The sequence below is a fragment of the Anomalospiza imberbis genome, chromosome 4, assembly GCF_031753505.1.
Source record: "Anomalospiza imberbis isolate Cuckoo-Finch-1a 21T00152 chromosome 4, ASM3175350v1, whole genome shotgun sequence".
NCBI lineage: Eukaryota > Metazoa > Chordata > Aves > Passeriformes > Viduidae > Anomalospiza > Anomalospiza imberbis.
The window spans coordinates 3,987,782-4,059,870 of NC_089684.1; positions in this window are offsets into that span (position 1 = coordinate 3,987,782).

Here is a 72,089-nt window from a genome sequence, read left to right on the forward strand (position 1 = left end):
CATTCTTTTTGTGCTCAGACTGTTTCTGGGTAAAATGAATGATGGCAATAAATAATTTGGGAGAAATTCCTGGCAACTCATAAAACCATATTTGCCCTATTATGTGAAACAGAAGGTCAAAGTTTGAAGTAAGATTTAAAAGGAGAGGTCAGCAATGACTTCCTACTCTCCTCTTTTAAAATCCCCCAAGCTGCTGAGTTTGCCTGCAATATGCCAATACAGCTCTAATAGTTAATAACTACTTCTGCAAATGAACTCTCCCTAGGAGAGTCTCCAGGCTTTAGGTGGTTTAACCTAATCTCATATCTGTCAGGTAAGTAAGTACTACTAACCCTCTTTAACACATAGCAAAACTTAGTCTCTGAGAGACTAGCAAGAAGGTTATGCAGGAAGTGTACAGCAGAAGAAGAAATAAAAGGCCTGATTTTCTTATTCTCATGAGCTTTAGTTACGCTGTGTTTCTTCTATCCATCACCAGCAACAAGTCATGTGCTGGCTTTCAAAGGCTGCAGCAATCGTTTGTTTCTCCACACCTACAGCAGCCACCCCTCTCTGAACTGAAGCCTTGGTGATACAGTGGCCACAGGTCTCTTGGTGAGGTGGGTGAATTGTGAATTGTGTGCTTTCTGTGCTGTATCAGTGGTGCTAGATTAGCCTCTCTTACACACATACACAATTATTTATATGTAAATATTTAATGCCTTTCCATCACAGTTTGTCACGTTTACACGTGGATGTGTGCATGGATTTATATGTGTACGAGGACAGGAAGGGTAGGCAAACTGGTTTGGGTTTAAAGAGATTAGACTAGAACAGTTCCCTCTGCTCCTATCTTCCTTTCTCCAGAAGGAAGGGAAACAATGACTCTGCCAACACTTAAACTAGCTTGATTAATGAGCTCTGTTCTGCCAGCCTTCCTGTAATCTCTTCTGAAGTTTTAGGTTTGGTTTAATACAGTCTAGTCTGGGGTGAGAAGTTGGCTGGGTTTAATTGTATCTGGATCATTAAACCAGAATCTAATTGGCGCTCATAATTGAAGGGGAAGACTTCTTCCACTTTGAACAGACTCAGATAACAACCAACAAAAATTAGCTAGATGCACAGAAAATGAGCTGACAGCAATGTATTCTGCTTTATTCAGATATGCATGAGATTTGCATTTGGAAATGTTATACAGCCAAATGCAACATTCAGAATTCATCTTTATAGTGACTTGTTAAGGAAATGCTTGTGATCAGTAAGTATTAGCAGATGAAAAGATCTGAGTATTTCTGTGAATCTTGATGTCAGCTCTTGCTCTTTACTGAGGGATTGTTTTAACTAAAAGTTCCAGGATTTAACATTTGAGATGCTTTCTTACTTTCCTTCACATTGAGTTGGACTCCACTCTGATCCCTGTCTGTAGGTGGCACTGATCCTTCACTGTAACAGTGGCAGGGAAATTATGAATGCAGTTAATTGCAAAAAGAAATCTTACTTCTTTAAAAATACAAGATACGTGTGCATGGTTGTGAATCTGCTAGTAACATGAAGCATATATGAGCCTGCAAAACTCATAACACTGTAACAGTGAAAGAGGCATCTTGTCTTTAATATAACCTATAGTGAATATTTTTATTTAATGTTAGTCTGTATGTTTTCCTTTCAGTATTCTTTTCTGAAGAGCATTAGAACTTGAAGCAAACAAGAACTGAAAATCTGACTGGCACCTCATGCATGCTTGATTTACTTGGAGTCAAAAACTGATTTTCCTTTTTTTCTGGTTGAATAATTCCTGGAGTGATGTAATTCTGCTAGGAATGGTGCAAGATGCCAAATAGCACACAGCAAGGTTTCTGAATATCTGGTATAAACCTATTTTTATGTTATTATATTTTTGGATGAATGCAACAAATCTCTGGTCAGTAATGTCCATTCTAACCAAAACAGGTATGGTTAAGTTCAGAAAATAATTTAGATGCTGTAACATTGAAAATACTACAGCCTTGGGTTGGACACCCTTATCTGAAATAAGATCCTCTTGTCTGGAGACAATTAGTTGCCCAAGAGAGAAAACACAGAAATTTGAAAGCTGAATAACATAAACTAGACAGAAAGAAACACTGAAGATAGTAATACAGCCTATGGCCATTTACTCAAAGACAGTAAGAAATTAGTTCTACCAGAGAAGCTGAGCTCTGGAGTCTGCTCCTGTGTAGTATTCTCTTTAACTCATTTTCATGCCATCTTCATCCCATTCTAAGACAGTAAGAATTCGTTTATGTTGGTTCACTGTCACAGGAAGCCTGGAGGAGTGTCATAACTGTCAGGCAAGGTATTCTGCAGCAAACACCCATTTTTTTCCAAGCTGTTCCAATAGTATAGATTAATAAATATTTATTGAAGTGGGGATTTGAACTGCCCTCTCCCACAGGAGTATCCTGACCAATTCCATAAGCCTTTGTGTCAGTTTATCACCTGTCCCTTCTCCCTCTAGCCTATAAATACGTATTTATTTGTAGACTGTAGAACATCCCTAAAAGTTCTTTCTGGAAGAATCATCAATGGCTTGGTTGTTAGGTCCTTCAGCTTACATGAAGGTGTGCTGGATTGAAGTTGAAAATGAAGAATTTGTTAGAAGAGAAATTCAAAACTACGTTAATCACTGGGCTGTTGAATGTACTTGGAACTGTGTGCTTCATGAATCTCCTATCAAAAAGAGATACTTATATGTTGTCAGTGAGAGTGAAACTGGCAAAAAAGGTGTGAAGGGGAACACCTAGCCTGAGGATAAACAGCTTGTCAACAGTAGCTCTTAGGTGACAATGCTAAATATTCTCAGCTGGAAAATCAGATTTCTAGAATTCGCTGCTAGGAACTTTAGGATTTTATATGTGCATGTCTTAAATCTAGAAATCTATTCAGAAGATTTCCTTAAGATTTTGGATGCGTCAGTTCTAGTTCTCATTCTAGGGTGCTTGTATTATGAAGTGTGTCTGAAATTACTTCCAAGCTGTTTCCAATCAGGAGGTAAACTTTGCCTCCAAGTCAGAGCAGCAGGGTTCATCACAGTGAATCCAAAATGTTGCCTCGAGTCTGACTGGTGTGCCTTAAGAAGATTTCCCTCCATTTAACTGTAGTAAAATTTATTCCAGCATGCACACATGTTTCCTTAAATGAGGATTTGGCACTGAGGAAACTTAGCATTTGGATTGAATACATTTTTTATAGTCAGTTTCTTATGCCAAGACTATTACCTTTCTTTTGGAGAGGAAAGCAACTGCAAACTGTAAAAAAGTGGGAGGGGAAAACTGCAACTTGGATTGGGTTATTTCTTTCCCCAGTTTCTTGATCCAGAAATATTTGGGGGAGTTTTTCATCCTCTGGGGTCTTTATGCTTCATTCAGACCAACTTTCCAGAAGAAAAAAAATCTAGTTCTGCTCAGGTGAAAGGGAATTAGTAGTTGCTCTACCCAGAAATGTTGTCTTTGGGAGCAGAGACAAAGGATTCCTGCAAATAATAGCTCTGTCACAAATAGAAAGGGGAAATCTGAAGCCCAGGGGGGGTTCTCACAGTTCTCCCTAAATGTTCGTCACAATTTTAACCTAAGAGGTTTTTCTCTGACCCTGTGCTCAGATATTTACTTCAGTTCCTTCCTTTACCTTTCCTCATGCTTTGTTTCCTTCAGCTGTGCTCTTGCTTTCCTTTTCTTTCATGTCCTTTCCCAATACTAACTTTTCCCATTAACTTGTTTAGGTTCTTGGTAGAATTTGCCAATGACACTTCACATCTTGTGCATAATGTGGTCTTCAAGTATGGTGAAAGGATAATTTTTAAGTAAGATTCACTAGGGAGAAGGAACAGGTAGATGCAGTGAGAGGAACTCCAAGGTGCTAATACTGGTTAGTGTGATAATGGTGATCTCATCTTCAGAGCCGTGTAGGTACCACAGACAAAGCAATTCAAAAGAAGAATTGGAAGGACAACAAAAAGCTTTTATTCTATCTCATTTAGAAAGTTTTCTGAGTGGAAGAGCTTGCAAGGAAAGTTTGGGAGACCCATAAGCAGGTAAGGGAACCTGGCAGAGAGGTTGCAGGAAATGACAGATTGGTAAGACACAGGAGATACAGCATCACACTATGTCTCGGCAAATGTGAAAGGGAAAAAGAATAACATCCATATTCCACATATATCATTGCAGGGCAATGTGAATTTTAATAATGCTATGCCACATTGCTGAGATTTTCTTTTTCAGAGGAAGTAATTTGAAAATACTTGGATTTTTCCTCAAGACAGTCCATGAAGACTTTAATTTTTTTAATTTTTATTTGCACAATTTGCATTAGAGCATGTCTTACCTGACTGACAGCAGGATTAAGGGATACAGTTGGTAGAATAAGGATAAAGGACTAGCCCATATCTAAGAAAGGGTGGTCTCACCTCATGTTTTAGTATAAATGCTGTGAGAACATGAAGGATTAATAAAGGAGGTTTTTTAAAAAACATTGTAGTGAAGGGATGACCTACTGTCTCTGAACAGCACATGCAGGGTCTCACAGAATAGAAGATATTCTGACTGCAAAAGCCAGATATGAAGAGAGAATGGTAAAGCAGTCTTAAAGAGAGATCAAGAGTAACAAACTTTTAATTAGCCTAAGTGTCCTCTCATTTCCCCAGTTCTCTGCCTTCAGGAGCTGAGGATGCTACAGAGGTGATTCTCATGCTCACTGTTGTGGTCACTCACTGAAAGGTACCTTGTAGCCCTGTACAGTTTGTATCCAAAAAAAAACATTCTCAAAGGATTTTTTTTTCCCCAAAAGATTGCCTTTTACCAGTTGGTTATGGCTGTTTATTAACAGCCTTATAACTTGTGACTAATTTATTTTTCCCTGCAGCAATGGCAGCAAAGTCCCTTCACAGCTGAGAAGTGAACAGCTGAATTGCGCCTTATGTTTGCACATCAGGCAAAGTCATATGGAGAAAAACTGAAGCATATTTTTCTTCACAGTCAAGAATGACTGTGGAAGCACAGCCTTTCAGAGACAGCCGTTTTAGACTCAAATTTATGATGAATGAAGACTGCTTACCTACATAAAATGCATATTTGTATGGATAAACCCTGAGTGCAAGTAGTCTTATCTTATTCCTGCCCCATTTTTTTTTTTATTCTGAAAACATAATTCTCTTATATCACTATGAGGCCAAGTAAGCCTTTAAAATACTAAACTTAAGTGAAATAATAACCGTTTTTTTTTTTTCAAATTAGCATTAATTTCATCTCGTGTAAATGTTTCTGCAATTTGTGATACTACTCTACTAAGATAAACATCAAATTAAGTGTTTGAAAGCTTCAGTGTTTTCAGCAGATAACTACACACATTATGTATTTCTTGAATTAGGTACCTGAAAATATTTCTACAGTGCACTGGCTTGCTGAAAAAAGTTTTGATAAATTGTATCTATAACCTAAGCCTTAATTTTTAGTTTTACCTCAAATCTACACAGCTACCCAACTGCTCCTGATTTCACCATACCCTCTCCAATTAATTTTGATGCCAGTGAATTGAAGTTAGTAATTTATTTGTCTGTGAGCTTCTCAAACAGAGACTTTATTGAAAAGAGGTGATCTACTTTTGTGGTGATATGATCTAAAAACCTGAAGTTTCCTTTACTGGTTGAAGGTTGAAGCTAATAGGGAACCATATGCATTTCTAAACTACTAATTCTGTTAAATGTACCAGAGAGGATCACCTTATTATGAACTTGATAGTAAATGTCCAGTTACGTTCATTTGCATACCGCATGCATGACAGTAAATTAGCTAAGGGAAAACAAAACACTAAACACACAGATGGTTGAACCCTTGTTTTCCCATTCAATTTAAAAGTCTTCTTTGAGCTGGTGGAGAACTATCAGAACTTACAACAGAACTAGTTAGCACCAATCTGTTACTATTTTGAGTAAATTAATTGAATAATTATCCCCAAGTTCATCTCTCATCTGACACCTCCCTTGCTTCAAGTTAAAAAATGAAAGGGAAAAAGTACCTGACAAGAGAAATGATTTCCCATTACAGGTGTACAGAAAATGAAGATTTGTACTTGTTTTAATCTCTGTGGATCTCTAGGTACAACTTGTCTATTATGAGTAAATATGATGACATAAAGCCATGTCTTCAGAATTGCTAAGGTTTGAAGGCATATACAGTGGCCATGCCAAATTTCAGGTCAGCCAGACTCAGAATTATTAGTTGGAAACATAGGCATAGTCCAGGAAAATTTAAAATACTAGCTCACAGTGTTATATTTGATTTTTTTTAATTTTTTTTTTGGCTAGTGGTTCTGTTAGTTAGAGCTGTCTTTGAGTGCTGTATCCCCAGAAAAAGAGGTTCTATTCTTCACAACTTAAATAGGACTCAGAGAAGAAGGGAAGCAGAGAGAACTCTTGCTGGAGCGTAGGGAAGGTATGGATTATGCTTTCATTTATATTGAAGCTATTAATGGCAAAACCAGTAGGTGTCTAACTTACAGAATTATGTGGCTGCCAGCATGTGAAGAACAGTTACCACATTATGTAGAAGGATGATACATGCATTAGGAACGTGTGTATTCATACCTGTGTTTTCCCCTCAAGGATTTCTCCCATCTAGAGCTTAGTCTATGAAGGTGCAATTAGAACTCTAGAAAACTTGGCTTAAAACTTTCTGGAGTGCTAACCAAAGAAAAGAGACCTCATAGCAAAAGGAGGGGTTTCTCTAAGAGAATGGTGTTCAATGCAAAAGTCCAGTATAAGATTTAAGCAAGACTTAAATGATACTTACTAGGCAGTGATTCAATACATAAAGCTATGTTGAAGGAAACTATGCTGAATTTAGTAAGGTATTACTTTGAAAAATAAGTTAATTCTTGTATAATGTTTTACAAATCTTTAAAAAAATGTTACCATCGTTATTACTGGTCACAAATCTTTGCCAGGAAGGTGCTACTTTATTCTGGAAGAAATGATTAAAAAATAAAGTTCTGACTGGATAGTAAGTGGCCAGGCTGTGTCACCTGGATATATATATGTATATATTGCTTCCTAATGTCTTTTTGTCTCCTCTGGAAACTCATAAATTTATTCTCTAGTGCAAGTATGATTATATCTGCAAAAAACATTCTGATGGAGTCAATAGATTTTAGAATATATTTGTGATAATCTGGAGCCATATTATCTCCCTGGAACTGTCCCCTCCTCAGGCCACACTGTAAGATAAAGCCACATAGTGGCTTGAGTACATGTGCAGGTGCCCTCTTTGCAAATCAATGATCCTTAAAATTTGTCTTCTTTTGTTTGCTTTTGCCTTTTGGTTTCTCTGTAGTAATGGACTGAGGCTTCCCTCTCCATTACAGGGTGCTGCAAACTATTTCCAGAAAAAAATATGGACTTCTGACTGAATGTTTTTCTTTATTTTAGATCAAGATAAATAAATTACAACTGTGGTAGCATAACATGTAGATATATCAGTTGAAAGAGGGGTCTTTTTTAATGCAATAAAAAATTTTAAAATCCTTTATTTTAATGTAAAAAATTTTGTATACTTGTATGAACAAGTAGATACTTGACTGTTCAAAAAGTAAACTATAAGTAGCAGTCTCTTATTGCAAAAATAATTATGTATTTCTTATATTAATGTATCTGCTATCTATTTACATTGTGAACACCTATTTTTCAAAAACTTGGTTCTTAAGTGTTTTTTTCTCTGATTACACTGAATTTTAAAGCTTAATTAGAAGAAATATCCTTGGAGAATAATGCAAATATGTCATTAGCTGTTTTTCTGTAATGGTGGGTTCTCTCATCTGGAACATAAAACTTGAAATTCATTAATAGTTTTATATTTAATTGCATGTTGTGTAGTGAGTTTTTACCAGGCTTTTCTTTATTATGTTTATTAGAACTGCTTGACATATTCATCATTAATATTCCTAGCAGTTTTTCCTGGCATTTTTCATTTACAAATAATTTCTGATTTCAGAATAACTCATTTCTGTCTTTGAGTTAACAGGCTGGATCCAGTCTCAGGAAAGCAGAATATGATTGCTAGTTCTAACAGCACTTCTGTTTGAAAGATTGGCTGATGTAACCTAGAGCTCAAGCATGAATGACTTGACTCAATTTTGTGGAAGTTAGGTATTGAGAAGAGATAAACATAAATCTTGCAAAACCAAATCCATACTCATTGTATTTCAGAAGCTTAGATTAGGCATACAAAGTAGGAATCTTAGTTTTGTAGGCTCCCTCTGTAGAGAGTAAAGAAATACATGTTCTGTGGGGGAGTAAATCAGATCACTCGAAAATGAATCCAATTGTACAGTGTAGCCTGTCTCTCTGGGTGTACTACAGCAGGAATACTGAGTGTCTTTGTTCCTTACTTGGACATTTTTACATACCATAAAGTTATGAAGCTGAACCTGGATCTAAGTATAAAATACTGTAAATAGTCAGTAGGGAATTCGGAAGGATTTCTGTTTAAGTGCTGTCTTCTCTGATGCAGTTTATAGTTCACAGAAGTACTTCTATCCATTTCTGGCTCACAGCTGTAAAATTATCTTGGAGTTAGTTATCACTCATCCCTTTCTCACAAAAATCTATTTAACCTGGAAGATTGCCTTTTCTCTGGCAGATTACTGCTGAAGATCTTTTCGGAGGTGAAAGAAAGAGATTGTTCTCTGTGTGAGGATATTTTTAACATTCAAGACTGATGGAGTGGGCAGAAAGAAAAGAAATTTGCCGTGTTCTCATGAAGTGGATGCTTTGTTAAGAAAGTAGTTGGAGCCCAGTTCTTCAGCTCTGGGGAGATTTCCTAGTTCCCAGCTAATTGAAATGGCAACACCACATTTCCTTCTTGCACCTTCTGTTCTGTGTTTGGAAGAGTTTTACAAAATGTCTTATTTCATAGGTATGGTTTTAGGAAATGTGCCAAACATGATCCTACAGTTAATTAATTAGGTAAGGGAAAGCATCATATTCAAAATGAGACACTTGAGCAGTGAGGACATCAGACCTCAAGTAAATCCAAGTGTGTCTGAGGTCAAAGATGGGGTAATCTATAATTTAGTCAACTAATTAATGTTCAGTCTCCATTATGTACTTAACTCTGAACGAACGGTTCCTTATCTATGAAATATTTTTTAATTTTTATCTTGTAAATTAGCTAGGGCACACTTTTTCTATGTTCTATTTAAGAAGTCATCACTTCTATTATAGGAGTAGGAAATGTATACTTTAGAAGACCCTAGAATCACTCTTGTCTCTCATGGCATTATTATTACTATTATTATAATTATTTTCTAACTAGAGAGTGAGTAATGGTAAATAAATAGGGCATTATCATGGAACACATTTATAACACACGAAAACTTGGATGAAAAGGGATTTCTGTGAAAAAAAAAGGAAAAGTGTTTTTTGTGGGCTTTTGGTGCTTGAAGATCATCTGTGTGTGTTTTAATTGGTAGGAACACCTGTATATCCCTTCCTGTGAGGCAGAAGGAACAAAGTGGATCTGAATTGTAGGGATCCCTGAATTCTTTGTAGCCTGAGGGCTGCGAAGTGCACAGGGCAGACTGCGTGGCTGGCCTCCCTTGTTCTCTGTCAAGTCCTGGTCCAGAGGGCTTGTGAGTTTTGATGGCTTTGAAGAGTCCCATGTGACATACACAGGGATCTTAAATCTGCTTTCTTCACATCAACTTGCAACTCAGAATAAAAATTGGTATCCCTGCTTTTCAGTTCCATTTATTTTCATGGTATCCTGAGTATTTGGCACTTATAAATAACATAATGCTGATGAAATCCAAAACAGACTTACAATAAGTTTAAGAGCCAAGAAAAGTATAAAGATTTAGGGAAGTGTTCCTGACCATATGACAGACTCACTTTTTGGCTATATGTTTCTAAGCAATGATGGGGGGGTTCTCCTAGAATTTTATCCTTCTAAAAGAAAGTGTCTGTTTTAGAAAAGAAATCTAGGATTCCTCTTTAGCTGAAGGGGAAAGGTAAACCCTTTTTGTGTGTATTCAATCCTGTGCTAAATTAGGATTGCAAATCATGTGGCATGTTCTTTGCAGGTGACAGTTTCTTTCAGTGTACTAGGAAGCCGTGTAGGTGGCAACCTTAGTTTAGATGTGCACCTTTTATATGATGATGCATATCTGAAAAAAAAAGCTGAACACAAAATACTAGGTCAAGGAAATAGATAAAATAGATACTTCTGTATGTATGTACATACCTGCACACACACACGTATATATGTAGCATCTTTGCCACTCAGGAAAATTCAGCTCCTACTCAAAACTGGCAGGTTATTAAAAATGGAAAGGTTCATTCATTTACCTTTTTAATTCATCTTGCATGTACAAAACTATTATCTCGGCAATTGAGTGAGCCCTGCTTGTCAGTAGTTTAAGTAATTAAAGGGTTCAGTGGTTAAATATTGCTACAAGTAGTTCAAAAATAAATTCTTATTTTTAAAGACAGTTTGGGAGAGAAGAGCAGATGAATAATAAATATGTGGTTACATGCATAGATCTGTAGCCGGAAAAACAGCTGCTGACAGCTCACTATTTTTCATCACTTTTCTTCATTAAAAAAGGCAATTGGTGAAATTATGGTTGAGGGTGGGAAATATGAAGGAATGAAGTGTTAATGACAGTTGCCATTTTAAAATTCAGCAATGATCCTCATAGCAGAGGAAAATCGATGCAAACATCACACTTGCAGACCAAAACTAATCATGTCTGTTCCATTCGTCAGGCATTGAATCAAAGAGCTGGAATATTTCAATGAGCTATTTTGTCAAGCTAGTCTTCCTGAGATTGTCCACTTACAAAGAATATTAAACTTAAGACCATCTATCTTGAAATAGCAAATGATTTTATTTACAACTATCCTTACCTTGCCTGCCTTCCTCACATTTTCCCTTTTAAATTTTTAAATAAATAGTCTTGTTAGTGAATTATGACTGAAATTAATGAACACCTGTCTCCTGAGGGATTAGTCACAGCTACAGTCTCTAGGCTAACATGCTAACCCAAGGAACACTAATATGTATCAGAATATTAGAATATTCCACTCTCTGCATGTTTACATTATCAAATGTCAGCAGCTGTCCTTACTGTGGGTGATTTTGAAGTCCTTCAGGGAAATGGCTATCACACATTGCTGTAGACAGTGGGATCATGGAAAATGACAATTTAATGACCAAAGCATTTGTTCTGCATCTTTTTTTCTTTGTCCTCTTTTCTGATGAATTCCCTACTTATAACACAAAGATGTATGGGAACTGAGAGACCTTTAAAAAGTTATAACATGAACAGATTCTAGTCATAGTCAAAGGCCCTTGAAATTATGTTCAATGTAATTTAAAAGTACATATGTGTATCTGTAGTGACCCCGTCTTCCAATGTCATTTGAAAAAGCATCCAAACTATCTTTAAGTTTGGTTTGCTACAGCAAGGTGGTTTCCATGACAAGTATTCAGCATTAATATGTAAAACGTGTACTAAGCAATTTCTGTGGTCGCTGTATGGAACACCACATATTTAATTATCCTTACTAAAGAAAAAATAATGTGGCTGTATTAGACTTAGAAGTGCATCACAGGCTCAGACCAGTTCATATGAAGCCTACTACTTCAGGAATTTCAATATGTATAGGTATTTTAAATTACTTTTTTTTTCCTCTGTAACATAATGCTTTAGCTTTCTCTATCTCATAAATGCTAGGACTCAACAACTATACTTTAAAATGTTTTACATATCATTGTATTATAGTGTGGTTATTCGCCTTTGAAAGATGCATTGCTGTCCTACTAGTTTCTGCAATGGCTAAATGTAATGTTTAGAAAAGAATGAGTAGACATTATTTTAGGTGCTACTAAAATGTTTTCTACTACTGTTGACCTTGAAATTAATTTTTAATTCTGTAGCTGTTGATACATCTCAAGGCTTCAAATAGATATTGACTAAGGGACACTACTAAGTTCAAATGCAGATTTTTTAATACAAAATGTAGAGCTCTATACTGTGATAATTTCAAACATTATAAATGCTAGCTTTCAATATTGCTTGTCACACTATTTTTTTTTCTGGAAATGAGTCCTACTGCATGGGTCCTACTCCTACTACCTGGACAGAAAAAAGTAGAAGCACAGGAACAATGCAAATTCTGGAAATTTGATTTCTAATATGATAAACCAGATTTAAAGAAATCAGAATGTACATTTACAAAACAAACCAAAAAATATTCACTTTGTATACTAAATATTCATCCCCCTCAATTCACTTCTTAAAACATTTGGCTTGCACTTAGAACAAAACTGATGATGTTCAGAGAGGTGTAATACTTTTATGTCACTGATATCCACTTAGATTACAACGGCTGCTGGACACAGGGAAGAAAACAAGTGGAAGTGTATTGGGTCTGGCTGAGCTGGAGTTCATTTTCCCACAGATGCTCTCACAGTGCTGTGCTTTGCATTGGTAGCTGGAAATGTGCTGATGACACCCCAGTGCTTAGGCTGCTGCTGGGCAGTGCTGGCACAGCATCGGCGCTGTCTCCCCGTCAGTAGGCTGCGAGTGGGCAAGAACCTGGGAGGGGACACAACTAGGACAGCTGACCCAAACTGACCAGAGGACATTCCACACCGTATGGTGTCTGGTCAACAGTGAAAGCTGAAAGAAAGGAGGAAAGGGGAGAGAAAAGGCAATCTGTTACTTATGACTTCTGTCTTCTGGAGCAACTACTACCTGCCCTGATGCCTGGCTTCTATGGAAGTGGCTGGGCATTGCCTACTGATGGGAAAAAAAGAATAAATCTTTTGTTTTACTTTGCTTTCAAACATGACCTTTGCCTTTGCTTTATTAAACTGCCTTTATCTTGACCATCTTTTTTCCATTCTATTCCAAACTTTATTTTTTTCTCATCTCCTAATGGTAAACAATGACTTTTTTGTTTTTCCTCTTTTTTTTTGTCCCCATTTGACCTGGATCTGAATAAATGCACCAGAGTAGCTGGAGTTGTTTCAGCACAAAAAATGGAAGAGGAAAATATATAATGTTTTCATATTCAAAACCTCTCTATTTTAGATCTGTCTAGCTTTCACACCTCTTTATGAGAAATTCAGGAGTAGGAGAGGAAAGCAGAAGTGTTGATGGTCCTTTTCTTGCAATACTATTTCTCTGGCTCAAAACAGTGTCTGAAAATTTGACCCTGCTTGAGCAGGGAGGTTGTACAAGATGACCTCCAGAGCTTCCCTCCAACCCCAACCATTCTGTAGTTCCGTGAATGGATTTTGTTGCATCTCAAAGGAATACATTTTCTAAGAGAGCCATTAGAAACAAGATGCTAACTGAGGTGCCAGTGACCTCTACTCTCTAGGCATTCCCTGGCAGTCATTACAAAGAGAATATTTCTGCTTTGTTTTGAAACGGTGAGAGTATTCCCTGGTGCCCATATACTGCCTGCTACCTACCTTCTCCCACAAACGGTAGGTTCCATATACTAATTATTATATCCTTTCTATGCGAGGGGACAACTAAATTATAGAATCATATTCAGCCAAAACCATGCTTAGGTTTTCATACTAAAGTACACTTTAAATTTTCTTAGGTTTAATCTCTCTTTTTCTATATAAAGTGCCACTCTTGTCTAAATGTAAAAATTAGTCTGCATCAGATAATACATGTTAACACCATCTTATTGGGTAAAATAACTCCAAACTTATTTATCTGAAATACCAATCTTTAATATTAGTTTCATTGTTTTTAAAACAATGTCCACATTAGAGGAAGACTGAAGGAGTTGTTTTTAGCACTGATGAAACAAAGTAGTAAAAATTAGTCCTGTTTTGGTTTAGTGGAAATCTAATTCATTTTGCTTAATCAAAAAGTCCACAACTAAAATTTTCCGGTCTAGCGATTAATCAGAGAACACGCTGCAGTTTAAATTTGAACTGTAATGCATTCAAAAGGCAAATTCATAATTTTAGGACATAAAAGCCCTTAGGGTAATGGAATAACCTGTCCCTATTCCTTATATACTCACCTGAGACTTACAATATGGGTATGAGGAAATTGCAAGGACAGATACCTGCTAGGAAAAGGCCTACTTAATTGCAGTTACTATTCAATAGCTGTTGGTACAGCAATGGTTGCTGTATATTATTAATCTAGACTGGATTCAAAAGAAACCTTGAAGAGTGCATCTTCTTCCTCTCTCCTCCAAGGTTATGGATTGAAGTAATTGTGTAAGTACTATAAGCATGAACCTACTGAATCATCCACTTACAGCCACCAAGAGTTAAATTGCAGTGTTAAAGTGGAACAATTGAAAAATTCTGCTTATTAAGTAAAAACAAGTAAAGAGAATTTTTTGAATTTTAAATCTAACAGTAACTGCATGTGACTGTTGACTATGAATGCAGATCTGTGGAAAATGCTGCTGAAGCTTTGTTTGCAGCTGTAGTGTGCTGGAATGCTGATGTAATAATCTAGAAAATGTCCCAGATTAACTTTTATTGCTGGGTTCTGAGAGAATGACACTGTTTTCATACTGAGAATACAAAAAAGTGACCTTAAAACTGTGGTTCAAGTCAGAGCAGAAAAAAAACCCCAAAATCTCACTGTGTTAAAACTGATTCATGTTTTCCACAACTGCAACTTATTCTTTTTGTTTATGCTTCCTTTTAAAGGGTGTCAATCCAAGCAAAAAATAAGTTCAAGGGAGGGTCAGCATAAATCATAACTTAAAATTTTTGATACTCCAGGATAGAAGACAGAAGATGAGTGGATAGAAGATCAGTACAGTGCCTGCAATCTTTGCAAACACTGGTGCTGGCTGAGAAGATTGTACTGGCTCTGGATGGGATGGAGTTAAATTGTCTTCATAGCAGTCAGTGTGTTGCTGTGTTTTGGATTTGTGGCTAAACCAGTGTTGATAAACATTTCTGGGCTAAGCTCTGAGCAGTGCAAGAGTGGCAAGGCATTCTTTTTTTTTTCCTCTCTCTGTTCTGCCTAATTGAGTATGCTGGGGGTTGGCAAGAGATTGGGAGGGGACATAGCCAGGACTACTGACCTAAGCCAAAAGTATATTCTGTACCATATCATCTCACTTTGGCAATAAAAGCTGGGGCTTAGGGAGGTTGTGAGTGATTTTTTGCTGTGCTTTTTTTTTTTTTTTTTTTTTTTTTTTCTTTCCCTCCTTTTTTCTTCACTGGTTAATCTGTCTTTACTTTGACCTGTGAGTTTTCTTGCTTTTGCTCTTCATATACCTTCTCCCAGCCTGCTGGGTAGGGTGGGAGAGAGCAAAAATGTTGCTCCCAAGGATGCTTGGGTGCTGGCTGGGGTTACCTATCACACTGGTAAACTAATTTTTAAGTCAATAATCCATTACTGCTGCAGTGTAAAGTTAGTACAACTCAGCTTATATCCAAAATACATCAGTACCCAGGGTATGAGAAGTGGTTAATATTGCCAACTTAGATAGCATGACTACTTAAAAGGTGACCAAAATCTCCCTCAAAACTGGCTGCATACACAAAACAGCTGAAGAAAATAAAATATAAAAAGCCTAGCAAAACCACAGGTCTCCACAAGAAGTAATGCACATTAAAGTAGTCATGGTATTTCTTCCATGAGATGGGACAACTCTAAACCTTGCCAATGGAGTCAGTGGAGTGTCTTTTAAGAGTTCTTATGTTTGAGAATTTCTTGAATTTTCTTTGACTAAAAATCTGATTTTTCTATGCTGTATTTTAGTACCATCAAATATACAGTCAAGTTAGAAAGATAAAAGGTAAAACTGGGATATTTATTATGACTACATTACTCTTCTAACCACAAGGATGCTTCAGCATGTTGTGACATGCATCCATATAAAATGATTTTGATGTTTCACCAGTATAATATCATATTAAAGATACAAATTGGCATTCTGTCAGTGTAATGCATCCCTGAGGTCCTTCAGGAATTACTACTGAATTTCATTTTTCACTTAGCCACTACATGCTGTACATTTATTAACAAATGGAACTTTGGTAGATCTGCAGTGAACTGTGTTCACCCTGCAGGCAAACAAGCCCCTCAAAACTCAGGAGTTTTGGCTCACAAGCTGTCTGCACATCTTGCAAGTTTGCTTCTGTCTGCAAACCTAAAAGCACTCAACAGGCTGATGTGGAAGGGGTTGCCTAGAGGAAATGTGAATATTTCAACAGTGAACCACTGGGAAGCTTCCACAGTTGAAAAGAAAGGCAATCCTTTTCAGATCTGTCTTGGAAGGAAATCACTAATCATATTAATATTTAAATTACTTTTAGGAGAAGAAGTATAAATGAAGAAGAGGTACAGGTTAGTGGCTGGGACAAAAATACTGTAAATGAGAAGTGAGAAAAGAACAAGTGTGGAATACAAAGGGTAGACACTAAAAACACTGGTCTAATTCTCCACAGAGACTGAATTGGAGGAAAACCTTCAATTAATGAAAAAACATCCAAGCTGCCTCAGTTGCCAAATTCTTGAGCCGGACTTTGTGAAAAATGCTCAGACAAACCAAGAATTGATGTTTCATAGATGCTGGAAGAAAATAGTAGAGATTTAGTTAGCACTAAATGCTAACTAATTTGGTTAGAACAGTGTGGAATTTTCAATTACAGGAAGATTCTCATTCTGGGAGTTGAGGATTCTGGTGCAGAACTCATTTTGCTATTAAGGTCATATTCTTAAGGAATATTCAATGAATGTTGTATGACCTGGTACCCTAATTTTGGCCAAGGCCTTTAGGAGCCCATGTAGGCATGCAGGCTGCTATTCTATACCATTCACACCATCTCTAGGGGTAGAAATAAGGGATTCCCACTTTGAAGAAGAGGGTGTGACTTGGGATGGAGAAAAAAAGTGGGGTATGGAGCATCTGCTGGCACTTTGTCCTTTTCCATGGCTGTATGTGGCGTAATTTCCAGCTGGGCTTAAATCATGACAGCTGGCCAGGCCTGACTAGATTGAAATCTTAGTCTTTTTATAGATCAGTAAATCTGTATCTGTTGGCAGTGATCATCAAAAAGTGATAAGGAAGTTATGGAAAAATTTAGGTGCCTTCTGTCAGAGTAGAATCTGTGTTTTGTAAGAGCTAGTACCCTGAGGATTCCCTATTTCTTGTGACCTGAAGAGCTCACAAGAATACTACAAAAGCAGCATCAGCTAATGTAGGAGGACAGATATTAGTAGACAGAAGTTTGAGAAAGATACCTGTGAAATTGCATCACACAGGTTACTAGGTCAGGAAGAGAAGATTTCACTGCAATCCTTTAAAGAACAGATAGAGAAGACAGTGGCTGAAATCAGGAGGGAAAGATTGTGATCAGTTTAAAACATCCTTAGCTATTGAGAATGAGATGAAGATGATGGGGAGAGGGGTGAAGGGAGTAAAGTTATTAATTTATTAATAAAAATGAAGGTGTGAAGATTTCTGATGAGACTGAAATAATGATCTTACCTCACTTTGCCTACTTAGAACTGCATCATAATAGCTGTCATTTAACAAATCTTTATCTAGTCGGTTTTAAATAACCCTCCCCAAACAAACAATTTCAGAATTAAATCATCCAGTCACAGGTTCTACAACCTACAGGTATGCTTTTTGATGTTTACTCATCATGGTGAATTTTTTTTCTGCCTAAGAATCTCTTCTCAAGTGTCCTCTTGCAAGAGTTGGGCCTCATCAAGCTTCAGATCATTTAGATGTAGAAACAATTCAGGACTTCCTTTAAAACCCATCTGGCTTGCTCAGGAATGTAGAACAATAAATCTTTAACCTAAATGCATTTTCAACTTTAAAAGAAAAGAAAGAGGAGATTCCAGAGCAATATTTTTAAACGCCTCTTCATGATTTCTTGCTGTACTTCAGGGGATCAAAAACACTTTTTTAAAAAGACTTCTCAAAAGCATGAAAGATTAAGGTTCCTGTTGGAACACACTAATGGGTAGGACTGAGATTTTTTATTGTTTTCTTTCTTCCTCTTTGTTGTTGCTGTTGTTGTTACATGGAGAAAAATGCACTTAAAGCTTCAAAAGAACATTAAAATTTTATGTTCAACGTAATGACTTAAAACTCTGACATTATTGTCTTCCCTGGGATAGTAAAGAAAAGATAAGAGATGCAGGTTTTCTGAAACTGGCAGATTTAGATTGAAGACACTCATATCTCTATGTCTCCTTCTCTTTTGGTGATTTTGGTACTAATATATTTTGCCAAACTTTCTGTTGCATTGAAAACAGCAGTATGCACAGTGCAGCTGATTTTTCTCTCTAGAATTTTATGCTGATCTGTTAACCATTCAGGAGTATAGTAGATGCATATTATATAGATTTTGCAAATAAATCGTATTGGTGACAAACTGCAGCAGGTTTCCTTACAATTCATCTGCTTGGCAGAATCACTACATAAGCCAAAAGACTTTTTTTTTTTTAATTGCTGTAGTTTATATCCTGCTGTGTAAGCAATCTCCTTCCTTAAAGTTATAACTTCCTTCATATAAGCCATTCTCTTCAAAGTATTTTTTTCATCTAGACTGTAATTTTTAGAGAGGGGGTAACAAAGCAATTTTCTTGTTTATTTCTTACAACAATTAACTACAATGAAATTTAAGTAAATTACATGTTCAGCTACAACCAGCTGTCTAGGTCTCATTTAAATCCTGGTGATCTCATGTCCCAGCCTCTTATACAAGGAGAGGTGCCTTGATAATTACTTCCAATGATTGCATTCAATTTAAGGATATCTACTTTGCAGCACTTGTTTCATGTATGATCTGATAAATCCTGTAGTTGTAACATTTCCATGTTTTCTGTGCAACTTGCTTTTCTGATTGTTTTCAGTAGTTGAACCAAAGATTGCTGTTATTTAACTATTGGTTTAATTTGAGGTACTAATTAAAATTAAGTGTACCATTATACTTTTCATTTCAGCTGTGTAAGGAGTTAAATCTGGGCAGTGTAGTGAAGATCTCACTTTAAGGACCTTTGCTTTGGGCAGACTTTAACCTGCGGCACTCACTCATGTATATATCTTAGCTGAATAATTTACTAAATCAAGCAACTAGATAGAATTGATTGTATAGAGGACCAGACATAGGCATGTTCTGTCTCAGCCATTCTGATTGCTGTGACAGGAAAGCAGTGATGGAAAGAGAGGGTCCCATGGAGCTGAGGCAGTGCTGTTCTGAGCCATCTTCCTTTTCCACCTTCAGATTCATGCTCGGACCTCTTGTTGCAACTTCCCTGCCCCTGCCAATTTGTTTATGGAGGGCTGCAACAAATGTTTACCCCCTAGAGATGGAGCAAGAGCACTGCTGTGTTGTGTAATGCATAGAATTCTGTCTTGAAGTGTCTAGAGGTTTAAAAAAACAACAGAAAGAAATGGAGAATCATAATTCTTTATAGCATTGAAATATTTTCTAGAACTTTCTGTGTCAATCAAATGAGTAGGACAGGGCTTTCTTGTTTTATGCATGGAAAATAAACAGGGATATTGCCATCTTTTAGTGTAACATTAGAAGAATACAGGTCTGATAAAAAAGTAAAATTTCCATCTTAGAAGAATACAGGTCTGATAAGAACGTAAAATAGTGACTTTTCTGATTTGGTGATTCATCATATAATTTTAGGCCTGCAGCTAGAACACAAACCCCCCCATACTCAGCTGTGACTCTTTCACCCTTACTATCTAATTGAAACCTTTTGAATCTAAAAATAAATCACAAAAATCTCCTATCCGTATTATGAGATCTTGAAGGCCTCCAAAACTAATTTGCCTTCTATTGGGAAACATATAGAAATAAGAATGCTAAGATTTTCCAGCAATGTTTTGGTAAGCCTCTAAGTTGGCTTTGAGAGGTGGCGTAATCTCCTATTATGCATTATTAGGGGGTTTGGAAGTAGAAACTAGATGACTTAGAAAGGGATATTATTTGACTGGATAAAATTATAAGGGAGTATTGACAAATAGAAATGCAATTATACAAAGAAGGAGATGAAATTAAAAAAAAAAGAAAAGAAGACAAAATGCAACTGGAGTATAATCTGTCCGTAAAAAATTGAAGAAAAGACTCAAACCGTTAAATCTTAATTTAAACTTTCTGGAACAATACCCAGATTTATTATGTTTTCTCCAAGGATAATCTCTGGCTTTTCCAAAGTAGAAGTGATTCCAGTCATTAGAAGTTAAAACTGGTATTCTTGCTCAAAATAATTGGAAATTTCAAATGTCATTGTTGGTAGCATAGATATTTACAGTGGTTGTGTTTCTATAACTTCAATTAAAGTGAGAATCATCACTTAAAAATCCAAATATGTCACCCTGGAAACTTGTTCCAAATTTGCTTACCCTTTCAGTCATATGGCATCAGGTGATACCAGAGTATTGCCCAAAGAAGGACAGATTATTTGAATTATTGCTCTCATGTGTTTCTTACTGTATCAAACACAAACTTCAGAATATTTACCATGTATTAAGTTTTGACAGCATTGGAGAGTGATTTAAAAAGATTATTGCTCAAGGAGGTGCAGTCTTTAAATACTCTCAATATTTGCGCAGTGAAAACATTCAAGATGTAGGTAATTCCTCTGTTTTTCTGTCCCGCTTCAGAGGTAGGGAGAAAGGAAGAGAGGGTGTGCCTTGTTTATCTTCCTCAATTTTTGAGACTTTACATTTTACAGAATTTAAACTGTGCACAGCTCAGAACTTGTAGACATTCACAGACCTTCCTGCTTTATAGTATTTATTTTGGTCAGGATGAGCAGTCTAACTAACTCTTCACAGCTAAGTAACAATTTGGAAAATCTTTAGCTCTGTGGGTCCTGATTCTTGTGGGGGACTTCAGAAAGCAACACAGTGGTGCACAAACAGTTTGGGAGATTTTGTAGTGTGTTGTGAGTCCTAATGCAACTGCTGTACTGCTCACAAGGAGAAGTGCTCTGCTGAGCTGATTGTTTGCAAATAAGGAAGAAGCTTTGAGCTCTTGAGCAAGTGCTGTAGAATGAGGTTGGCAAATTAGTCAAAAATGACAGAGAAAAGGACAGAACATCAGTCTTTTTACAGTCTTCACAGGTAATGTCAGTCTAGATCAATGCCAAGAAGAAAAGATGAAGCATACCACTAATAGAATGGTTACAATGAAGTCTATAGACATACATTGTCGGCAATTTAAAGGATGCATCCAAGGCTGATAATGGGGTAGATTGTTGTCATTGCAAAGCCACTCCATCATTTTTGAAAGGTTATGGAGGTCAAGAAAAATTCCACATGAGAGGAAGAGTGACTGGAATGTATCATTACCTTCTACATGAAAGGCAAAAAAAAGAAGATTCGGGAAACTATAGACTAGCTGATGAGGTAACTGGCTAATAACTGAGTATCTGTTTTCCAGTTTTCTTGCTTTCTATCTGATGAATGGAAGCAGAACAGAAGTTCTTATTTATTGAATAGCATAGCATATTTATGAGCAATATTTTTGTGCAAAAATAGCTGTGATGAAGCCAGACCAAAATGTTTACTCTGCTAGCTAAAAGCCTACTGAAACTAAATATAAGGCTGCAACAAAGAAGGAATTTTCTAAGTTAATTCATTGGAGCAATTATAAGAGTTTAAGAGACACATGTGATTATTTTCAAATCTACCAATATAGCATATTTGTAGATAATAAAAGAAATTTTTCTTCAGAGTTTACATGTCAGCAGCCCTCAGGAAGGGTTAAGCTCATCAGTAATGACTCAGATACCAAAACAGCAGCCTCAGGAAGGGTTAAGCTCATCAGTAATGACTCAGATACCAAAACCAGACTATAATACAGAATATAGCCTCCATTTTTATTTCTCACTGAGGAAGAAAAATACCCTGTCAGTAAATCACATCATACTGACAAATTGGTTTTCCACTTTATTGGTCTTATATTTAATGTATAGCCTGTGGCAATATATTTATACAGTTGCATCAATTGAACAATTTCATAGTTAAAGATTTAAAATGCATTAGCTACTCTCATAACTTACAGAGTGCTTAAATGCAATTTTTTGTACTGTTCATTTTCAGTACTATAGCAGTTTTAAAGAAAGTCTGACTAAATATGTGAAGACCTCCTTGCCAAACCATCCTATGATTCTATGACACGGGAGAGGGTAGAAGAATGAAAGAGCCCTTGTCAGCAATCCCTGCCAGCCAAATATAAACCTGCTTTAGTCCAGTAGTGGCAATAGTGTTTGTCCCAGTCTTGTCTGCTGGTAGGACAGCCCACAGCAATGGAAAAGTAAACACATACTTTTTCTGCCTGTCTCTGTGGGCATTTTCAAACTTGAACTGATTGTTTGTAGTTGGTACTGTTTCTTTTTAAAAGGTCACAGTATTAAAACATATCACTGAATCATACAATAATTCGTGTTGTAAGGAAACAAGGAGGTTTCTCATATAACTTCCCATTCAGGCAGGGTCAGCTGCAGAATCACACCACATTTCCCAAGGCCATATCCAGAGGGGTATTTAAAAACATTCAAGGATGGAGTGCACAATCTCCTAGGACAAGCTACCCCACTGTACTTGTATGGAAAAAAGTTTCCCCTATGTTCAGTCTGATATTTTTCCATCTTATCACTGTTGTCTTGACTTCTTCCCACTCATTGCTTTCCAGGGCGTGGCTCCATCTTCTCAGTGTGGTTCCTTACTAGTTTTTTAGGTTTCCCTGAAGTCATCTTTCCTTCAGACTCAACAAGACCTGGTCCTTCAGCCTCTCTTTAAGGGTGAACAACAATCTTTATGATTCTGGTAGCCTTCCCCTGAACTCCTGCCTTTGTTGTTGTGGTGGTGGGGGTCCAAAACCAGATGCAATATTCTAGATGTGGTCTACTGATTGCAAAGCAGAAGGTGACTATCCCTTCCCTTGACTGCTCCATTTCTCATACTTGGCTAGTTGAACAGTCCCTCTGATCAGCCTGCCATTTTAAATCATATTCCTGGTACCCTACCCCTTCCAAGGCCTGCTAAAGTAAGCTTAGGTATCTGATGTGGAGACTTTCATTCACAATATTTCTAGGACTTTGCTGAACTGATGTGGACAATTTAAGACCTTGATTGAGCAAAACACTGTAGCACATGGTTTACTTTTTGCTTTACTGAACAATTTTTGAGATACTTGGTGTTTTGGAGTCATCTCTGGCATTATGCTGCTGCACAGACTTCTAGGACAGAAAGAAATGCAAGTTAGATTCTCTGGAGGCTGAAGCTTTGCCACATGGCACTTTGCTCCATTTTGTTTGAATAGGAATCTCCTTATAATATGTGTTATTGTTGCTTAAAGATGTCTTGTTTATTCCAGTTGCTGACTACATACTACTTTTGCAACTAAACCACAATTTAAGGTAATAGGGTGCCATTACAACTAGTGATTACAATTTAAAATAAAATTGCTACTAATTCGTGTTTTGGCTGTTTAAGTGTTTATGCAGTAAGAAAGAGAATATCAGAGCATCCTTTACATGTTCTTGCAATTCCAAAGCACTGAAGTAGTTCCATGATTACAACCAATATTTAATGATACACAGCAGTACAGTACATTAAGGAGACTTTATTGACTTCAATTATAGGTAAACTAATCAGCAGATAATGACAGAAACGAAAGTGAATGTAGTCAAACACTTAACTTGAAACACATATTGCAAATCAGTAATGTTTTAAATTAAACACTTACAGACTAAGCATTCCATACACAACTTACAATTAATTCACTTGCTAAAAAATATACAAAATATGTTGATACCACTAAATTATTGTGTCCTTTGCAGTTACTGGTTGGTAACTGTACTGTTTACATACAAAAATCTTTAAAGTGTCTGCAAAGTATAATTTAAATTCAGTAAATATTATACAATTCGAGTACATAAAAACTTTGCCCTCCTCCTCCAATATTTTCCAGGAAAAAAAAAAAATTATAATTTCCCTTTGTTGCAGTTAAATAATACACAAGATACAATATTAATTTTAAATTATAAATACCTATCTCTTTGTCAACACATGAATGTGGAGTCTGAAGCACTTTAGGAGAAGGAATTTTTTTTTTCTTTTCTGCACTTCAAGGTTTCCTTTTTACTTCAGTGTAACTATAAATGTGTAACTTCTTTCAGGTCTTGAGTTTAAAGGCATCAGAAAAAGAATCCCAACTACATTGGTCTGTTTAGAAGACATCTTGCCTGGTCTTTAGCAGCTGCAAAGTGCTTCATTTTGTGATCTCCTTTCTGCAGTGCCTCTGTAAGGTTCTCAGAGCCTACCACCTTTTAGTGAGCTCAAGGTCATTTTTGGAAACTACAATTGTCTTTCTTTGTGCTATCTACCATTAGGTAAAACAGTGGCCTGGAAGACATCACCATGTGTTTTCAGTGCCTTAAATCCTATGGGAATTATGCAGTTCTTAAATATAGAGCCTATCCTTCAGAATTTTTAATCCCAGTTAATCAGTCAATCTCTATCTCAGATTAAAGGATTCTCAATTTCCATGGCTTCTTTTGCTGTTATTATAATTTTTCTACCTTACCCTTACCCTTTCTAGGATCTTTGGCCACATTTTCAAGCGTATCTCAACAAATCTGAAAGCTGGAAACCTGAGTTGAAAATGAAAACTGACTGTTACATAATCCTTTCACTGTACCATTCAGGGTGTCTCTATAATGGTGTATAGCAAACGTGTGTTGCGAGATTCAGGTTAAAACCACAAGGAGAAAGTAACTTGAACTTGCAACTTGCATTTACCAGAATGATATGTGTAAATATGTGACATTTTTAGTTGTTTTGCACTGTTTGGATTGCCTAAAAAACCAAACCAGGTCAGGTAAAATTATATGGGGAAATGCTACTTAATTGTGCCAGATAAAATCTGATTTTATAGAATGACCTTACAAATGCAAGGAAAAGAGAAACACAAGACAGAGGAATAGTGGCATTCAGATCCCTCCCTCCTTCTCTCTCTTTCTTTCTCTATTCCCGTCTCCCATTTGCTTTTTACCAAGCCAACATCTTTTTTTTTTTTTCCTCAAATTAACAGAGGATGCAGTAGACATTTACAAGAGTTATAGTCTTCAATCTACTCAAATATTGACAGAGGTCATAGTGGGCAAAAAGAGCAGTGGTTTGTTGTAGAATGCTTTCTGATATTCTCTAAAACCGTTTTTGTTTATTATTGTGGATCTTCATGAGAAGGTTCTTTTTCAGGGAAAAGGTAATCCTCTGTGCCTGAGCACACATTCCCTTTCTAAAACATAGCAACTTGTTTTGTTTGGTGTTGAAAATGTTTGTTTATGACATATGGCATAAAATTATTTTCTTAGTGTATCTCTCTCAGTACATTTGGAAAAATATAACCTTTAATGTTATAACCTATAAATGCTATAATCTATACATTTTTATGGTATTTGATTAGTTGCAGATTACAAGTCATGGGGACCAAAGGCTGATCTTTCTTACTGCCGTAAAAAATTCCAACTCATTAGGAGGGTCCTTGAGCAAAAATCCCAGCATCACAAAACATTCAACAGCAAAAAGGTTTGAATCCTAGGATGAAGTGTACTTTACTTTCAACTTTGCAGTTAATTCATGGGGCCAGAACAGTTGCACTTTTGCCACAGGAGATTTGCATTCACAAAGGCTTTTGCTTTAGTTAATGCAGGCTGTGCCACATGCGGCTGGTGCTCCAAAAGCTTTCTTATGTTCTGCTTACAAGGCACAGCACTGAGGAACTCAAATGCTAAGGGATTTAATGTAGCTGCATATTGTCTCCCACTTGTATTTCCTTTAATAATCCTGCGACAGTACATACCACATTAAAGCACAGTTCCTTCTTTTTTCGTGCCTGAGTAGATGCACTGACTCACTCACTGAATAATGTCATCAGATCACATTCTCTCAATTGTCAGTGTCTGACTCTGTGCAGTTTCTGTCTGGTGCACAAAAACATCTTTGTGAAAACCCTGGTGTTCTGTAGTAGAATAAAATACAATTAAAACTACCAAATTCCTTTTTTAATAAGACCAAAATCATGGCCATGACAGCCCAATTGGAGAGCAGATACTGATCTCTAAAATTTGAGCTGTATATATAATTTGGCAGAGAAAAAATTTGCTGCTGTAGGACATATTTAATTTCAAAATGCATTTCCATATCACCAGAAAACTGTGACTGTATTGTTTTGGCAAACTGAGCCAATTCAAAATTATACATGACATGTGGAAGAAAAGAAAATAATTTCTTTGCCAATATTGAAAGAACACAGTGCAAAGGGAACAAAAAATTGTGGAGGAGGAGGAAGAGTCAAGAAATAGAGCTGGATGCCCTGTTGATGGAAATAAAATTATTTCACTAATTTGGATGAGGTCTGTCTGATTACTTCAGCAGTGGAACCTGCTCTTGAGTGGAGATTGTTGCTTGGTTTCCTGGCACCATACAGAATAATTGCTAGGGAATCTCCAAGTATATCTATCAAAACCACTGAAATTTGCAGAAAGTTTTCATATTCTTCTCTCTATTCTGATATAGGTTTGTCATCATGGTATAGTTTCTAAGTCTTTGTCCAGCTCTACTGGACACTGTACTTTATTTCACATCTGTTGCTTCTGAGACTTGAAAATTATGCCAGGCCAGAAATTATGGATTATTGGCAGTATGATTCCTTCCCAATACAAAGTACCTATATAGAGACAACCATTTACATCCCTTAGCATATTTTTCTCTGTCTTTCTGCATTTCCTGAAGTACTGACAAATACTTTTCTTCTTATTCAAAGCCAGTTGTAGGTCTTTTGAACAATGGGATATTTGAGCAGAACAGTAAGAAAAACTTTGCCAACTTTCTAGAAGCTTTCAGCCTTTTGTGAAGGAAAGATTACCTGCTGTAAGCCTAAACTGACTGCATACAGAAAATGGTGCCCCACTCCAAAATATGTTGCTGTCACCTCCTCATTACAATTCCGTTGGTATCTTTATGTCCTTGTGCACAGTCACTGTTGCAGAATTTTGTGCCTCTCAGGCGCAAAGATTTAACTCAGGATTTTCTTCCTAATCTTTAATCCTAGGTTACCAGCAAGCTATAATCAATTGCTCATTAATCATTCTTGACAAGTAGTCAGCTAATTAGAAAAGCAAAGCTGGTAGAGAGAGTCTTTTATTATTACAGGTAAGATGTTGATATGTTGTAGTTTTAACTTGTTACCTTTATACATGTTTCTATTTAATCATTAAAATCTCTATATTAGTACCTTTCCTTGACTAGTATATTGCATTTTTCTCCTAGAGACATGGATGGACACAACCCAATGAACATGCATATGTGACTATTTTAAATACCATGATCAACTATGTCAAACTCTGAACTTGCATTTGAAATGATACGTGTCCACTGACACTGTAGAAAGGAAAACCTAAGTCTTTGCTTTATTTTCCTTTTGAAATAAGATTCTGCTTGTTTGTCCTGTTTTTTCATTCCTTTCTATTCCTCTGTTAACTGTTCTACTTGTGCTGAATAAGCTCTCATAAGATGGTATTTGGTTCTCCTTTGAAGACAGGCATTTTGAAGTTCTGTGGGCTATAAGCCATGAGAAGGAGTTGAAAAGCCACAGAGATCTGTGACAGCAGTCACCATCTCCCAAAAGATATAGTGCAGTCTGCTCTCCCTCTTGCCTGTCAGTGTGGCTCAGTGACTGTGAACAAATTTATCAGGTATAGTCTAGCATGCCTTTTAGAGTTAGGCTTAAAAAACCTCAAAGCCCAGAGCTCCAGGGACACTGCAACTACAAATGGCATGCCAAGGGGAGCAGGGCACTGCCCCAGCATTGCTCCCTCCACTCCTTTCTGCCTGGCACCAGCCATGTGCTGGTTGCCTCAGCAAAAGGCTGCTTTTACTGCTCCGCTTAGGGTTAGGGTTGTGCTTTGGCTTAGGGTTGAGGCTTCACAGCGTAGTTTAAATGAACATAAGTTTTGTGTTCGTAACAGTGTCATTTGCACTGCATGAAGAGCTTGGCTCAGGCTTACAAGGGTCTCTTTTTTGTGTCCAGATGGACGCATGACTATAACATACTCTGATCATGGCTCTGTCCGTTTTTTGCACCACACTGATTCACTTTTGCTGGAAGAAGAAAATACCCGCTTTGTTTGCACTTAAGAGCTTAATACATTTGTGTGTTTCCAGAACAGTCAGTATTGTGTTAATGTAATTAAAGTGCGCCTAATGCTCTTCATACTTTTATGCTGTGGAAAACAACAATACCTAGACACCTCCTCTGAGACATCTTGCTTACTTATCCCTGGGTTTATACACTGCTGTTTATCAGCATCTTTAGTTTGCATTCCACTTGGAATCTTACTTCACATGGCAGTGCTTACTGAGCTAATGTGAGATCTTGCTCACAGACCTTTCTGTAAGCCTTTTTAAGATCTTAAGATCTGTTTCCCCTTACCTATTCCACTTCTGCTTGTAACATCAAAAAGTAGTTCTGTTTCTCTATCACTATTACTTTTTAAAGTTTTATTTCTGAGTTTTAAGATTTTGTTATTCTCCAGATGTCTGCCTATTTTTAACTCACAGTGCTGGCTGTGTTTTTAATAAGGATGCAAAGATTATTTAGGTTTCAGTATATCAAATCCAAGTTGTTGCTTCCCTTTCCTCATATTCCTACCCGAAGTGTCCAGCTATCCATTAGTCTTTCAAATATATTGGTTGACTGAGTAAGTTTGTTAATTAGTGTTCTTAAAACTCAAATACTCTTAGCTAGTACCTATGACTTGCAGATAGCTTTTGTTGTCTTCCATGTTCTACCTGTGGTACCCACTTCACCTGTTAACACCTTTTTTGATTTAAGGTATTACTTTTCCTGTGATCTCTGGTTTTGATAACTTCCCTATAATATTACTGTCAATAGCAATGCTTCCCTATTTTCTTGGTTTCATTGTTCTTTTTCCTAAACTTCTGACCTTTTCTGTTCCTTTCAAACAGATCGAACACAAGTATCTAATTTCTAAATTACGTAAGATTTTAAAATTCCTAGAGAAGCAACCCATATCTGTCAGGAAAGCACACTCAGAGGACCTTCTGGTTCGTAAAATGTGTTTTAAACACCAAAGAGCAAAAGCACCTGTACAGTCACACCTCAGAGGTACAAAATAACTTTGGTGGTCATGGTCCAAGCAAACTGAATTCCCCTCATTCCAGAACAATATCTCGTAGCTGAGCTACATCACTGGTCTCTAGTGAGTCTGACCAAAGCTCAGTGAAACCAAATCTGACTTCAAGCTTCCTACTCATATTCCTTTAAAGACAGTGCTGCAACTGTCCACCATGTCTTTTGAAACTGATCAGTGAGCAGCGCTCGTTTCAGTAACCTTAAGTGATCCCACTCTGCTGTCTCCAGTTAGGCACTGATACTCATATTTGCAATGATCCTTTTCCTGCCTTTAGTTTCTTATTTATGGTACTTTCAATGTAATAGGATGATGTTTAGCATAAGCTTTGGCTCCTGTGTATTCACATGGCTTTCCTCATACAGTGGTAGAACAATAGTTTCACTAATCCATGAAGAGTTATTTCAATATCCATAATATTTGGAAAAGTACAAATTATGTGTGACTTATGTGACAATGATGAGTACCAGTCTACATGTTAGTAGCTGAAATCAAGACAGTCTCATTATCAGAGAAAAAAGTAATGAGATGTGTAGCTCTGTCTGTGATTTCTGTCTTGATTTGTAATTTCCATTACATTTTGTATAGTTATGAACATCTATAATACAAATACATACATGGGAAAAGAATCAAAAATATAGTAAAAATAGATTTTAGAATGTTTCTTTCAAAGGCAGGAAATCAAAAGCTGTAACAAAGCTGTAACTTACCTCTAAAGTCATTAGACCTAAGAAATAGCTGCTTGGGAGAGCTCAGTAAAATAATTAGCAAATTTATTCCTAAAGTTTTGAAGATGGTATTTCATTACAGAAACTTTTAGCTTTTTTGTTTGTAGAAAGGAATATGAAATATATTTATCTCTAAAACTATTGTTTGTAGAGATATATATTCCATACAAGTCAATATTCGATCTCAACCAACAGTGAAGACAGAAAAATTATTCTCAGCACAATGTCATTAAAATTATTCTGCAAAATGCTGTATTTATTAGCTACAAAATTGCTTCAACGTATTAAAATGGACTGATGCTTTTCAGGGTGTAAAATCCAAGCCAGGCATACATTGTCTGGAATAGACATTCTCAGGTTTGCTTCACTGATTGGATTTTTGGGGAAGTGGAGTTCCTGTGGGGAGAGGATAGATATTTTTTAATAAATGTATGGATTCTGGAGGTCTTCACTTAGGATTATATTTTTGTAATTTGCAGCCTCTACTTGAGCCCCTGAGCATGGCTGTTCTCTGCCCTATAGAGAGATATTTATTCATTTTATGCAAGCTGCTTATGGGAGTCATTACTGTAAGTGGAGAAAAATGTTGATTCTTGTCACCTGTGGACTGATTTTAACCTGTTTATATACAAAATCAGAATATGCTTTTTTTCTCTTTTTCTGAATAAAGAACAAAATATTCCACTGGGGACATTCAGTATTAATAATATATTGCATAGCAATAAATACTTACTAAGGATATAATTATTTACTATTAATATATATATATCTTGTGTCAACCAATCTCTTTAGTTACTTAAACCAGAATATATGTGACTCAGTGTTGACTCTTGGTAAATAGGTTGCAATGAACTACTAAATCCTGATGTACATTAATTTGCTTTATTTCATTTACCTACATCAGATAATGATAAATCTATATTTAGAATTGGAGTTGCAGGAGAGAAGATAAGGCTATTAGAAAAACCATAACCCAGCAGTTTTAGAATGACCAAGGCCTTGTTAAAAGCCTAAAAACATAAAGTATTTTATTTTACAGGAAAAGCTGGAAATTTAAAGTATCATTTCAAAGGCTGTTTATGCAGTATATATATATCACTGATAAAGCAAATAATCAATGACTCTTCTAACCTAGACAGTAAATTATGGAAATCAAATTATTTAGATAGAGGGAAAGAGACAAGCTGGTTTTTTTTTCTTTAATCCTCATATGTTTGTTAGAATTAATATTAAAAAATTCTGTCTAAAAATAAAGCTAAAGCAGTGGGATCTGATGATCTGGTGTTCATTCATTAGGAGGGTTTCCCTAATTTCAGCTATAAAACAAATTTAGGCATTGTGTCTGCGCTGCTGGAATCTAAGCCTTACAGCTCAAAAATTGCTGTGAACATTAATGAGGACCAGCAGATACAGAGCAATGATGTCCCCTGATTGCAATCACAATCATGAATTAGAAATTGATACATGGCAGAATATAAAAGTAAGTATTCAATAGTAAACCACATGAGAGGAAGGCTTTGATGACTATAGTGATTAGCTTGATTTTTTCCTAGTTCTTAGATTATAAAGCACTACATTTCACCAGCCAGATATATTTTCAAATATATACCTCATATTTGGCTAAATTTAGGATAGTAAGGAGGCTTGCTTTGCTCTTAGATTTTTGGTTTGCTTATGTGTTTGAAATCTCCCTACTTTTGGATGAAGATGAGTCAAGTGAAAGAGAAATCTGAGGTTAGTTTTGTAATTTTGATATTTATTTTTATCTTAGTAATTTTGATATTTATTTTTATAAAGCATTGCAACCATACACTGACATTTCCAAATTGAGAAGGGTTATTACATTAGAATGGGAAATATGCTTTGCAAGAACTCCTCAGAATCACATATTTATTTAGAAATCTAAATATAGATGGTAAAATTTCTTTGTGATCAGAGTGACATTTTAAATAGCTATTGAAAAAAAAGTCTGCCTATTGAGAGAAAAGAAAATGCCTGCAGAAGGGGAAACCAGTGCTGCCTGGTCATGCAAGAGTTCGAATGGGGCTAGTGCCATCAGCTTCCATCTCTCTTCAGCAGGAGTGACAGTGTGACAGTCTTTGTAGCAGTGACAGCTCTTGTGGTACTGCAGTAGTGACAATGGCTTTTGTGACAGAGAAGGAGTGACAAAGCACTTCTGCAGCCAGTTTAACATATACATTGAGGCAGCTCTGAAATTTTTGTTCAGTGGCTAAGTTACTGGAAAAAAAAGTCATGAAATTTCAGTGTCATATCACCTGAAACTGGGTTAATAAACTCCTAAACTGCAATGGCTTGATTCATTCGGACCTAACAGGGATGCACTTTCAGTAACAATTTGCCCTCTGTGTCTCATGACAGCATTTAGTCAGGATGGCAGTCCTCAAGAAATCCACTTCAAAAGATGAGAGGTGTGATATAGACATATTTGATCAAATTCAAGTCTATCTACCATACAAATACCTCAGCTTCTATTCTCCATTGTTCCTTTATTACTGTCTATAAAGAAAATGTAAAAATTACTTTTCTTCCTTAATATTGTGTGATGGAATTACATTATAGAATGTTTTCACCTTTTAAAATTCTTGTAAATACTAAGAGAGTCTAAGGGACTAGCAAGAGGCATTATGTCTGCAAGTAGATTTAATAATTGACAGCATACATTTGTGCTTCAAATTTCAGGTGGGTATAGTTTTATAATGTCAGTGTTATCTACAGTGCCTTTATTAGTACCCTGAAAAGTGATGCTGAGTGCACATGCACACAGCTGCAGAAATCTTCTATTTCTGGAGTTGTCTAAACAAGACAATAATTTTCGGTGGCCATCTTCATCATGGAATGATTACACTTACATAAAAGGTCAGCATAAATTCTTCTAGTCTCTCTTGAATCAATGTTCAAATACTAAAGCTCTCCTGCTAGATGACATTAATTACTGCACAGACAGTGTTTTTCATGAGATCTGTAGTGGATTAGGTCTCATTTTCATGTTGTATAATTATACAGATATGAAATATAAATAGCAGCTATTCTAAACAACTCAAAATACCCCATACAGCAAATTTATTTCTTGTAGAAGAAATGTTAAGTAGTAGATATTTATATTTAAAATCTTATTTTTATCATCTTGTTGTAGTTATATTTGCATTTGGCTGGAATGTGCTTTTGACAGCTTTTGATGGGGGAGGCATATCAGCATTATAAGGATATCAGCATAAAACAGGCTGTCCAATAATTTAAAAGTAAAGATCAAATTTAATATTAAATGAGTTTTGCTTTGCTGACTATAAGATGACTCTGCTAGTGCCAGAATTCAACTTCTTACCAGCATAATAGAACACATGTTAAATAAAAAAGCACACTTCTGTTGATGTGAGAATTTAACACTGATCTGTGGCATACTAAATGCAGAAGATTTTCTTTATAACTCCAGTCCAAAAAGCCACCACCAACCAACTTTAACTTAGACACTACACATTTGTTGTAATCCACAGCTGAAGCCCTTTGCACTATGAAAACATGAATTAATACTACAAAAGAATTTTTAAAAAATTAATTCGTGAAGAAAATAAATTCAAAGCAACTGAACAACTACATTTTCATCAAAATTTGCTTTAAAATATGGGAAGAATGTTCAAGTAGAAAAAGTATTTAGTTTCTACTTCTGTGTGAATTGAAAGGATGCCAAATAACAAGTTTCTTAATCTGTCATATTATCCAAGGGATATCCTCGGGTTTCTTCTGTAGTCACTGATGTGTCTCATCGTCTTTCAGCACAGCCCTCAAAAACATACATTGGAGTAAGTGACTGAAACCTTAAATTCAGCTTGGTGCAAGACTTTGTTTGATATTCCCAAAAGAGAAATGAGTTTCTGTTTATTTTGGTGAGCTGCTGAAGTTTTGAAAACTGTTAAATATTGGAGTTCTGGTATGCATGCATGTAGAACTGTGGACTGTTAGTTAAAAAGATTAACACAAACACTGTTATATAAATAATTTTGTTCTTACAGATTCTGTTAACATACTGCAGATTCTTCAAAAATATTGATAATTCATTTGTTAGCACTTCAAAGCCTACCACTGATTTTGAGAACACTAACCTGTAGCTGTGAAAAATCATGAAGTGAAATTCTCACTCTGTTAAAATGAATAATGTTCCTTTATTAATTGCACCTTGATCTGGGTTTTACTTTTACACTTTAAAAGACATTTGACATTTTTCAGAAAGTGAAGTAAAAGTAATACCATTACTCATTGTTCAAAGTTTGGACTGTATAAAATATCAATATGGAAAGCATACAACCTGTGTACACTGGAACATAATAAAAAATGCAGAAGCTTGCAACTGCCAGAAAGTTATTGAACACATAGACAATTAATTTCAGCTGCATTCCGAGCTATTCTTACTTAGCATTACCTAGAGAATTAATATCAGAAGGGACCTAAAATTTATTTTACTTTGTCAAAAATAGCCTTTTAAAATAAGCTTGTATGGTTATGTGTGTATACTTTATTTTTTATATTCATTAATAACTTGGAAACACAGTTATAGTGAAAATAAAATAAAAAGAAAGCAACAGAATTTTGCCTTTAATTATCTCTTATTGTTTGCTTTTCATGAAGCATTCCTCTTTGCCATCTAAAATGATTTAAAAATCAAGGCATAGAAGAAAAACCAAATGAAAACAGCAGATTTCTTGCGATGTGAAAAATTAGTGCATTTGAGCCCAGTGAGGCCTGCTCAAGCACAAGGGCTGCTACATGGTGTGCTCTGCTGTATGACCTGAATTTGTATTCTGAATGAGATGATGCTGGTTCCAGCAACAAGTGGCCCAGCAATGCCAGTCTCGCAGGATGCATACCCTGCTTTTCTTGCTAAAACACTGGAGCAGGATGCCTTGCTGAGGCATCTGTGCTAATCCAGTGCACAGTTTGCTTTCCTCAAAAACTGGCCTGAGTACCAACTTATGGTGTAAATATGTGCTCTTTTAATACACTACTGAGTGCACTGTATAGAAAATAAATCTACTCCTTCATGTAGGTTCAATTCTTTCTTAGGGAATGCTTTATTTGAAATATTTACAGATTTTATGGTTGAATCACAGCTGACTTACCTACCATTTCCTATACTGGGCTCTATTGCTTCCCTGTCTACTTGAGACAAATGGAGATAAAAGAATAGATTCTGATTTTTTTTTCACTTTAAATAAGAATGTCTTACATTAGTGTTGAAATGGAAATAATTAACCAAAATAATTTTCTGACTTGAAAATAATAATGCAAAACTGTTTTTGACCTCATGGGAATAGGTTTCAAGTCAGATATAGAAATTCAGAACCAAAACACTAAAATTGTAAACTGCATGTAGCAATCTGTATGACTGCTACATGTACATTTGGTAAAAATTATCTATTTCTCTCTGTATATAAATATATTTCATTAAATTAATTCTATAATATTTTATTTCTGTCCTTGTTTCATGTCAGAATTCATAAGGACACACCTTGCATGGAATGTTTGGCAGACATTAATATAGAGATATTGAGATAAAAACAGTTATCTAGTTATCATTTTGTCTTTAACTATAGATTCCAATGTGTAATCAGATGAGTGCCAATTTTCTTGCATACTCTTATTTGTCCTTAATTTGATACTGTTAATGAAAAGAATGAACATTTTATAGCTATAGATTTTTAGCATTTCAATCAGGCAGGATTGTTCTTATTATAAGCCTTATCTACTATATTTTTACAGTTTAAAAAAAAAAAAAACTTAGCAAAAATATTTCTTGACAGACCCTTACATGAAATAGATATATCCATTCAATGCCTGTCCTTCTTTACCCTTTTCCACCTGACTTTTTACCATCCTCTCCAGATGCAGTCAAGCAAAGTGCTCAAGTGCAGTTGAATGGTGAAAATCCTATGAATAATGGAAGTACTGTAAAGATGACTTTTTACATAACATCAGGATCGTGAGTGTGTCTGTGCATGGTCAGGACTGGGTCTACCCAGTCTTTACAACACGCTGTCATAGTCTTACAGACTCAGTGCTGTCTGATAAAATAATAACATAAAAATACAATGGGCTTCAGGAGAGAGTTTTATCAAGAGGACAAACAGACATATCTGTGTTTAAAGGTGGTTTTAAATAGACTGAAATATGCTGAGTGTAAATAGTATAAGTACTGTGCTGTCAGTAACACTTTGAAGATCACCTACTTTACTTTTTCAGTATTGTATACTTCAGAAGTTTCATCTATTTCAGTCATAAACAGAAATTTTACTTTGTAACATGAAATAAGGTTTTAGGTAGAAGAGCTGGTTTTACAGGCTATTGCAGAATCTCCTCTTAAAGTTGTTTTAGCCAAGGATATGTCAACATTTCCATTTCTAAGGGTTTATAATCAGGATATAAAATTGGGTTTTAGACTGAAACTGACAGCTTAAGTCTCAACTCAGAATCAAGTTATTTTAAAATAACACTTTTCCATAGCTATATTATCTCTTCTGTATTAAAATTGAATGGCTTAGTTTAGCTTCTGTAATGAGCTCATCTGATATTTTGTTAACACAACAGCAGCTCTGGGCTGCTAAAAAGAACCATGTCCTCAACATACCAGTGGGAACACATCATAATATGAGAGGGTAGAAATTTTTTCAGTTTCCTAAAGTAGCACAACAGATATGCATATGCTTTTTTCCCTGCTTCTGAATCTGTAGAGGCTGAAGAGACCTCAGTTTAGCCCAAAAGACACAATGCAATATCAGAATAACCACACTGGAAATTCAGAGAGCTGAGCTGGGTCTCAGTCACACGAAATGCTGCCTCAGCTGATGCATTTTGTGCCAAATCTATGCTGCTTCTGAATTTAAGTTGTTGTTGTTTTAGGGGTATTTCGGGGAGGGGGATCTTTTTTGGGGGCTGGTGGTAATGTTTTTTTAAATGCGCCGATTTGGATATAATCATCCCAAAACAACGCAAAATATATGCTACCCAATTTAATCTTTGGCCACTGTCTACACAGATTTTCTTCCCCAGAGGAACAGCTAGCTTTTCATCTGTGTTATCACTTCATGCCAGGTAGAGACCAGGTGATCTGCAGGTAAATACTTATCAGGTTACCTCCATAGGGTGAAAGAAATATAAAATAAATCTTATGGTAGAAAGGAAAGATATTCTGTCTTATATATGGTATGCTTTTATGAAATATTCTAGATATGTAAAAAAAAAGTGACTGATTATGCCATTATGTTGAACATAAAATGAAGTGTGGTATTTCAGAGAGGGATGTTTCTTTCAGTTCTTTTATGTAAGTGGAAGCAACAAAGGCTTTTTGGAATTTCTTGACACATCTATATTTTCCACTTATCTACCTGATAAGTTCATTTGTCAAGGATATCATACAGTTTTCCCATGAAAACATTAGCAGAGTTAGTTTTACATTGCATGCAAATCTTTGTGACACTAAATCAGTATGAGATATGTGAGAACCTGGTATAAGGATATGTGTCTAATAGTTCATCATATTGCTTTTTCAATAGTACATATTACAAAATCATTCAGACAGTGGTCTCTAAGGCATTAATCTAACAAATCTTATATTTCCTGTTAATAGTGCAGTTCTTTTCCTTCAATTGGTTGTTTATTATTCTCCATATGACCCTGAAGAGCCCAGCTCACAGTCTGTTATTGCATGTCATTGTCCTCTCTCTGTGATGTTGAAAATGAGGATCAAACCTGGTGGATTTTAATGGTCATGACATAAATGGTTTGTAGAAGTACAGGGGAGAAGAGAGCATAGGGATATGTTGCTCATAGGCAGGGATAAAACACTTTATGTGTACAAACCATACACATATATGTCTGTACGAGATTTTTCTGTGCTAACACAGTATTGTACACTGGACTCCAGAAGAAGTTATTTTTGATATTTTTCCCTGGACTGTAGACATATACACATTGCAGGTATGTAAGACTGGTTTTAAAGCTCAAGGTATATTGCATTGTCTGAGACAGAAGCTGTTCCAAATGTTTCATAATTAAGGGTGACAACCAAAGCTGCCATACAAGAGTTGTGCCGTCCTGTGATTGTCATACCCTTTTTTTTGACAATGCCTTAATGCTTTCAATTCTTTCAAACTGGGAATCATAACTGTGTGTTCTTACCAACCAGCTTTTAACCTAAGCAGACCTAAGAACCCCTTTAGATGCAGCAACATCTTTTTTTGCTTTACACAGCTGTTTCTGAGTGGTGAAAAGGTCCCAGTACATATGGAGCAAACAGGCTCTGGAGTCTTGTGTATGGTTTATAATTTTTCATTATGCTGTGGCTTTCCTGGGTTGAAAGCTCACAAAGAACTCAGTCAGAGTTCACTGTCTGGCTTTTGATGCGTAACACTCTTGAAGGCTTTTTGCAAATAACTCGTGAAAGAAATGAAACACATGGCAGAGCAAGTCGTAGGTTCTGAAATGCACACAAGAACTTGGAAGAGTTCTGGTACAGAGAGGACAGCAACCAATAAAGATCAATATTTTTGATGGTCAAAAAGTTAGCATAAAATGTTAACAATCTGATATAGCCATGTCATATAATGCATACATTGCAGAATGACTCTATATTGATATTAATGTTGTGAAGATTAATTTCTTGGGAAAGCACGCAGATGATAGAAAACTGAAATGTCACTAAATATTTCTATTTAATGAAAAAAACATAATTTCCATTAAAAACTTGTTTAGTTTCTTTCAAAAGTACCTAACTTCTGAGTTTGTACTTCATACATCTGATATAGATCTTCATATGATCTCATAAAAAAGGTAGAAAGAATGTAGTAAAAAATGTGTGAAATAGCAACTACCAGCTTCTGTGGTGATAAATTTTCTGGATGTATTACAGCTCAGAGAACAATGAAGATGTGAGGCTATGCAAAATGCATATACTCCCAAAGAAGTTAATAATGTTCTTTCTCACAATTAACCATAACTTCCTTTTAAAAATTGGTAATATTATAGGAGGATATATCTACATTAAAACAAAATCAAAATCTGTCATAATATGGATATGATTTTGTGAGTCATTCACACATCTGAAAAGCAATTGAACTGGATGTCTTCACTCATGAAATGTTTACATGTTAGGTTTATGGATGTACAGTAATTTTATACTTCACTGCCTATGATCTGTGAATAGTACAACATGGTTTTTTCTTTGAAATTATGAGTAATGGGTGAGATGATGTTCAGTTCATAATTTTATAAAGTCTTTATGCTCACAATCAGGTAGATAGCCTTATTCTAACTATCTTTGAAAGCTAAATTCTATATTCTTAAGGATAGCTTAACTCACACATGCAAGTAAAGAAGTCTGTGACAGAGACTTTTAATACAGCATTAATGAAGATCACATGGCCATCAGAGAACAGGTGTCTAGTGTAAGCTAATTTTCCAAACTCCATAGATCAAGAACAGCAGAAAAGACAGACTTTCTCTATCTGTGTTAGAATTCCAATTTTAGGTGTTCACCCAAGTAGTGTGTGCACAGGTTTGGCTAGCAGACACATGATTTTATATTTCTGAAACACTGAAAATTATGATTTGGCTAAGGTCTAGACTTTATCTGTGTTTTACTGATTATCTTTCCTGCAAGGAAGCAGAATTATTTCTGCATTTAGGGGGATTTTACATTTCTATCTTTGGAAAAAGTCATAAAAGGCTTCATGATTGTCATGTGAAAGGGGGTTTCCTTGTAATCTTTGTGTTTAATTGGTCTGTCAATGCCCAGGAAAGCCAAGCCCCTTGTGCCTGACCAGTCTGTTGGTGTCCCGTTATGGGGTCTCCACTGAACAGTGTTTTATGTCAGAGGGCAGTTCAAATATTGTTAGGGACATGCTACAACAGCATATTGGAGTAAAATCTGTTACTACAAACTAGAAGGAAGTACCCACTTCCAGATCTCCTCAGTTTCATTGAGTATGTTATCTGCTGCTGTCGACTGCTATTGCCCTTGAGGGACTCATGCTAAACTGTTCACAGAGTTACAGACTTTATTAATAAACACACTGATAACAGAAAATTGTGATAGGTTAAGTTTTGAAGATTCCTGATGATGGTAACTGACTGCAAAAGCAAATGTGACGCAACATACAGGGAAGTTCCAATCGCCAATGAAAGCCAGCTTGAGTTAATAATTCAGTACTCATAGAGGAAGGTTCTTACCCAATAGATCTTCCTATGAAAGAGAAGAGAGGTTCAGCCAGTCAGCTGATCCCAGAAGGTACTGTGGAGTCTTTCCTTACTTCTCCCCATTCTTAACTCACTTTTATACTATTTCATTATATTTAGGTGGAACTGATTTTCTCCCATCATACATTTGTTACTGATTGGTTTAGAATTCTCTAGCTTCGCTGTTAAAGATACAGCCAATAAAATAGAGTGCGTGGTTGGTGAAAGGTGATCATACCGTGGGGGCAGGTATCTTGGGGGCAATGAGTTTTGGGATGGAGGTGTGAGTTAGTATTACGATTAGATAATAATGAACTGAGTTCATCTGAAGAGACCAACCCACAGTTGCTGGTTCAGCAGCAGGCTGTCCCCTGGGCTGACAGCTGCTGTGTGCTGTATCAGACACATGGAACCATCACGGTCCCAGCCCTGCAAGGATTACAGCAGAGCCTGGCTGAGGTATTTCTGCTCTGCTCCATCCTCCGTTTCATCCCTCAGTGTGTGCTTAACATTGCAGGCTGTGGGGAATCATCATGCATGGAGTAGATTTTGTGCCTGGCAACCAGAGTCCATCCAGGAAGTAGCAAATGTATTTTACCTTATAATTTCCGTCCTGTTATAACTTCTGTTAGAATGTGAGTATAACTTACCGGTTTTCACTCATTTTACCCTCAGCCATCTTCCCACCAAGGTAGAGGAGTTTCTTCAAGCATGGCTCATGGGTCAGTCTCAGACCTCCTACAATATAATTGCACATGTGTTCAGTGGTGGCTAAACTCCACCAGGACTCTGTATGCTCAGTCATGTACTGAGTAGAATTCCAGCTGGCTGAGTTGTTGAAGGGCAAGTTTGTATTTTGTAGCTATGTAAACAGAATTGTGAAAACCCCCTTTATCTGTATTTGTAGTGTCAGCCTGGTCTGGTCCATCAAAGGTCTAAGGATATTTCATATGCAGCATCCTCATAGAATTTGGAAGCTGAACAAACAAAAGAGAAACAGCACAGAGGTTAACACTATATTAAGAGTACGTGAAAAGAAATAGAGAAGTAGCGGCTCAGCAGTTGACCTCTACTCTCATGGCCTTTGCAAAAGGTGGAAGGTTGCCTGGGACAGAGTGGTCCCAAATGAGCACTGATATTTTCCAGACTGAGTACCAGAATTCTGTCTGTTACACAGAGAGAAAGAATACAGTGTGTCCAATTCAGCATCTGAAGTGAGAAATTGGAAAGACTTAAACTATTTTGTCATATCTAGTCTTATAACTGATATTTCTCTTGCATATCCTGCATTTGCTTAAAATAGAGACACCAAATGGAAAGATTACTTAAGATGGACCAAAGTCAGCCATCAAAAGCTATGTCATAACCTTGCATTGTCCTTTCATTCCCTAGTATCTGCATTCTTTGGAATGTAAAGGTTGTGATGATATATGTATTCTCTGTGCAGAGAGAATAAACCTATAAACTGTACTGCATCTTTATAGTGTCAATATGGTGTCTAGGAAGAAGTTCAAAAATCAAGATCAATATGACTATTTTGAGACATTTTGCCCTTCACAGTAAGAGAACTCAGTGCTTGAACCTGATACTAGTTCTTTTTCTGAAGATTTCTCTCATTCTGCATTCCTCATTTTACAGAAGCTCTAATAATGCGTCATTAGGGAAATGTACCAGTTAAAGTAAAACACCACCCCTAATGATATTTTCTAACTTACCTGGCTTTAAAAATCTTCATCTTGTCAGAGACTTTTTAAGTACATAGTTAAATGGGGCCACAAATTTTATTTTCATATTCCAAGAGTTTATACTAAAAACTCTGAAACTTCTGTAACAGATGTAGACAGCTAATTATATTACAGCTCATAGAAATATAAATTTACATGTTTGTGTTGAATTCCATTTAACAAATATTTTTTACAAAACTAAGTTTAACAAGATACTTTTGAAATTTCTGACTTCAGTGAAAATGGAATGCATAGTTTCAAATTAACATAAAGCAGATAAATCAAAGCAGACCATAACTGGCCAATTAGTTCAATACATTACCAACAACAGTGGTAAATACTGAATGTGAATCTTTACTGAAAACAAGTCAATAGAACCAGAGGAGTGATTTGAGACACTGAGGAGCCAAAGCTTCTCAAAATCCTCTCCCTGAGTCTATAAGCATGTTTCTGAAGATTGCTAAGGCACAGGCAGTGTCTTTGCATTTAGTAGTAGTAGGCTAGTTACTGAAGGAAAAATCTGACATTTAGTATCTACAGATGTGTTGCAATGAGGAACTTATGTAAATTACTTAAAAAAAAAAAAAAGGTCATATTTTGGAGGTTTTTTGAGCCTGTTGATTGATGATTTTGCTGTATTAGACAGTGAACAAACTCATCATACCAATGCTATTCACATCCCTCCCTTTCGTGGTTCCAGTACTGAAAAGTCCTACATTTCAGTACTCTTTGCATGCAGTTCTTTCTCTACTTTGAATCAGCCTTGCTTTTCTCCATTTTTTCCTGTTTTCTTGAACAGCACAAGGTGTGAATGAACAATGTCAGACTTCAGTTCATTTTCTATCCCTTCTAATAATACCTGGTATCCTATTTCCTTTATCAAGTGCTTCTGAACTGTTGCCTAATGTTTTTATTAGAATCCCTTCTTGTAACCCAAAGTTTTAACTTCCCAGCAGCTCATATCACAATACTGTATATTTAAAGATGGGATAGTTTTAATCTATGTGCATTTCTTTTTGTTTATCTGTATTTTGTTTTGTCTGACATTTTGTTAGAAGGACTTTCTGCAGTAATCCACAATTGGCTTTTGGGAATTCTCTCCTCAGTCACCTAGTACCACCATGCACCCCTCTCTCACCTGTCCAGACTACATCATGCAGCCCAGGTCCTCTTACACCTCACATCCAGAGGCAACCTACCCCCAGTATGAAAGTAGAAACGGTTTTCCACTGTATGTTTCATACTTTCTACTGCTTCTTTAATAGAAGAAGAAACTGTTATGTAAACATTTTTCAAGTTTAATTATCCTGACCAAAATTAAGTTAATTCATTTTAGGCTGGAGCAGTGTTGTGTGTTTGTTAGAGACTGGACTATTAGTGAGTAATGACTCAAGCATTCAATCACTTGCAGTAATCAACCAGGAACTTCAGGAAACTGGATGGTTGGTGCCTGAGGGTTAAACAATGGGCTGGCTGCTTTGCCCCGGTGCTCAGAATAACTTCCCAGGTGCAGACAGGCAGGCACACCTGAGCCTACTAAGAGGGCTGCCAGCAAGAGGCTGATAAGAGGAAAATCCTGCAAATTCTTCCTATAATGTACTCCCTTAATGTCAATATAGTTCCTTAATGACTCAGCTGTGGGAACTTCCCTCTGAAGGACAGGGACATTCACATGTAGGATAGAGATGTTCATTTCAGCTGATAGGCCATGATCTATTCAACTAACCCTGACATAGGAGACAGCTGCAGCATCTTAGAAGGTGTCAAAGACTCACAAAACGTCCCTTGATCCAGTATAATATCATCCAGGGGAGCTACAGGGGTGCTTTCACCCAGCCTCAGAATAATATAAACCCCATGGGCTTGGTGTTTTGTGGGCTCTTTCCTCCCACCATTTGATGGACACAGTCTGTAACCCCTGAGAAGAGGACCCTTAGGATGCAGTTGTAATCTATGGAGTTGTGATATTCTTTCTACTTAATCTGTTTCTCTGTTGCACTTTTTCTCCCTTTCCCTCTCACTTCCCTATCTCCCTCTCTACTTCATATTTAGTGTTAAATACATACTATTGACTTTGGCATATGGTCTCATTTGCACCTTTATTTGGACAGAGGCATCTCTAAGAATTTAAATAATTGGATCCTAAGAGTGTTATAGAGTTTAATGAAGTTACAGAATATTTCTAAATGAACATTTACTTTGGGTGTTTCAATATTTTCTACAGGGTTTAACTTTCTGCCTCCAACAACTTTTAATATCACAAAATCTACATTGCTTTGCAGGTAAATTTTTGTTTTCCAGCATTCACTGGGAGTATCCCATGAGGACAGATTTCACTGTTATACAGACATAGAATAGGCACAATGTTTTTGAAAGACCATCCTAGTTCAAACTGCAACAGTCGCGTATTCTAATTCAATTTTCCCTCAGACAGACAGACTAACCCACCCAGATATACAGAAGTAAAATTAACATTCAGGTACCATATATCTTTGTTCCATTTGTTATTTGTTTCAGTCATAGGCTAATTCTCCAATGCAGACTATTCTGCTTTCAATAAACTCTTATGGTATTTCTTAGAATAAGATATGTCCTTTTTATTTTCCAAATTTCCCTAACTAGATCTGGCAATTTTATCAAGCAGTAATTGCCTCCGTAATGCTTTGACTTCCCTAAAATTGTGTGTGCATATGAATAAAACCTGAAAGCTGTAGACATGGTTCCACAAATTGTACCAGCAATGTACAGTATGTTTTACTCTCACACTTAAGGAAAAACAGAAGTTCAGTATCGCAGCCAAACTTTCATTTAAGGTCTGCATGAAGTAATTTCAGATAAGCAATTAGCATTGGATATTTTCGCTTCCCCAAAGTAATAATTTTCTGTTGAGATATTTGATTTATATCTTCATTGCAAAACCCAAATCAGAGACTGATATCGACAGTCTTGTCCAATCATGGTTACTCATGTATTCAAGTAGAATTAGGTTCTAGTGAATCCACTTAGATGTCTGGCAATCTGTTTTATTTCCTTGTCAGAAATATGTTTTACCACAGATTGCTATTTTAATCTTTGACCAGAAATTTATTTTAAGATATTTCCAAGTGTATGGAATCATAGGAAATTTTTCTCTTCAGAGGAAATATTTTTAGAGGAACCCTCAAGAGCAAATCTCATAAATTTGAGGCCAAGAACTTGTTTTTAGGGAGTGAATATTTTGTTTGTGTGGGGTGATAGCAGTTTTCATCAGTGGTGCCACTAAAGCAATTGAAAATTAAAGTTTCAAGCTCTGATTCTCTTCTATGCAAATTAATGGCAATTGCACAGATGGCTTCTAAAATCTAGTTTCAAATCGGATAACCACCTTACAAAATTGATAATTTGTAACAATGGCTTGAATAGTCCTAACACCACTTAGAAAGACACTGAACAATTCATCTTTTAAAAGAAACAGATATTTAATTCTCACCTTGGCTTTCCTCCATTGAAGCTTTCCTTTAGGTCTTCCCCCTTGCAAGATCTGTTCAGGAGTTTTATTTCTAATATAAATAAATCTGAAAAACATAAACAAATACTTGTATTTAGTGAGAACAACATTTTAATACTAAATAAAGGCAGTCTTGGATTTTGATAATTTAAATTTGGGATTGTGCTAGATATAATATTTCTAACTGACCTTCACATTTGGCTAGTATATATAAACATGCAATTAAGAGGAAAGATTGTTCTGCAATACGTATTTCCCGTTTTACTGTAAATCCAAATACATACAGACAATTTTGATTTGATATGTAACCAATTAACAAGAGCTTTAAAAATATGTATTTTAAAAAGCTGGAAAAATGTTTTTACTAATGGTAATTTCCCCAGTAATTTAATACTCAGAAACAGTGGATTCAGTGCAATTTAGAGCAGAATAGGCTCTAAAACAGATACCTCCTTAAGAGAAGTTACTTTTATTTTTACCTAGGACTCAACGTTATAATTGCTGTGGATTTTTCCCCATTTTTTCCCAGTTCCTCTGTTAGATCCTTAGAAGAAAATAATTTTCATATCCATCTTAAGAATGTCTGGTAGCAAAATCCAGCTATAGAGGTCAGTAATTTAAGGCACAATTTAAATCTCCACCAGTGGAATGGAAAGATGCATTCCTAAATTAAAAAGTAAAATTTAAATTTTGTTATTATCTAGAGGATAGATACTTTTTTCCTTACAGGATGGGGAATGGGTGTGATGGTGCAGATTCTCCTGTTTATTTCATACATATGCAAACTTCACATACCAAGGTAATTGGTTTCTGGATGATGGTTCCACCTTGAATAGCAATAAGAAGATACTCTGTTTCCCTGAGTTTGTGCTTTAGCTTTTTCAGCTCTAGTTTACATGGCCTAATTTACAGCTATAGCATGTCTCAACGGAGTAAAAATATTCTACTAATAGTTCCATTGTTTTCTCTGTGGCAGAATTTAGCAACATCTTCATTTAAATGCAAATTTTTTTCAGTTAACTGCTGAAATAACATGCCTGAAGACAAATATAACACTTCAAGCATTATAAAAAATATACCAAAATTCATGCAAATCGTACAAATCAGTCAGTAACATTCCAAGAGAGGAAGAACATATCAGAAGTGAGCAGACAGTGATAAACTCACTGCTGGTTTATTGCAGAACCATCACTGCTGACTTACTGCAGCTAGATCAAGCAGGATGGAGGGAGTTTTCTGTGCCTTTTCCCCCTCTTTTTAACTGTAGTGCAGCAAGTAACAGAGTATAAACATATCAGTGTGGTATCTTCACAACAGACCCATGTTTTGTATTCTCAAATTCAATTCAACTAATTTTCATTTCCTGCCTCTTCCACTGCCACTCTAGCTAACCAGTGGCATGTCACTTAATCCACCTGGCTTTCTATGGAATTATCTTTCTTACTCTCCAAATTTATGTACACTTCAATTGCTAGGTAGACAGAATAGCTCTTGCCTTTCTTTAAGCTTCATCTACAAGTGGGGTTTGTTGTAGTCCTGTCAAATCTGGGGCAAGGTAGAATCATCATCCTGTCTCTGAATTTTATACTTCAAGCCCTTTTTTTTTTAAGGATTTATATGGATAGAAGGAACAATATTATGAAATTGAAAACTAATTTGTTCATGAACTAAGACAAGGACATGCTGTAAAATCATATATTGAAGCAGATATACCATATTTAAATCCACATTTATTAAGAAAACCATCAGCAATAGTATAGGAATCATATTTTTCACAGATAATATAAAAGCTATTTTAAAAGAAATTTGTGCCATCAATGTGGTTCATTACTATACCAGGGCTTTAATCCTTCATTATTCATAATTATAACTAGATTAAGATGTGTTCTGGGTCCCCTATAGATTTGTCCAAGGTGACAGCTGTGGGAATTGCTCTATATTAGACAGTACTGATAGTGTTATAAGTTTGAATGAGGCTTTTGAAAATAGATAATACAGAGTTTTTAAAATTTTATATTTCATTAAAGAGACTACCATCTGAAAAATGGTACTAGCTGCTATGGCCCACGTAAGACCAGTGAAGTCCGTGAAGATATAGTCACACTTTTCTCCCTTACCTTATAATGTATTCTAGTACTTGACCTGCCTATCTTTTTTACCAAGTAAAGCAAAGCTCCGTCTAAAAAACCCTGCCAAAATGTATGTCTCAATGCTTTTCAAAGACTCATATCTCTTTCTTTTATTAATATTCACTTCTGTGTGCAAAGGTCTTGGAGCTGCTTGAAGTGAGGTGCTGGTGAGACAGTTTCTCTTCACTTACTTTAACTCCTATAAATGTAAAAGAAAAAAGAGAGAACAAAAGAAAAAAGAAAAAGAGAAAAAGAGAGGGAATTCGCATGCTGAAATGATGGAAGCTTATTGGAATCCAAGAAATAAAATTTAAAAAAGAAACTATGCAATTTTACCAATCACTACAGCCGTTTAATTCTCATTAGAAAATGTTTCTTCCCCCATTTTAACATGAAGTACCATTTGTAACCCAAATATGAGCAATATGAAATCAGCACTGCAGTAAATGTAACTCTTGTTCAGCAAACTATCAAAATATTTTGGGATGCAATCAGGATAGCTGGATGATTTTCCCTGCTGGGAACACTGTTCACACTATACCTGCTTTCTGTAAATCCACGCAGGTTGGCAAATGCACTTGGCTGTTTCAGTTAATTGGACAATGCTCCCTTGATGAAGAATGAAGACAAATCCAGTACCTGATATGTGGAGTGCTGAAAGTTTGTATGTTGTTAGTATTTTTGGCATGTTTAAAAAAAAATACACTTACAATTCTATAAATATGTAGTTGCTACATTGTGCTGGTCAGCTATTGCTTTTAAGCAGCTGAGTTCTGATTTACACACTAAACCTGCAGTAGTGATACAGACACGTTACATCTAGTAAAAAGCACAGGTCACTCTTTAAAAGATATCATTGCTCCCCAGTTTAGGACAAAAGGGACCAAAAAATTTTTGTAAGTTACACCTCCCCTTTTTTGCTAGGGTAATAGCTTTTAAATATAGGTCTGGTGGGTAGGATCAGACTCCTTTTCAATATTCGTGATTCTTAACAAAGATAAGTCACTTGATAAAGTATGAAGCTCTAATAAAAATTTGATTAAAATGCAAACATACTAGTTTGAGACACAGTAGACCAGTTTTTAACTGTGGTATTAGGAAAAGAGATTCCCCCCCCTCCTCCATTTTCTCAAAATCTAGGGGAGGAAAACAGGGACCAGTCATCCAAACTTGTTTACAATGAGAATCAGATGTGAGTCATTATGGAGTGTTACTGTATTATTCATAGGAGTTTGGTATCTGTGTTATTTCAGTTACACATTTCCCAGGGATACTCAGAACACAGAAAGCTTGGGAGTTCTGCAAGTATTATCGTAAACCTCTGGTTATTTTTCATGGGGATGTCATGGCTAGGATTGCAAGCTAGTGGTATAGGAAGGAGACTGAAACAGGTCTCTAGGCAGCTGTTCCCCTTCAGTGGAAGGGAACGGGAAGTACTTCCAATGAGCAAAATCACAGAGGGCTGAGAAACAACTGAGTAGTGACATTCTGATATTGCATTATATTTGCCTTCTGGTGCAACTTCAGTGCTTGCTTGCACTCCTGCCTGAGGATTGTGACGAAATTGTGAGACAACACCACAATGTGGAGTCAGGGCATCAATTTGCAAATACGTTGCTGCTGTTCAGCTCCATCAGAGAAAGTGTTTTGCATAATTCTCTTACAGAGGGTCACTGACCTACAACATGCATGTACCAGCAGAAGCTGTTGTGGTGGTAGTTGAGAAATCAAGTGTCAGAATTGTAAGCAATTTCTCATCTCTGATTTACAAAAGAAATTTAGGAGAGCACAGTCTGAATCCATGCATCAAATAACTACTTTCGAATGCACTTGACCATTTGGTAAAGAATGCTTTTGCATGGCAGAATGATTTCATAGAGACCAAGTAAATACAAGTCTGATGATGGAAAAACTGCAGCTATGAGTTCTGAATTGTCAACAATGTGCATACGTGGTGATACTGAATACTAGTAGATATATAAAGTATCTACATTATTAACTGGAAGCTAATTTAAATGTATACTTTTTATGTATAATGAACAGGAATCTCTAATTCTGAATTTCCATGAATCACTAATAAATTGGAAGACTAATTAATCAAATATTGCTGCAATATTAAATAGCTAATTTAGCAAGCAAATTGTTTTTGAACTCTTGTGTGAAGCTGCCTGTGGCTATGTGAGATGATGCTGTATAAGTTATATACTAAAGTTTATTTTGACTGCCAGAATGCTCTAGTGTAGACCACAACACTACAAATTAATGTGTGCTGCTGATAATATAACCTCAGAGAAGCTGACACCTTTCTTATGCAGAATACTTATTCTCTTTCATGTAAAACAAAATTTTACAGATAAAGTAATTGAAGATATTCCTTTTAAAGGTTTTGGGTAACATATGACATTTTAGTTTCATCTAATTGGAGTGCCATTTAGAAACAAGAGCTACAAATAAGAAGCTGGCCGAAGAAATAGGGAAAGTATAATAATAAGTTTAAGTATCAAGCTTCAAATGTGGATTTTGAAATTCCCAGTAGGAATGGGATGGAAATTTAATCCTTGTCCCAGACTAAGGAATATTTTAAAAGCTTGATTATAGAAAATGTTGACTGCAGTTCTTGAGTAATATGCAGTATCTCTGAACGGTGAGGAAACAATGATCAATGAAATATGTGTTATGTTCTGAACTGGGGTATAAAACTGCTCTTATACGCAATGTGTATAGATATAGTTGTAAAACAAAATAATATCATTATATAACACATGATAGAACTCCTTGAACTAGTATGTAAGTATTTTGTTGCCATACTTAGAGATTTGCTGAGGTAAAATTTTCTTTATCATGTATCATATTTGAGGGGGACTCTTCATCAGTCAGGAAGTCTAAATTATCTCCTTGCATTGGAGGGAGAAGTGAGCCCAGGACAACTGCTCTTTCAGCACTGCTGTAGGTATTTCCAGAACTCCATGGTTCAGAGGTGCTAAGTATAGCAATCAGATTTCACCTAGACTTCTCCATGATTTAATGGTCTTATACTTAAGTAAGCCATAAAGTTTAATGGTGGTGTTTGTGTTTAAAGCCAGAAACATACTTATATACTTTTCTGGACCAAGACCATTAACACCATCATTGAAATCTCTGAACAACGCAAGTGAGGCAATAAATAGAACGTTTTGTGGAGGTAAGTTCCTATTTGTATTACCATCCCATTCATCCAAGGACAAGGGAGGAGGAGACTGAAGATAAGATTTTTTCCCCCTTTCACCGGGAAGCATGATGCTTTGCTCCACAAGTAGTTCCAAATGAATCACAGGGGAGCATGCTTTAGCTCACTGTGATTAAACAAACTATCACAGTTTGGCTGGAAACGGCTTTCAGAAGACTCACACAGGAAGATTTGTCAGATCCTAACCCTGCATTATCTGACTCTTAGCCAATGCTTTAACTACAAGACAATCTGAATTGCCTTAGTTTCCAATCTCCTTTTCCAGAAGATTAGTTTTCATTTCTTTCGCTCATATGGTGTGAGTTTCAATAATTACATCAAAAAGATGTTAGCAAGAGGAGGTGTGGGGAGGAGGAAAAAATTAGTTTCAGTGTAATAAAGGCTCAGGATTTTAAGATTGAAATTTCCTTAGCCTACTCACAAACTTCTGAATTATTGCGTTACTTTTTATTCATAAAGTATGAATTTTTAATCTGGCAGTTGAAAAATGGGCAGGTGAAATCAGGTGTTATAGTAGACTACATAGATTTTGAAGAAACATATTCAAACAAAACAATTTAAGTCTCTGTGATTATTACTGCCATCACAAAATTAATAGACATGTCTATTTTTCATTTAAAAAATGATGAGTTTTATTAAGTTCTAATTACCTTTTTTGGTGGGACACTGACATAACAAGGGAGTCCTTTATTTATTGCTGTTGTCCAGCACTTAAAATCTGAAAATTCTTGCTTTTATCATGAGCAGAAATGTACAAGAGCATGGTTTGTGAACTCATGAGTGGTCCTAGTGCCAGGATCATGTTGGAGCATCCGAATTGCAGGAATCCATTCCCCACTCCCAGTGAGAAGGGAAGCAGCTGGCTGCTCATCTGTGGTCACTGACTGAATACAGCCAGTCACAACCACACACACCCCAGTGACATATTGCAAGAGGAGAACTTGATTAAATCTGCTTACCAGTGAAGCCATAGAGCAGAACTGCAAACTTTTCTTCTCAGGGCCTGAGTCATGGTTAGCAGGATAATTGAAATTGATCAAAGACCTCATTATTCTACGGACTCAGCTCCTCCAATATTCAAAGGCTTACATGCTTTCACCATGAAAGACTTTAAAATTTGTTTAGCATACGGGTAGCATTAATCAGTAAAATAAAGGAAATTATAATCTTTCAGAGTGTATTATGATCAGCTAGGAAAGTAGGACTGGGGGTAAGGAATTCTATTTTGATTTTACAGGATAATTGGCAGGCAGACAGCAACTACTGGAATCATAATTTGTGATGGGCACACATCCACAACCCTTGCAAGGTCCTTGACAAACTCTGTAAAGTACAGTATGGAAAGTGCAAAGGTCTCCTTGAGTTTCCTTGTTTGCAGACTGTCACTCTCCTCATGGGAGCAGCTCTGCATGGCTCTGGCTTTGAAAGGAAAGTGGCGTAATGGAGTAGCACTCTGCCAGCTCACAGCTCAGGCTTTCCTGTGCTTTTCCTCCTACAATGACACTTGGCTGAGTTAAAGTGAAATGGCTGTTATGGGCATGACCCACGTTGCTTCCTCCAGCAGCAAAGAACTTGCCAAGAGGAGCTCTTCTCCCTGTACAGCTGTTCAAACTGGGACAGATTTGTGTCTGCTAGTATGTCAGCTGCAAAAGGAGCTGAGCATATCAGCAGGTTGGAGACCCACTTTCTATGTCAGACTAACAAAGACTTTTATTCAGTTTTTGTTTTATGAATAATCTTACATAGATTCCTCAAAGCTATATCCCAAAAGAAATGAAATACTAAAGAACTGATGAGCAGAAGCAAACCTGTCTCCCTTCTTTAGGTTTCTGAACTACTTTGTTCAGACAAAACATCTGCTCAAGTACCAGTTTGTTATATCATTATGATGAAATTTTTTTCTGAACTTTATCCATCATGAGAAAGAATTCTAAACTTGGTAGTATACCATGGATGTTCTCACTTGTGCCAAATTTATTATACTACCAAAGCCAGTCATAAAAAGACATTATTTCTAATGGGTGATTCATGTCTGTAGCAAAACAATATTATTTTTTATCTGGTCACAATGTCACATCAGTTTTATATCTTGATTACAACAGCAGAAGTATTATTTTATATTGAATTTCCAATTTTGCTATTTTATCCTGCTTTTCTTCTGTATTGTTCTTGTGATAAGCTCCATCTTGTTTGAGGAAAACCTCTCTTTTATTTACTCAGGAGGGTGTGCTAGCAATCTATCTTTCAACTGTCAGAATCAAATATTAGTATACACCATAAAATGACAATCAAGCATCATCTGAGAAGACAGAAGCATGTCTATTTCTTTTCCTGTCTAGATAGGAAAAGGGATTACTGTTACCTTTTTTATAAGAAAAAAAAGTTAGTTTTTTTTTACAAAGAAAGTTTTGTATGTTTTCTCAAGGAACTTTTTTAGATTTTTCAAGACATAAGTAATACCATGCTGTAGTCTTAGACATGCCAAATTGCAGTTGCAAATATCATAACTATCACCTAGTCAGGCCTATGATATTATCTGTCCTCTTTACAACTGATGTCCTTAAGCCTTCAAAATAAAAACTGTCCTACGTTAGTAGGACTTAGTTTTAGTTTAAGTGTTTCAGGGTCATAGAGAAAAATGTACACTGTGGGTTCCATGAAGGAAGTTAGAAAATTAGGAATCTGCTGTGTTTTCTTCATCTTCCCCTTCCCATATGCATTTTCTCTTGAGATCTTTCTGATGCCTCATTTTAAAACTTGTTCCATTTAACAACATATCATTAAGACATTTTACATTTTTTTCAAATTCCATGTGTAATCATAGAAACAAATAAGGTTTGGGCGAAGATGAGTCAAATGTGGACATCAGACTAGATAATAAGTGATATTTTGTAGTAAGTAAAATATAAAAGTCTGAAAAGTGTGTTCAGTTTATTCAGCGACATACCCTACATAGGTATGTCCCTGAATAGGGATAGCTTTCATCAGGTTAGCAGTCTCTGCCTGAATATCAAAGAATATGTAAGTGTAGTCTATAAATTACTAGTTTTGAGCTTTGTTTAAGCCAGGTAACTGTGCTTTGGACCACAGAACACAGAGCTCTTTGTTGCTTGTTTTGTTTTTAATCTCAGAATTATCCCTACTTGCTACTTTTACCGATTAAATTCAAGTTTACAACTCTATGTAAGATAGCTAAAATTATATATGCCGCTACAATTTTTTTTGTCATGTCCTGTGAGGACCTAAATGCCTCTTTCAGAAATCCAAATATTGATTGAAATAATCATCGTTTCTCTTTTGTTGTCACCACCCTCTATTTGTACACAGAATGCAAATGAATGAGAATAAAGAGCAAGGTGTGGGTAACCACGAAGTCCCATGTTTCCTCTTCAGTCAAGCCCACACATATTTTTTCATTTCTGCTCTCCAGTACCTAATCCAATTCACTGGTATTGGGACAAGCTATTCTCAGTTTCAGATGTAAAAACAGGAAAAAGAAAAGAAAGAATAAAAAAAGGTAAAATGAAGGATAGTACTTAGCTACCAGTCAGCATGATTTCCATGTGTTACTCATGCCAGGAAGGGTTTATGTGAGTATAACAAGAATATATATTGGAGAAAATCTCCAGGTGTTCCACAGTTTTGAAATCAGGTCATCTAAATACATGTTGCTGTTTTTAAAAGGTTTGTCTACCATCTAATCATAATAAAGTATTAAGAAATAATTCTTACCCATTGCTACAGCATTCAGTGTGGACATTGATTTCCTCATAATCAAACACAACTACAATAGTCTCTTACTTTAAAAATTAATTCAACATTTTATCTTTTTAAAATGATGCATGACAAAGGCTCTTAGAGTTCAAGCATGAAATAACACTGTGATTTTACCATATAGTTTATTTTCCTTTGTTGGGTGATTTCCTAAAGCGGATTAAAAGCTGCTTGCCAATCTTTCAAATGCTATTATATATTATTCTAGGGAAAATGTTATTTAAACTGGTCTGAAGCTGATATTCCTTTTAAGTTTGAAACACTTCTTTCCAGAATGGGGAAGAGACAAATACATTTAAAAATTAAGAGAAAAGCTTAACAGGAAATGCAGCAGCCCGTTGCTTATCCATACACAGAGTGCACCACTGGAGCAAATCAGCACAGTACACAGTCTCATTAGCTGCTCTGAGACCAGCTCTGTGTGTATGAATCCCAGGCTGCTTGGGGATTTGTTTTTGGCTGCCTCCTGGGTTTCAGAATCATGAGAGTGGTGTAAAGGATATAAACCTAAGGGATGTTAACTTGGTTATGCTGAGTAGCAGCTGGACCAGAAAATGATAAAATTATGGCAGAAAGGCTTAGGATGTGTAAAAATCAGAAGGGCATCTTCTAAATGTTTTTTGGATTACACATGAAGCTGAGGAGGAAGGAATGTTTTCTTCTCTCTTGGCTCAGTTCACGATTCCACTCAGGATCAGAAATTAAAATTACTGAGGATCTTAGGCAATAGCAGTGTCATAACCAACACAGGCAGATATGTATCAACCCGGATACAACTGCAAGGCTAATTGGTTGCTTCTGTTTGCAGGTGACAGCTCTTTGTATTGTAATTATTATTATTCTTTATTTTCTGTAGTAAATTCATGCATAGTTGTAATATTATCAGCCATTTAAAACAGAAATTATGTTGTAAAATTATCATAATCATAATAAGTTTTAACCTATTTTCATGCTCGGTGATTTTAGCAGAACCTTAAGAGACTCACCTGTCAGCTTTAACCTAAATAAACCATTTTCAGCTGTGCTCCTAAGTGACTTTCATGCAGTAAACAGACCCAGGCTTATTTATTTACCTTCCACTGAAAACAAGTTCAAAAAGACTGTAAAGAAATTTATATTAGAAATACAGCCTTGTGAGGGATATGTGAGAAGAGTAAGGGGAATATAAGAACTATTCAAAGATCTCACTTTTTAAAAAAGAAATGAAAACTCAGCAAGACAGCTGGAATGGAACAGCGACATTATGCACCTGTTTAGGCCTGAGCATGAAGAAATTAGGATCTCTTTTAAATTATTAATGAACTGAACTAATAAACAGGATGAAAATCCATTTCAGTTCCCAGGGAGGAAGTGTTTTATATTTATATAGACAATTGTTCTCTCCAGCCTACTGAATGATGCAGAGGTTTGTGGAAATGTCCTTAAGACAGGACAGAAAATAAATTACGAGAGACTTGAAAATTACTTTCTAGAAATGTATGTTTTTTTAATTCCTTTATCTTGTCAAAATTAACATAGACAATATTTTGTATTATTGCCAAGTGGTTACCATGAACCTAAGTAAGCCTTATTTTGAGGCATTTAAAGCACCGAGTTTCCTTAGAAATGAACAACTCAAAGAATCAGTACTATTTGTTTGAACACTCTAGACTTTCCTTTGAAAGAACTACCATTTGATTCTAATTCATCCTGATGTGTCAAGTGTGACTTTGCTATTTGTCTATATCTGGTATAACTGCAGATAATGACCTTTTAATTCTTCCCTCAATGTAGAAGTTAAAACTAAATCTGGTGTTTTGCCTTAAATTGGCAGTGGCTGTGTCTGTACTCAAGGAAGTTATACTCATGAGTAAATTAGATTACTGTTTTAAGATATACCAGTAATTCTCTTTCTAAGTATAGAATGGCATTGGTTTAAAAGAAGCACTGTAAATCTTATTTCCAATTAGCTTAAGCCCTATAAACATTCACTGAAACCCTACTAAATCTGCTTAAATTCAAAGACTGCCCGCAATTTGCCAGCTGGTTGTTCCTGTCTGGAGATTTAGCAACAGATATCTGTGGGATGGGAAAAAGCTGATTAGAGATGAATAATGAAGAAAGACCAAAACCCCATTAGGCAGGTCTGAAAGCAGAGTTTAACAAATGACCCCAAGAGATATTTAATAGTGTCCAGTTAGGCAAAGAGCAGTAGGCAATATAACCTGTTTCTTTCGAAGGAGAGTGCAGAACTTTGTATATTCAGCTTGTTTTGAGCTTCCTGTGGATTCAGTGACTTTTACAGTAGGAATAAACCCCTCATTCTTCATCAAACTGACAAATAATTATTTAGTTTATGGAGTTATATCAATGAATGGCAGTCTGGATGTTCATTAAATGGATGTGGTTTATGAGTTTCACAAACAGTAATAAAAAAAAAGACGTTACCCCCTCAAAATGGGACAGAGAGTTTAAGTAATTTGTTCACACTGGAACAAAAGTATTAAAAGAAAAATTATATTTCCTCTTTTATTCACCATGCTGTCTGTGAAAAAAAAAATCACTGAGGGCTTTGCCAATCTCTCTTTTTCTGGGAATAAATTAAAAAATGTATTGAAGTCAAGAAGGATCCCCTAGGTCCTTGTGTCAGAACTATCCTGCTTTTGCTATAGCAAATTTCTCTACCAATGCTCTTAGGCAGAAAAACTTCGCCAGATGACAAAAAGCATCAACCATCCTTTGAGATAAATCTTCTCTTTGACATGTGCGACATTGGGAAGCTGAGTAATATATTAGCATTCAAACTTACTCTGTTCAAGTCATAATGTCTTGCTAAGTATTTAGACCCTTCTGCTCAGGATATTTTGTTGAAAACATCAACACCACATTTATTTTGCTATTTGAAAAACCTGTGGATGTATTTCATATTAATTTGTATGTTCAAAGCAAAATTAATCTTTACCTGAGTAGAAAATCCATCATTTTTTCTTTTTCTAGGATTACATTCTGAAAGAAAAGGCTCACTGTTCTAATGTAGTGGATTTCATACTTCTAAGATAGATGACAAAATGAAATATCATCTCCTTTCCTGATTCTTCTGTGTAGACACTTTTTGTATAGCGAGCAGTTGGGAATTATGAGATTAGAATTCCACTGAGGAGTTCTGCTGACATCATAAGCCATACAACTGAAGCTCAAGTGGTTTACATTGTCATTGGACTCCCAAGATAGAAATGTAAAACTACATAATTCATGATGTGTCTGTTTGTTTTATATAATAATACAAAGTCTGAGTTCTTGATTCGATTCTTAATCCCACTGAGACCACTCCTCCTTTTCCCAAAACAGCATCCTTACAGCACAAGTGAAACAACATTTTGTTATAAAACAGAAGGTATTTTTTTAATTGAAAGAAAAGACTGAGCATTTCTTGAGAGGGGAATACAAAAGTTTTTTATCCCTAAGTCAGTAGAGATAAAAAAGATAAATTTGGGATTGAAATACTGCTCATCAAAACTGGATCTACATATGGGTTACTAAAGCAGTAGAATCTGACAGCTTGGAAGGAGCAAGCATCTTAGGTGAAAGTACAGATCAAGCTAAACAGCTGGGCTGAAGGATTTCTAGTATAAGAGATTTCAATTATTTGAAAATAAGGCAAGATATTTTCTGATTCGCAAACAATTGGTCTGGAAAAAAAATCAAATTTGGGTTTTGTCAAAAAAAGCTCTTAAGATTTGAAATGTTTTAAATGGTGAGATGTCCTTTTTTGATTATGCATTAGAAAGAACCATTCTTCCAACATGTCCTCCAACCTTCTTGACCCAAATTTCTTTTTATAGACGCTTTAGTGCTAAGTTAATTTTAAGGAAAAATTCTTCTTGTTGCTCATGTAAAACTGAAAGTATGGATAATTTTAAATACTGATGATTTTCTTTTTTACTCTCCACGCCAATTGCCACAATCCCGTGGCATTAGGTAGCACAACAGGTTTCACTTTTCTAAGTGTTGGATATGGGTCTTATGCATATTGGAGCAAGGAAGGAAAGGTGTCTGAAAATATGAAGCAATCAAGAGAGAAATGTGTTTGTGCTCAGGTAGGAGTTAGGATGTTTAAATAGGTAACACTATGCAGTGATAATTTAATTAATGTATAGCCTTCTTACAATAAGCTGAATGAACAATGCAACACAAATGTCCTATGATCTCACCATAGCAGAAGATATTTTTCATTAAAAACCAAACAACAGAGTAGCTCATACCTGTCACAGAAGCTGTTTCAGAATATCAAACTATTTTTAGCAGGTAGCAGGATTTTATACTTTCAAACATGTTGGTCATGATAAGAATCCTTTTGAAATCCTTCTTTTAAAGGGAAGATATCAGCAAACAGGAAACAGAATAATTTCACATTCTGGAATTAAACTCATGCTTGTTAAAATCTGTTTTCCTTTTGAAACAGATGCTATAGATTCTTCTCTAGTTAAAGCATTGTGCCTAGATTGTTGGGAAATTCATAGCACCCACTCTCAGCAGTGATATAACTCAAAGAAAAGAAAAGAAAAGCAGAGAAAAAAACAGAAGAATCTTTTTTATGAAATGGCACCAGACAATCTTTCTTAAGGGAATATATAAAATAGATGTGTTTATTTCTGATAGGCTTGCATGCCTGATAACAGTAAGCAGATTAAGTATATACAGAAGGTCTTTTATGCCTGCTTTGCTTGAGTGAAAGGTATTATGTTTGTTAATCAAAGTCTAAATGCTGGCAAAGGGGACACACTGCATAATCCTATTGAAAGGTCTATATCTTTAAAAAGCATCTAAACATAACTGTAACTTGACCATTCCTCTAGTTCAGCTTCAAAAGCAGACACAGGAGAATGTGCTTCCAAATAACAAATCAGCCACAGCTCTTAAAAACCAGTTTTTTTTTCCAAAATCAATATATTTTTACCATTAATTTTACAAATTACAATGTGTGTTTATAAGAAACACTTGCATCTGCAAATTCAGATTTTAGCTACAATAAACCTTCAACCTTAAATGTCTAGAGTTATGGTAAAATAAATAAAATGTGGTGGTTTTTTAAGACAGAAGAATATGTATAAACCTCTATCTAGAAAAACTGTAGATTAAGCCAAAATCCTCAAGAATTTTGAGCAGAGAAAATATTGCTTGGAAATATTTCTTGGACTTAATGTTATCATTTTTTGCATGTGCATTTGATTTTGGTTTTTTGTTTATTTTTCTCCTAAAATTGTAAGGGCTGTTCAGATTGGAGCGCTGGAAAAACCCCTTACACTAGATTGCTGACAAGACTCCAAATGAAGTTACCAAAGTGTCTGGCTTTAATAAGCGCTCTCTAGTCCCAAAATGTGAATAAAAATGTTTTATTTTTGACTAATGTTACTGGATCAAATATTAGCTTAAGAAATTTCTTATTTTTTATCCTAAATTTCTTGCTTATTTAAAAAAAATAAAATCAGTAATAACATATGAAAACCTGTAGAGAAAAGCATAAAGAAATCTTGAGTTCGATCAAAGTAGTGGAGAGAACAGGAAGAACAGAGAGTACAGAGGAGAAGAGCTGCAATTTTTGAGGAGGAGAGCAAAAGACAGAGCTCCTACAAATCTGAGAAATGGGACAGAGATGCCTCAAAAGAAAGATCTGATTCCAAAGGCCAAGACGGTGTGTTGCAGTGTGGTGACAAACACGTTCTGAGTAGGAACATATCTGGAACAAGGAATAAATGCAGCTGTGAGCTAGGAGCAACCTGGTTGTGGGCAATAAACTGGAGTAGAGGAGATTTGGCCAGTAACATCAAGACTTTCTGTCCAAAATACATCTGAGCCTTTAGCAAGAGACTGAAATAGGAAAACTAAGGCCTTAAAAGTAAGATATATAATGATGAAGGCCAAGTGTAAGGAAACAGATGGTACTTCAATAGAGAAAGAATGGACTGAGTGGAATATAAAATAACAAACACAAAGACTTAGGATCAGTGGAACACATTCCTTTGCAAGAACTAATGTGGAATCCAGTCTCTTAATTTAATCTAGGAAATATAGTGGCAAGGGTCTCAGGACCATGAATACAGGTGTATTTTGGTAAGCCTGTTGAAACTAAAATGTTTGGAGTCAGATGAGTCCCGCACGCATGTATACACAAGTTAAAAAATGTCAAATGTTTTCACATGATCAAGGCTACAGTCAGTAATTTAACTGTGGAATAAGAAAATATTTAGACAGAAAAATTCAGGCTTATCCATTTCAAACTTAGCTCCAAGTTCTGTAGAGGTATTTTTCCAGCAGCTGTTTACAACAGCTTCCAAAAATATTTTTGTCTAAGAAAGTTCTGATTATTAGAAATAGATGGATTCTTTACTCAGTGTAGGGTAGCAATTAATCATCAGGGACCAAAAAAAGATTGAAAACTGAGAAGATGGCCGGATTATTTTCATTCATTTTGGTTGTAGACATCTCTGGGATTTATGCAGTTATAACATAAGCAGCCAGGCTCTTTCCTATACAAATTGTCCTGAATTTTGCATGAAAGTTCTAAAACCCTCTGCTCAGCTTTTCCTTTCAAGGTTAATTTGAGGAACTGTCCTTTATAAATTTACAGTCCAAACTGAAAATGGTTTTGGACTGTGTGTATGGAATGGGTTGTTATCTCATTCTAAATAGAATGGAATGGAAAGTTGCATCCTACATCAGTGTGTAGAAGATCAACGAAATGGAGTTTTTTCTCAATATGTCACTCAGTTTAGTATGAAATGGAATTTTTATGACATTAAGTTTGTGATGCAAACCAATTTTCAGTGAGTGCTACAACTCTAACAAATTATTAACTGTGTTAGGTGACAGTGATTACCGTAGCTTTGAAAATCACAAAAGATATCCCAGGGAAGAACACTAACCAACTTGAAATATTGATTTACCACGTGCGGTGACAACAGCAAAAAAAGAAAGTAGCAGATCTATTAAATCAGACGCTGAAAATCAGCTGTATCTCACTCCCTGATCTAAGGAGGCCTAAGTTTCACTGAAATAAGATACACAATTGCCGTAACTTAATTATGACCACCAATATTCAGGTTTCATTAAGCAGTCAAAAGTTTCTGTAGAAGCCTTCTGGAAGAATAAGACAAGTATTCAGGAGCTGAGGCAAGAAGCAGAGAGGATAGCTGTATCCTTAGCAACATTGTCACTAGATAAACACTTAGCAGAGCTGTGTCCTGAAACACATCTTCAGACAATCTGACACTTGGACTTAAACCTGCTGGAGTGAATTTCCACTCCATTACACTTAAGTACATTTCTCTTTGATACAATGGTGTCACCTATCTCCCTGGTATTGAAGAGTTTGGATAAGGGCATGAGAAACTAAGCTTACAAGTTTTCAGCAGCTGCTGCACAAGAACATCCTGTAAAGTCAGGGATGCCTGAACAGCTTGTGATGGTACATGTAATGTACTTAGCTGTGATTCCAAGGTGAAACCCTGCTGCAATTCTGACCTATGCCTTGCTAAATTGGTTTGAGTTTGCACCTTCTCTGTTTTTTTACACCTGCAGTTATTGCATGATGATTGGGTTAAATTTTACAACAAATTTTAAAGACAAAGGGCGAATCATCCCCTCTGCACACAAAACTATAAAACGGTACTGTGAAAGGATTTGTATGAAAACAAAAAGTAAAACCAATATTTCTTCTGAGGTAGTGTACTTCTGGACACAGAGATTTCTAGGTAGCTTTATTGGGGATCAGATATATCTTGGAGAACAAATATGGTAGGAAATAAGGATCAACAGGTAGCTTTAAAAAAATATCCAAACAGTAGAGTAAAAGCAAAAGTTGATTAGGCTGAAAAAGAGAAAACTGAATGTAGAACCTATTAGTAATAAATATTTTCTGCCTTAAGCTGTTTATAGTTCTTTTCTCCAAACTCACAATGTGTATTTAAATTTGAGTTTGAGAAATATAACTTTAGGAGAGTATGACTAATAATATCACAAAATGAGAGAAATAATTATACAATAACATATATAGTATGTTTTCTATATTATGACTGTGCATTTACCTAGCAAAAACTTGTGGTCCTTTCATTTTTCTCCTGTCTACATTTATTTTTTTCTCCATTCCATATTCATATATGCTCCCTACCTTTTAGATGTTTCTTAGTTTTTCCTACACGGAGCTGGCACGCAGAATGGGAGGGTGAAGAAGGCCAGTAGAATATATCAGTTTTCAAGTGGACTTAGATACCTCACTGCTTCAGGTGCTTTTAAAGGTCACAAAGATGAGAACAAACAAACAATGCAGGAGCGTTGCATTTTTTTGTCAGGGCCAGCAACATATCTGCTTCCAGCACTTGTCAAAGTACTGACATGATAGTTGAGATAACATAAAAAATGGCATGGATACCAGTTGTTATTTCTTTTGTCAGCGTCGTGAAGTCATAATGTACAATTGTAAATGAAGACCAAAGTAGATGTTCTGGCAACTAGATATTGGAGAGTAGCAGAGAAGTTCACTGGGCTGGAGAAGGATTTTTAAATTATCTATTCTGTGAATTTATGGATGGGAAGAAGATCAATGACTAAATATAAAATAAGCAGACGCTTGGATAATTTGACTGTGTGGTCCCTGATGAATCAGTTTGCAAGACAAATTAGCTGTTTTCTTGTATTAATACCTTAATCCCATTGTTTCCCTGTGCAAGTGTAAAACATGCAAGTGTACATGCAAGTGTAAAATTTGCCCTTCATTATGTCAAGCTTTAGATTAGCTAAGAGTGAGACAGATCCTCAGGCACCAATGCTTGAAAATTCTGTGTCTACTCAATGTAGTTTTGTTGAGCAGATTCTTGCCCAGATTCATTCCTCAGCTTACACAACATTTATATTGCTAAGCCTGCAGAGAACAATGCCTTGTTAAATGACTTTTACAACTGAATGAATGGAACAGATTTTTATATATATGGCTCAAATAGGCAGCTTCTGAAATTTAAAATTTCATGCTTGGAAAAATCTCAAATGCAGAAAAAGTTTAAGAATATTTAAAAACTTAAAAAAAGGAAAAAGTGTAAAAAGTCAGGAACACTTTGCTTTAATGACAAACAAGAGTTCCAATGGCTTGGAATTTAACCTTTAATTATATCCATATCAATTACCTTCCTGTGTCTAGAAGCATCCAACCCATACATTTCAGTGCTACAAGAAAATCTGTTTTGATTTGAGAACCTTCATAGCACTTAAAAGTGACTTCATGCACACCCCCTGGTATTTTACCAACCTTTGTGTTGGCACTGAATACTACTAGGCAGTAAAGAGTGGAGTGGAATTTTTCATTTCAGCTCCAATACTTGGAAAGTCAGCGAATACTCATAACTCCAGATGAAGTGAAAGGAACATGCAGATCTTTAACACCCATCAAATTCAGCATAGAAAAGCTCTTATAATGGCTGATGGCTGTGAGGATGGAAAGGGACAGCACGGCTGTTCTGACCTACAACCACAAGTAGATTTAGAGCCAGAGATGATCAGGAAATGTATTTTCCCCATTCTGTATGACTGATATTTTGAAATATTTCCCTCTTCTCATCAGGGTAATCATTAAAGTTGTGTGGTAGTATAAAGTTTTAAAGGACAGGAACAGGCAGATCTGGTTCAAAACTCCTTGTATGTTCAGCTGAGGTTTGGGAATCAGTGTTCTGCCTCCTGCCCCTCCTGGATTACAGTAGAAACCAAAACACAGTCTCTATTCAGCAACAGCTAGAGCAGGAAAAGAAATCTGAACCCAGGCTCCACTCAATTATATCATCTCTTCCAGGTTTTCATCTCAAATTTTGGGAACGGTTTCCTGAACAAAATGTAGTCCTTCCAAAGTATGATTAAAAACAACAAAACAAACAAACACCCCCCTGCCCCCTGCCAAAGCAAAATCAAAACAAGATAGAAAAAAAATTAAAAAAACAAGAGCTGGGGCAGATATAGGGCAAGAATGTAAGGTTTTAGACAAAGCCATGACATTTTTCTTTTCTTGACATTGACAAAAAAAAAAAAAAAAGAAACATGAAAATTTGGCCTTTCAAATTTAACTAGCCTTTTATTGGTTGTAGAAAGCATTTGCGCTTTTGCAAGTGACATTTTGGTTTCTTTAAAGCATTTCATTTGCTAAGGATGAATCTGCCAGCTTAAGCACACTTATATCAGCTCTTTCTATTTATTACTGATTTGCTCATATTGATTATCTCTATTCTTCTTTATAAAAATATAATAATTTTATTGCAAAAGTAATTGCAGCAGAGTAGTCTGGACTAAATATCTGTTGTTACCTACAGAATCAACAAGGTTATTCCACATTTTTTGGGATCACTGGGATAAAGAAAACAGGCACTTTTGTAGCACCTAATTATCCATGAAACAAAGAGTGATAATAAGTACAAATTGAAATCCCGGCATGCCTAAGGCATTTATCTTTGCTAACAACATTTAGAGTACATTGCTCTAAGAAGATGTTCAGGCAGTGAAACCACTCATCTCAGTAGTGTCACCCCTCTCAAAAATAGCATCAGAAATGTCAGGTCTTTTTGGATCCCTGTTGGCTTAAATACATCAAACACATTATGTTCATATAAGACTTTGCTCTTCAATCATTATTTAAAAGAAGAGAAAATAAAATTTCAGACACTTGTATCTTTTTTTTTTCTCTAATTTTTGTTGTTCTGTATGCAATCAGCTCCTGAAAATATCAATGATTATGAAAAGGAAAGAGTTCCAGGGATTCTGCTTTTCTGAAAATAAATTTAATTTACTATTTATTTCCATTTTTCTTTGGTGAACGAGACACTGAATCAGCAAAACAGAGCTGGATTCAATTAAACTGGCCCCTTTGTCTATTATTTCACTGAATTTTAGTTATTTAGAAAAACCTCTCATTCACACTTTTTTTCAGTGAAGTATAAAAAGCTGTAGAAGTCATACTGTTTTTAAAAGATAACCTTACTAGAGGTGAGCATGTAATTCTCACACTAGAAGATTGCCCTAATATATGAAGCTAATTCTTTTTCAGCTGTTTCTGTTTCTTGATCTTCCCATGAACATACCTGAGAACTCCACGATTCCACTCCTAAGTAAACCTCAATCACAGTACACTTTCACAAGAGACTATTTTCTTAGCAGCACTTTTGATGATTATGTCAAGAGGCATTTTCTCCCTCCTCCCTTCAAACTGACATGGATCCAAATTGCCAAGATTTGCAGGTGTTGAGCTTTAGCTGTAAAGCATTTGATCTGCCCACCCACAAAGAATTCCCTTGGAAACATATAGATATTGCAGCAGTTCTCCAGCTTGCTCTTGAATATAACAGGCACTCAGGGTCACTTCATGATAACAAAGCCAGAAAGGAGGTCCAGATTACCTTACAGCACCTATTATAAATTAAATAGCCCCCTTTTTACTCTATTCAATTGCTTCAAACTTCTAGCTCTGTTATAATAAAGCTAATTAGGACTGCTTTGTATTTCAAATAGAGTTTTAAAAATATCTGCACTGAATTAAGCAGAGTAATTCATGGAAATGTTTGAAAGAGGATTTATTACAAAAATCTCACGTTTGTTAATTTGCATACAGGAACAGCATCTAAATTGTAATTTAACAGCCAGTATCTGCTGCATGGCTGGATCCCTTGTGTCAGCCTACACCCAAGTCTTTTTAGGCAGCAGAGCATAGAAATAGGTTGAAATCAGTAATTGTGACTTTTGATAACAAAACCAATACATATGTGATCTTTTTACTCCAACAATTATCAGTGCAGTCATGTAACTCTTGGTTGGTTCAGGCAGGTGTCATGAAAATAAACAAGACCTTCAGCTTAGGTTATGCTTATTTCTCATTATTGCTTCTCTCAATTCCCTTGGGCTCTGAGTTTTCATTCCCTACTGTTTTTTTTTTCTGCAATTAAGACTTTTTTTTTTTGTTTCAACTGAATGAGGATGGTCTCTCTGTGTCTCCTGTATCCTCATTTAAAGAGCCTCAGCCTGAACTTAACCTAAATGTGCTTCCCTTACTTGTGATAAATGACAGTCCTCCCTTCCTTCTGAGACTGGGAAGCACACTGAGCCTCAGGTCTGGTTGGGAATGAGGGTTGTTCAATCATCCTGAAAACTCTTGAGGTTTACCTGCTTTCTGTGGGGTTCTGGAACCCACTTGTACAGAAAAGGCAGAGAGGAGCTGCAAGAATGCGTACAATAATTTGATATTTTGATAAATGAACTTGTGTACATAATTTTCAATTTTCATGCTTTTAAGAGTAGATATTTACATATTGTTATGTCTTACAGATGGCTGCATCTCATAGATCAAAATTATATGTTGTTCTATCATGTAATATTTAATGGATTTCTATTTCAAGCTAAAAAACCAATGGAACCCTTTCTTCTTCAAAATGTTGAAGTACAGCTTTGCCTTCTCCCCAGGATATGTGAGAAATCTGTCTAAAAAACAGTAATTAAGAAATTTAAAAAACCACCATTACACAATCAGAAGGAGTTCACATTACTATTAATTTTTCCAACCTGAAACAGAAGTCTCCTCCTCCACAGTAAGATCAACATAATGTTTCAACATCTCTTTAAAATATTTAATGAACTGGGAGGGTTTATCTTTTATAACCAAACATCTAGAAAGCTTCTCTTCCAAATGTAAATACTCTGTTATGTGAAGCTAGTTGTAAAAAATATGTTTAAAAGCATCTTAAAGGTAGAAGGAATGTATTTATTAATTTTCCAGTGAAATGTAGAGTCCATATATTCAGGTTTTAATAATTAACATCATATACGGCAGGATGACTGGTTCACATACAAACTAAATTTTTTAATCACTGCCCAGTGGATAACATGTGAATCTTAATTTCAGTCATTTTTGAGGGAAAATTTTCCTCCTCTTCTATTTCCTTTGTGTAAGCAAATTGCAGGGTATAGCTTATTTAATTTTAATAAATAAAAAAGCTAAAAGTTTGCATAAAGATCAGATAGGTTCACTTAGTGGATGGAGAGTGAAAGATATTTTTCGTGCTTTCTAAAGTCTTATTTACCACCTGTTTCTCATTGAATAATTCCTTTTACTCTGTATAGTGTTATGAATGGATATTGCAGGAAAAACACCCCTGCTGTATTAAAATAAGGTCTCCAAACCTAAAACCCAAACAACTTCTTTTGATTTTATGTGGGGCTTGTTTAACTTCTCTAGCCAGTTTGATGAACACTTTGGCAAAAGCAGTGTTTGTTGAAAAATTCACATTTTAGGTGAACTAAGACACCGCACATTCTAGTTGTTTCATACCTCAAAAAAGTCATCCTGCAGGCCAAATCCCACACTGATCTTCTTTGTATTGTAAAGGTCAAAAACAAGCAGGAAAAAAAGTCAAAAGCCATTTCAGAACTTGTTTACATATGAGACAAAAAGCAGAAACAGGAAGGGAGTACAATTTGTTTATCTTTACAAGTCACTTTTTATTAATTTGATGTGCTGCATACCATCAAAATCAGAGCGTTTTTAAGGTTAATAGTCTATCAGTCAGATTGCGTTCAAGAATCATTAAAAATATGATTTGTGTTAATAAATGAAGTCTGGAATGATTACTTTCTTACTATATCCAATGCTTGCTTTATTCAGAAGCAAAATGACAACATTTCATGAACAGCAAGTGGCAGTTGGATAGTAGTCTAAATACTAGCATAAGAGGAAACTCAGAGGTTAGAAATCTAATTAAAACGCAGTAGTGAAAGAAGATCTAGAGAAATATTCAGACGTGTGCTTTTGAAGTTTACTAAAAGTATTAGGACTTGTTCTAAACAAAAACCAATTTATTTTGTTTCTTTATTTTCAAATGATCAATTTTTGGTCAATGGAGAAAAGCTAAACATCCATTAACACACATAACATTACAATTGATTTATTTAGATTAATTTTACATCTACAGAATTTTAAAAAGCCAGTTTGCTGTTTTAATAAAAGATGGATTTTATTGCATTATTATTATGCTACCACTGGCAATTAAATAGTTACAATTTTTTTTTATTCTTGCACCTGAGCAATTTTACAATAAGCAGCAGCAGAGAAGAAAAAAATCTATTGTATGATTATTGCTAATCATTGATTTATGTTCCCAAAAGTTTTAAATATGTGTGTGCAGGCTGAAAATCTGTGAAAACAGGCTGTTTGAAAACAGTAGACACTGAAGGGACATGGATTATTTTGTATGCTATGTGGTAGTTACCATGGTATCTCTACTACAAAGTATATTTACTCCCCTCAGATATTACCAGAATAATCTCTTCCTACTTTGGCATTTCCTTCCTACTCTTCCCTATCAAACTTTTTTACTGAGAATTGCTGAAGGATCACAAAATTTCAGTATCAAGCTAACGAAGCCTCAGGGCATAGATTTCCTAGTAAGTAAAATAATGATCAGAGAGTCAAGGTCAAATTAAAAAAAAAAAAAAAAACCAAAATCCCACAACCCTAAAAGCTTTATTCTTTTCATCAGATGGGGGATCTGGGGTTCTCAGGTTTCAGCAGAGTTGCTAGCAAAGGTTATCACAGAGTTACTTTACAATACTGTGCAATATGTGTATTAGCTAAGGCAGTAAATGTGTCTTTGTTGAAGGGAAGAAAACCTCCGACCTAACAACATAGTCAACAGGGATCAACGGTCTTAAAATATTCTTTCAGTTGCTTTCACGTTGTACAAGGTAACTAATCCAAGAGCAAAGGCTTTTTGGAATAACTTTCCAAGGAGGAATTACCTTTGGTATAGAATTCTTTTTGTTTAGGATTTCATCTGTATTCCAGGATTTGTCTGGATAGTAAAACATTGGAGACTGCTCAGATCAAGTTTGCATTAATGTTCACTTTCAGTCTAAGAAAAACAAATCTGAATCGAATGCATTCCAAGCAGAATATAATGCACTATTTGGAGCACCTCTAGACTCCACAGAATCAGGGGAGGGGAAGAGGAAAATAAAGAAAAAAGGAAGCAAATCATACCCCAAATAAAAACTGAGGCTAGTTCTACGTTAAACACAAAATATTCATTTCAGTCAATAAAGAAACAGAATTAAAGAGGAGAAAATATGCCTAAAGCATCTTACAGCACAGCAGATAATGGGAATGACAAGTGTGAGTTCAGGTATTTCAGGGCAAGATATAAGGGGACAAAGTTAAATATAGCAACTCACCGTTAAAAGTAACAGTGAGTCAACAACTCCTTGTCATTAGCAGGCTACTGTGAAAGAAAAAGATTTAGCCAGGCTGGCAGTCTGCACTGCCCACTAGCTTGTTCACTTCCTCTTGGGTGTTCTGTGCCAGAGGACTATGGACATTGCAACTGAGGGGAAAGGACTGACTCTGTCTTGCTAGTAGACCAAGTGAAATATTTTCAGAGCTACTTGTAATCCAGTAAAAAGAAGCTAAATCAAGGTGTGAGAGGTCTGTTGGTTCTATTTCTTCAAAGTCATGGTATTAAAAATATTGTATCTTGCAGTTGACTCCAACAGTGAATTTTCATTTCATCCAGCTCATCTGCTGCTGGCTGCTTCTGTTTCCTTCTCTAATAAGCAGAATCAATAAATAATAAAGTCATAATCAGAATTCATTATGATTGCTTGCAGATTTTAGGAATGTAAATGGTATTCCTGTTACTTACTATTTTTATTTAACACCACTCTGTAGACTACACAGTTTCTCTTCATTCAGGGCATGAAGTTAATAATAAAGTGTTATCTTCTCTTTCTGTTCATTAATTAGGACAGAAATTAAAATTATTCCTAATGCCAATCTTTGTCATTTTAAAATTGACAGCTGGAGTTCAGTCCTAAGCAGCTATGTGACAAAGACTTCAATGTTTTTATATACCAGCTTTCAGCTCTAAACAGAAACACTAAATCTCTATACTTTTTTCCCATAGCCATTCACTCCATGTAATAGGAGCCCCCCTTCTTGTTTTGAATTGGAAGAGTTTAAAGGGTTATCACCCACAAAACTTTCAGTAACAGTCCAAAGTGGTTTTTATCCCTGTTTAAGTACTGAAATATGCTGTAAGTTCTTCCCGGAGCCTTCTCTTCTCCAAATCTCTCAGCCTGTCTTCATGAGAGAGGTGCTCCCGCCTTCTGATCAGCTTTGTGGCCTCTGGACTGGCTCCATCAGCTCCACATGCATCCTATGTTGGTTATTTATCATTTTGCCAATTTTATGACACAGGGAGCATGCCACACTGTCTAGTATAATTTGGGATTTCACAGAATGAGTTTGACTTTGATTATGCTCTTCAGGTCCCTCACAGCACATCATCAATCCAATAAGAAAAGTCTCGGCTATAGGTCTAGTATTGTTATAGGACTGTGGAAATGTTTTTGGCTTATAGGAAATGTGAAGATAGTTTGTAAGCCCATACATCTGCTGAGCAGACAAGGAGTGAGGATCCATCTCTGCAGCACTAATCTCTTTTCCCACTCATGATTTAGAGTGTACATGATTCTTGTCTCAGCTCCCAAAAAGCTAAAACCTTACTTTTCTTTTTTCATCCTAATGGATCCATTTCTACCTTATTTTTGCTTGAAATGCTTCGATCTGTCAAGTGTATGGATCCCAAGCTGAACAACAAAAGAAAAGTTCAAATAGTCACTTAGAACTTAATTAAGTGTAAAGACTAGAGTTTAAAGTTGTAATATGAAGTCAAGAAAGAAAATAAATGATTTTGTATGGGACAGGACAGTAAATTCCCTCCTAAACCTAAAACTACTTAGTTATCAAGAGATTGAGGTATTTAAGCTTTGTGATCTCCACTGCACAGAAAGTCCCATAAGGTAACTGCTTATGGTGTGAAGGTAAGTTCTAGAGAAAGCAAGCTGGAAAATCAGTTGCCCCACTCCACCATCTTGCAAGCCAATTGGTGTAATTAGGATGAGAAACAAATATTTTCTTACTGTGAACAGCTCTGACTTACTGACTATATGGCAAAACCCAAATCCCTTTCTAATTACATTAAATTTCTGCCTACCACCACACAGGTATGATGCTTTTGCTGTACCATTTGCACAGAAACGGGATATTTTCTTCAAAACAGTGTTCTTCAATGCAGTATCACATGGCTGGTTAGTGCATTAATCTATACAAAGCTAATATAATCTACAGGTGTCTGAATTGTCATTAATTGTACTTCAAAACTATAAATAAATACAATTTTTAAGGTCTAACACCACTTTCTGCTATTTTTAAAAATTTTCTAAGGTTTTTCTTTTTTCTCCTTTCCACCCGAAAGTTCTGAGTTCCAAGGGATATGTCTGTGTTTGAAGAGGATAGATTGTTTCACTCTGTAAGAATAGATTCTGTATTAAAAAAAAAGGGCATACTTCCTTATGTTCCTCTGTAGACTTTTATGGAGGTAAGTACTTGAGAATGGCAAATAATGCAAGTCTTCAGTTTCTTGCAAGCTGTTTTGATCTTGAAAATTAGCTACCTAGTTAAATTTCACAAATATATTGCAGTAATTCAAATGCTTTTATCCAACAAAATTT